At 39.9% G+C, this 65752-nt stretch overlaps 1 protein-coding gene across 1 annotated transcript; it reads right to left on the bottom strand.

Annotated features, from left to right (window-relative positions):
* Window positions 1–7200: 7200 nt before the first annotated feature.
* Window positions 7201–63743, bottom strand: NCKAP1L (NCK associated protein 1 like). Its single transcript, XM_049783364.1, has 31 exons — window positions 63642–63743; window positions 61633–61743; window positions 59956–60048; window positions 57402–57458; window positions 56828–56970; window positions 55013–55103; window positions 54787–54924; window positions 52599–52647; window positions 52339–52495; window positions 47774–47830; window positions 47391–47487; window positions 46533–46642; window positions 46269–46401; window positions 45288–45369; window positions 43393–43451; window positions 42388–42533; window positions 39651–39783; window positions 39265–39384; window positions 35058–35203; window positions 34627–34758; window positions 31096–31314; window positions 29406–29536; window positions 23954–24051; window positions 23725–23818; window positions 23484–23566; window positions 22722–22802; window positions 17944–18037; window positions 16367–16483; window positions 15806–15915; window positions 12484–12573; window positions 7201–7456 (listed from the first exon to the last, which is right to left on the bottom strand). The coding sequence occupies exons 1-31, from the start codon at window positions 63741–63743 to the stop codon at window positions 7325–7327; spliced, it is 3405 nt and encodes a 1134-aa protein (XP_049639321.1). The 3' UTR covers window positions 7201–7324.
* Window positions 63744–65752: the final 2009 nt, after the last annotated feature.

Raw genomic sequence — 65752 nt, 5'->3', positions numbered from 1 at the left:
AAATTATTTTTCTAAGTGAAATAAGTCAGAGGGAGAGAGAGATGCTGAATAGTCTCGCTCATCTGTTGGCTTTAAGAAAAATTAAAGACATTATGTGACAATGCCCAGAGATGAAGGCCAGCTCACAATGTGAAGCTCACCTCAAAGAGGGGAGAGTGCAGTTAGAGAAATAATATACTAACAACTATCATGACATTGTTAATGAATGAGAGAAGTAGAATGCCTGTTATTAATACAAGCAGGGTGTGTGGAAGAAGGGAGATGGAAGGCATTGGTGGTGAGAATGTTGCACTGGTGAAGGGGTGTGTTCTTTTAGTGACTGAAGCCCAACTACTATCATGTTTGTAATCACGGTGTTTAAATAAAGATATATATAGATATATATAGATATATAGATATATATCTATATATATTGGTTTTTGGGTCACACCCAGTAGCACTTAAGGGTTACTCCTGGCTCTACGCTCAGAAATTGCTCCTGCCAGGCTTGGGGGACCATATGGAATGCTGGGATTTGAACCACTGTCCTTCTGCATCTAAGGCAAACATCCTACCTTCATACTGTCTCTCCAGCCCCAAATAAAGATATATATTTTTTAAAATTAAATAAATAAAAAATAAAAATTTTACTACTTATATTTTAAAAAATAAATAATAGATAGATGATTGATAGATAGATAGATAGATAGATAGATAGATAGATAGATAGATAGATAGATATAGATAGATAGATAGATAGATAGATAGATAGATAGATAGATAGATAGATAGATAGATAGATAGATAGATAGATAATGTGTTGTTAAAGTGACAGCCTCGAAGGAGCACCAGAGGTAATTTGGGAATACTGGTGGAGAAAATTGCACTGGTGATGGGATTGGTGCCAGAGCATTATATGTCTAAAACTCAACTACCAATAACTTTGTAGATGATAATTCTTTAATAACAGAAGAAAAGCACCCTCTGTTTTCCTATTCTATTCCTCTGCAGCAACTTGTCTTGTTTTCATTAAGGAAACTAGTTTTCTTTTTCAAATTTTTTTTACTTACAGAGTGCTAAATGTTATCCATCCCTTTGGGCAGCAACAATAACACAGCAGAAAGGGCACTTGCCTTGCATGCAGCTGCCCCAGGTTAGCTCCCTAGCACTCAAGCCTGCCAGGAGAGATCCTTAAGAACTGCATGGTATTTCCCAAAAACCAAACAAAGAAAGAAAGAAATCCTATCTACCCCATACCTCCCTGGTTCCTTCTCCCCATTTCTTGATAGTATCACTTCTGTAGTCATAGTCTGAGGGCTTATTTTTATTTCCTATTGTCCCTTCTCTCACTTATTTCTTTACATACCACAAATTAAAGTTAGATCGTCTGGTATTTGTCTTTTCCTCTATGACTTATTTCACCTAACATGATGTACTCTAGTTCCAAGTTGTAGCAAAAAGGTGTAATTTAATCTTTTATAATATTTGAATAATATTACATTGTGTATATATACCACAACTTCTTGTGTGTTCCTGAGTTATTTCCAGATCTTAACTCTTATAAATTGCACTGGAACAAACATAGGTATATATTTTTCCCAGACTAATGTTTTACTATTCTTGGGGTAGATGCCAAGGAGCAAAATTATGGAGTCTTATGTCAGTTCTATTTTAAATTTTTGAGAAATTTTCCATTTTCTGTAGAGATTGAGCTAGTTTACATTTCCACCTAGAGTGAATGGGAATCGCTTTTCATAACATCCCCACAAGCACGGCTTGTTTCTGGTATGCGTTTGGTGATGGGGAGAGGGGTAGTGGTGGTGGTGGGTAAAACAACCAGTTGTTCTCAGAGATCATAAAGGCTCATATGCTGTTCCAGGGATTGAACCAGGGAGATATGCAACACAAGTGCACAAGGGCCTTAAGCCCTGTGATTTCTCTGCAGCCCATAACTGATCTTTTGATATTGGCAATTCTCATTGGCATGAGATGATACATTGGCATGAGATGAAAAGTGTTTTCATATGCATGTTAACCATACATATGTTTTCTTCAAAGTGTCTATTCAGCTCCTCTCCCCACTTGTTTAGTTTAATTTGGGGCCACACCAACAGTGCTCAGGGATTACTCCTGGATCCGTGCTCAGAAATCACTCTTGGCAGGCTTGGGAGACCTTATGCCAATGAGGATCAAACCCGATTGGCCATGTGCAAAGAAAACATCCTACTACCCACTGTGCTATCTCTCCAGTTTCAGACTCTCCCCATTTTCTGATTTTTTTCTCAATTTTCTCTATGTGCTTACAAAACCTTAGATATTATCCTTTGTTAGATGTATGGTGTGCCAATATTAGTCTCAATCAGTAGCTTGTCTATTTTATCTGTATCATCTTTTGGCATTTGGGTTAGTTTTTGTTCTGTTTTGTTTTGTTATGGTTAGGTTCAGTTTGGTTTGGGGTGCGCCCTGAGATGCTCCTTGTTCTGTATTCAGGAAATACAGACTCTACCCTCAGGAAATACTTTTGGGGATGTTCAGGAAACCATATGCCAAGAATTGAACCTGGGTTGACTACATATAAGACAAGCACCTTACCTGCTATCAAACAAGCCCCTATCTGTATCATCTTCCATAGTTAAGAAACTTTCTAATTTGATGTAGCCCTATTTGCTTATTTTTGCTTTGGTTTTATTTGCCAATGGAGTCAAATTACTGAAGATGCCTCTAAATTGAATTTTATAAAAATTTTTGCCAGTGTTTTTCTCAATTTCTTTTATAGATTTGGTTCCAAGATTGAACTCTTTAATTCATTTTTAACTAATTTTGTGTGTGGTATAAGATATGTATCTAAATTAATTTTGTGTGTGTTTTTAATTTATGGGTATTTTTGTGTTTTTTCTTTTTTTGTTGTTGTTGTTTGGTTTTTTGTTTTGTTTCTTTTGTGTGTGTTTTTAATTTATAGTTAGCCAGTTTTCCATCAGTTGTTGAAGAGGATTTTCTTGCTCAACTTAGTGCTCCTCGCTTCTTTGTCATAAATTAACTGATGGATACAGCTGAGGAATTATTTTGGATTCGCAGTTCTATTCCTTTGGTCTGAAAATCTATTCTTTTCCAGGAGAGAAGCTAATTTTTAGTACTTCTACATGTAGAAAAGGAATTCCTGGGATGGGAGGCATAGTACAGTGGGTAGGGTGATTGCCTTGCACACAGTCAGCCCAGTCAATCTCCTTACTCTCCATATGGTACCCTAAAACCTGCCAGAAGTTATTCTTGAGCACAGAGCCATGAGTAGATCTTGAACACTGATGTATATAGTTCAAAAAAGAAAATAAAAGAGATTTATGTTTTCTCAAGAAAGTTCTTGCAGAGGTCCAGAAAGCTAGCTCAAAGGATTAGAGTGCATGCAATGCATTCTGAAGCCCTAAGTTTGATCCCTGACACTACATGGTCTCCTGAGCGTTGTCTGGATAGTCCTAATGGCCTCTGTTACCATTAAGTTCTAATAGAATCACATCACTGGTTCTAACACTGAATCTTCATGTCTACAGAGCCTGGCTCTGACAGGAGTGGCTCCTGGACTTCCTGAACACTATTTTGGAGGCTCACCCAAAAAATAATTCCATCTTTTATTATTAGACTTAAAAGTCTAAAGATGGTTGTCAGATAGCTCTAAGTCTTTCTTCCTCATTGCACTTTCTCTCAGAATATAAAATTTAGGGTCATAGCAATAGTTCTGTGGAGGGAGTTTGCCTTGCACACAGCCTACCCAAATTTGACCCCTGACCCCCTCCATGGTTCCCTGAACCTGTCAGAAGTGATCCCTGAACACAAAGCCAGAAATAAGCTCTGAGTACCATTGGCTATGACCCAAAAATAAACAAGAATATAGATCAGTAGTGGAGTGCTCACTTTGTATGTGTAAGACTATAGATTTGATCCTCAGTGCCAAAAAAAAGTAAGAATATAATGTCCTTTTCATAGTGTGTATTTCTTGGGGTACAATGTTGTTACTATACCTATTAATGGGGATAATGGACCATAACCTAGCAATAGTTCCCTGGTGCCCTAAAAGTATACCCCCATGGACCTACTCCATTCTCTTCCCTCTCTACCTACACCAATTTAACATCTAAAACTCCCCTATCCATGAGTTTTTTGACATATTTAATACTTTGTGACAATATCCTTTTTTTTTCTTTTTGCATAGATCCAGTAAAATAGGACATCTTACTGAAAGAAAAAACATTCCTCTCTATTGACCTAGGAACTCCAAAATTCAACTGTTCCATGTGGTACAAAGCCCTAAACATTGGTCATATTGGCTTGATTTGAACTTCAGTTTCTCTGAGATTTGGCCTTATACTATGAAAGATGGGTCCCACCAAGGGCTTTAGATGGAACCTGGGCAAGCTTTGGGCCACCCTGGCAATGATAAAAGAGCCCAAGAACTTAAGTGTACATCTTATAATGGCAATCATTAATGAAAAGAAGACCAAGGAAAGGGAGGCTTTATTTTCCCCTAGACTTAGAAGAAGGACCATCTGGGATTAGACAAACTAAAAACTGTTCTGAAGACTGAAGTAAAAAGGTATGACCAAATGCTTCTTGGGAAAGGCCACCCTGCTTTAATCTAATCTAGGCTAAAAGTTTTTATCCCAGATTTTCCAGCACCTATGCAAAATAACAGCCACTTTTACCACTTTGCTATAAGCAGGTTATATTGGAACTGCTCACCCATGCTGTTGGCAATGCTAATACTACTAATTCTAGGATCCTGGTTCTAGGATCTTGGTGGAGAACAGTAGTACATGGCCTATCCAACCCATCTCAAATTTTTGTGTTTAGAAAACAGGAAAGGGGGAGATGTAGCTAAGCACACAGAGCTTAACAGAGCATTTATCCTATTTTTCTCCCTAGAGAGCATACATCCTGATTTTTCCCCTAGAAGAACACACATTCTGTTTTTCTTTTACACAAAGCACTCATTCTGCTTTCCTCCTCTTCCCCTAAAAAGTGTACACATCCTTTTTTCCTCCTAACCTGATTGGCTGAGACACATTACAACTATCCCAGCCCCAGCTAAAATAAAGGGTTATTAGAATGTTTCCCTCCAAAATGGCTGGGTTTTTTTTTTTAAAAAAAAAAAAAACTTTATTTATATTGGTTGATTGATTGGTTGGTTGGTTGGTTTTTGGCCCCAACCCAACAGTGCTCAGGAGTTACTCCTGGCTCAGAAATCGTCCCGGACAAGTTGGGACACCATATAGAATAGCCAGGTTGGCCATATTCAAGGCAAATACCTTACCACTGTGCTATTTCTCCATCCCCAGTGGCTGGTTTTTGAATCTGTAAGCTCTCCTGTCACCTGGGATCTGATATTATCAGCCTCATTTACATTAAGAAAGCACAATTAGCTAATATAAAGCAAGATCCTCCATTACTTCTATTCTAAAAAGGAGACAATTGTGCAGAAAAACTCGTGCATTGATTATGTGTGCAGGGTTTTAAAAGTTTTAACTAAGCCTTGGTCTTAAGAAATAAAAATCAAATACACATACAAAATTAAAATGGGGCTTAGTGATGGCAGCAACAGCCCTGAAGGCATAAGGCTTACATTTGATGCCCAGCATCACACAACTATGCCAAACAAGATCTTGAAAGCTTCACTGTTTATTCTCCCTGGTTTCAGAGTTCATCTATGGCTCACAACAACCTAGGGTGTGCAAGCACAGCAACTTAACTATATGACCTGAGTAAACCCCAGAACCAGTACTTCCCAGCCAACTGTGCAACCCCCAGTCTTCACAGCAGAACAAAAAAAGAAAGAAGGAGCCGGAGAGATAGCATGGAGGTAAGGCATTTCCCTTGCATGCAGAAAGATGGTGCTTCGAATCCCGGAATCCCATATGTTCCCCCCGAGCCTGCCAGGAGCGATTTCTGAGTGTAGAGCCAGGAGTAACCCCTGAGCACTGCCGGGTGTGACCCAAACCCTCCCCCCAAAATGAAAATAATAATAATAGCTATCAAATTGTTTTAATGAAGACTGAATGGCTTTGCTGGAAATTAGCAATTGATCCCCCTTGATACTTTAAGTATGGACATAACCCTACTTAATCAACTAGCTAATTATATGTGCCCATTCTAACACTTCAAACCCATAACACATATAATCTGTTGCTCTGCTTCTTTCTGGCAGTAGGTGCCCAGAGTGATGGATGGGGGCCACTGGAGTTAACTGAACCCAGTTTAGTGCTATCTTAATGCCTGCAAGCTTTGTGACACTTGAAATTCTAATTAATGCAGTAAAGGGCTTAGTTAAAACAGCTGTACTCCCTCAAGTATACCTATTCACAGGACTCTCCGACCTAATAAAGTCTATGAAATTTAAGATCTAGAAGAAAAATCCCTGCCTCAGGCAACAACAGTCCCCAGAATGACAAGGGGATTTGGATTAAGTAAATCTCTCTAGGTAGAAGAGAGTACCTCCATAAGGCTTGGGAGTGAAACCCATGTGACTATTGTCCAATTTGAGGTCATGTGTCCTCAAACTGACCTATACCCTCTTCTCTGTATTATGGTGGTATCAGAGAAAAAAATAGGAGGGGTCCAGATTAGACACATGAGAGTTCTAAGTCCTAACATAAAAGGTGCAGTGGAGCAAATAGGGAAATTTGCTTGCAGTGAAAATCTCTCAAGGGCTCTTTCTCATTGCCCCTATAAGCAATAGATTTGGAGGCAAAGGAAGAGAGATTCAATGACTCCTTTATGAGCCCCCATCAAAAGTAAAGTGAGTTTCATTGGCTCCTACTTTGCAGTAGGAGCAGGCTGAATGTTTGCTGAACACAATTGGAAAAGGAAGAGAGGAGATAATAGTCCTAATGAATGTGCAAGAGACAATAGCAGCTCCAGTGGGAGGATTATAAGCTCATTATGGTTTAATATGATGATTGATCATCTCTGCCCGCCAGCATTATCCTAGAATAGTGATGAAGGTCGGAGAGACCCATGCCAGTCAGAGCTCAAGCTCTAGTCATCAGAGAGTAGAAAACATACTTTTAAATCATTCATTTTGTTCATTGTTAAAATTCATACTCATGGCCCCAAAGTTCTAATTTTTTCTATAAACTATTTTCCTATCCCTTCGGAAACCAACTCCCCTCCCACCCACCCACCCACACGTACGCCTGGCCCACTTCTGATACTTCAACCTTAGACTGTTCATTCTTTTGTGTGCCTATTCATAGCTCTTTCTCCTAACTTTCTCCATAGTGACCCCACTCCATTTCCACCCATGAAGAAATGGCCACACATGAGCATGGCATGGATTTAGGTGTGTCTAAATGACTCTTCAGTGGGTATTGGTTGACACTCGGTTCAGGTAGAAGGCTCGGGATACTTCGCGATAAGCATTTCGTAGCAAAACATAAGGGAAGCAGGACTCCAGCATATCCAGGGTCAGGAAGGAAGATTCCTCCACCACCTGGAAGAAAAGGGACCAAGAGATGAGATATTTAGGTAGGATATACTTCTACATTCTTCCATGACACATGTGCATCCTCACTCAGGTCCCTAAGCCCTCTGAGACTCTCTTACAAGTATAGAGGATTTCAAATCTTACTTTTTCTAGCCTTACTTAGTGTATCTCTAGACAAGAAAAGTGATGTCTTTAGCTCTGATATAATGGCCTCTTCCCCCAGCACAAGGTTAGCAAAGAGCTCAGAAGTTAAAAGTAAAAAAAAAAAAAGTTAAAAGCAGGACATATTACTTCCCATACTGGCAATAAAACTCTCAATTCCATTTGGATGCTAAACCATCTATCTGCCAATGGACAGCACAGAGGCAAGAAAGAACAGAGAAGAATGCTCATGACAAAGCTGTGCAGAGAAGGAAACAATCACCACTGCAGACTGAGGAGAAGAGGCCTGGAATTCACATGGGTCCTCTTCTGCTGGGCATCAGTCTCCTCTCTCTCTGGTACAGAGCTTGGGGAACAGTAAAGAAGCCACAACAAGGAGCAGGCAAGATTAATTAGTTTAATTAGAAGCCTGTGCGCTGTGGTAATTCCAGCAGCCCCACAGCCAAGTGGAAAGATAGATCAAGATGCATGAATAAGATTATTTGTGTGGAGTGGGGGGGTCTCACAGAGGGTGCATATATAGCAAGAACAACACAACTTAGTTTTGGACTGAAGGAACCCAACCCAGGATATTCAGTCTTTGTACTCTTCAAGTGTACAAGGTGGTGGAAGACTGGCAAAAATGGAGATAAGTTCCGACATCCTCTGTGAATTCACACAGATGAGATTTCTCCAAAAGGTCTGCATTTTAAATCTTGAAAATTCAATCAGGAAAGAGAAGCTACCATGTCTGTTCTCGCATGCTTCTCTCCCTGAAGTCCTTTCAAGTTTTAAAATGTGGAAGATTCTGCTGTTCTCAAACACATGCTCATATGAAGCAACACAACAGCTTTCGCAGAGCAGATGCTGCAAACTGAAGAAAAAGAAACAGACCAGTAACACTGTGGCCTTGGATCTTAGCTGCCTAGCAAAAAATTCTTGCCAGGCGAGACTTTTAAACCTTCAGCTCATGTCTTTGGGTACATGGAAGTGAGATGGAGACCGCCAATTCTTTGCTTCACTCTACATGGAAAATAACAGGGCTCCAAACTAGTGGGAGTTTGTGGAATGAAAATATTTCTAGAGTGAAAGCCAAGAAGTTTGGGCTCCATCCCCTATAATGTCTGCCTATATATTTAGGGGGAGGCCTTAATTGTCATCTCCCTTCCTCTCCTCCTTTTCTTCACCTATGAATTGTAAGAACTGGACTAATTGCCAGGATTGATGTGTTTCTGACATCTTGGATACCATGAAGAAAAATAAGCATCTCTTCTCCTTTAAAACTCATATAAGAATCAGGCTGCCAGCACTGAGGGGTAGGCTACACAAACCTAACTGTCAAGACAGAGAGACCCTGGGGAAGGAGTGCCTAGCCAGAACTGGGGGCTACATAAGTAGCCTCTATATTCAGTATACAGCTCCTTCTCCCTTCAGTCATTTCCAATTTCTCTGTGGAAACATTTGCATTTAAATTGCTTTGCAGCAGCTAGTCCCTCTGTCTCACCCTCCAAAATGCCTAGCTCTGGCTCCATTCCTGTCACTGCAGGCTTTACAGAGTTGCCACAGGGGCAGATAGCTTCCTACATGTTACCAGCAATGAGCCAGTGGGGAAAGCAGGAGGAGGCAGGTCTGACGGTTGCAATACAGAATCACCGACAAACTTACAGATAGTAAAATCTGCCCAAGAAAATGAAGAGGCATATATATCTACATCATTCAAAACCTAAAATGAATGGTCAAGAGAAATAAATATTTTTGAGCATCTATTAGCTACTAGAACCTTCATATCTATTATGAAGCCCAACCATTCTAACATAAAAATTATTGCTGATTTTCATGGATAAAGAATCTGTCTCAGGAGGCCGGCGAGGTGGTGCTAGAGGTAAGGTGTCTGCCTTACAAGTGCTAGCCAAGGAAGAACCACGGTTCGATCCCCCAGCGTCCCAAATGATCCCCCCAAGCCAGGGGCAATTTCTGAGCACTTAGCCAGGAGTAACCCCTGAGCATCAAATGGGTGTGGCCCAAAAAACAAACAAACAAACAAACAAAAAAAGAATCTGTCTCAAAAAAGTCAATTAACTTTCCCAAGGTCATGTTGCTTCGAAGATTGTGCTCCCTGTGATGTACTACTGGTACTTGCCCTCACTCATCTCAGTCTACACCACACCACACACACACACACACACACTCTCTCTCTCTCTCTCTCTCTCTCTCTCTCTCTCTCTCTCTCTCTCTCTCTTTCTCTCTCTCTCCTCTATACTTAACTGGATCAAGCTACGTGTTTTTATAGCTGGATAAAATATGATATAAGATACCACTAAATGCTCATGTGTATAAAGAATGAGCAGGAGAGTGCAAGGCATGTCTTTCCTTACCATCTGAGGACCTGGATCAAAAAGTACATGTGAAAAACCAGAAACCATGTTGTCCAATAAGTCAAATAAACTCATGGTATTCTATCATGCAATCTTTGCAATATACCTTTATAATTTTATGGAAGGCCAGGGCTTAGAAGTTCTTAACCTTCTCTTTGAGTTCTATACCAGAACAGGGTTCAAGGGAGTGGCTCCACCCTCCAGGAATACCTCCTTTGTCTTCTCATCCCAGTTTGAGGAATTTTTTTTTGTTTTAATTTTTGGCCACACCCAAAGCAGTACTCAGTGAGTACTTCTGGTTTTGTGCTCAGAAATTACTCCTGCAGGCTCGGGAACCATATGGGATGCTAGGGATAAAACTCTGGTTGACTATGTACAAGGCAAATGCCTTATCTGCTGTATTATCGCTCGGACGCAGTTTAAGGAATTTTTATACATACAGAATTCTGAGCTATACCTCTAAACTCAAACAATACATTCCTGTGATGCTAGAGAACTATCCACTAGAAGTGCCAGCAGTCTCAGAATGGACTTGGGGCAGAAGCCTTACAAAATCTCCAGAAGTGGGATAAGGCTACTTAGCAGAGAATTCTGAGGTCCCAGGAATATTTTGTGGGGGTTTCAAGGCAGCACTGACTCCAGGCAGACTTCTCAAGTGAAAGAAGAGCGCCTCGGGGCTGGAGAGGTGGCGCTAGAGGTAAAGCATCTGCCTTGCAAGCACTAGTCTAGGACGGACCTCAGTTGGATCCCCTGGCATCCCATATGGTCCTCCCAAGCTAGGGGAGATTTCTGAGTGCAAAGCCAGGAGTAAGCCCTGAGCGTCAAATGGGTGTGGCCCAAAAAAAAAACAAAAAAAAGAAAGAAAGAAGAGGGTCTACTCAGTCAAGAGCAAGAGTCAATATATGTGTTGAAGAAGAGAACATGAGAAAATATTTTTTTAAGTTAACTGAGTCAGAGTTCCCACAACTTTCTGCCAGAGGCAGGAAAAACCCACAACTTGGGGGCAGGAAGTGGAGTGGGAGAAATAGAGAGAGAGCAAAAGTTGTCTGATCCATCTAGCAACTTCAGAGGTCTACCTGGCTCTCTACCTCATCTTTTTGGAGGGATAAATTGCCTTCCCCATCTTTGCTTCTACTCCCCTCTCCAATTCATTCTGTACTATTCACCAACCTTCTTCACAGCAATCATTTTTAAAGGAGTGAGGGAAGAAAGAGTCTTTCAAGTGTGCTCAGAAGGCCTAAGGACGCCTCTTGGTAATTCTCAAACTACATACCTAGAAAGGGCCATGAAAGAGCCAAAAGTTATACTGCTCAGCCCCTGCTTTGGCAGGGATTAGTGGGGCCGCCCCAATAGTGCTTTAGGGAATCCTAAGCTGTAGATGTCAGGATAAAGCAAGATGAGATTCACATAAAGCATGCTTCTTAAGTCTTGTTTATCTAGATCTATCTCTCTGGCCCCTATAGAATACTTTTTAAAATATGAGCCTCCCACGCAGTGTTCAGGGGACCCAATAACTAGGCCCATTTGGTCTAACAGTTCAATACTAGGATATAATGATGAGCTGCTGCATGTCACTGTGAACCTGTAGAGATATCCCTGTGTTCTCAGAGTCCCACCGTGTCGTATTCAGGGGGGTTGATAGTGCTTGAGATCTAATTGGGATCTCAAGTTTACAAAATATGCACCCCTGATACCTGTATAATCTCCCTAGTACCTTCATAGTACTATGAAAGAAAGACAATGTTGGGAGACAGAGCGATAGTACAGTGGGTATTGCACACAAATGACCCAAGTGTAATTCTTGGCATTCTATCCCATATGGTCCCCTAAGCTCACCAGGAGTGATCTCTGAGTACAGAAACAGGAGTAAACTCTAGTTTCCCTGAGAGGGAGGGAGGGAGGAAGAAAGGGAAGGAAGGAAGGAAGGAAGGAAGGAAGGAAGGAAGGAAGGAAGGAAGGAAGGAAGGAAGGAAGGAAGGAAGGAAGGAAGGAAGGAAGGAAGGAAGGAAGGAAGGAAGGAAGGAAGGAAGGAAGGAAGGAAGGAAGGAAAGTTAACCTGGGTTCTATTTCCCAGCATCCCACATGATCCCCTTAACCTACCAGGAGTGATTCTTAAATGCAGAGCCAGGAGAAACCCCTGAAAGCTGCTAGGTGTGGCCCGAAAACCAAAATAAAAATAAGAAAAAACAAAGATATTCTGAACAGGTAGATGTGGAGGACATAGCTGCTTCCCAAGGTCAGACTGAGGACACCACAGGAAAAAAAATAAAACTAGTGGGTGCTAGGGGGCTGGAAAGTGCAGCCTATAAAGAAGTCCTTGAAGGTTGGCTTTACAGGATATTAACAGGATTGTGAAATGTTGCCCAGAATGTGAGCAATAGACACAGAGGGTGGAGCAGAGTTAAGTTCTTCTGTTGTTGGAAGTTAACAACAACAGGAACTCAAAGTCACTAAAAGAAAATTCTCCCTCTGGTCCTTCATCTCCTTTTACTAGACCAACTAAAATCAGATACATACCAAACGCATGAGCAAAGAAATAGATTCCCGATTTCTGGTTTTAAGCTTGTCAGTCTCCTGGCCCAGCTGCAGGAGGGTGATGGATGCCACCTGTAAAGGAAGAATTTGTTAGGCGGCAGATTTTTATGGAGGTCAGGGTAGGACAGCCTCAGGATACAGGAAGTTAAGAAAAGATCAAGGAAGAGAGCTAAGAAGTGCTATGATGTTCCCAGAGAGAGACTAAGGGTGGAAAAAAACAAATAACGGGCTTCAGAAACACATACTGCCTATAAACCAGCCTACGAGACAACAGGAGATTGCAAAAGGCAAAGAAGAATCTCGAACAAAGGCAGATAACTCTGTAAGCCTAGAGATTCTCTTCTCCCAGCAGCTACTAGACAACACTGACATTAGGCTGTTTAATGCCAACACAGCATTCCTGGTGCTCTCCTCTTGTCAACATCCAAATGGTTGTTCTTTCTGCTCTCCTTGAGGCACAGACAGATCAAAGAAGGGATAAAACATAATTTATTTAATCCAAAGCCCAGTTCCATACATATAGCAAATAAAGAGAGAGAAAAAAGTACGGGGATGGAAGGAGATAAAAGGGAAGGAATTCCTCTTAGCCTACCTCAAAGAATCCTCATTACTTCTAAGATGCTCAGAAGCCATTTAATTTGTCTCTTTGTCCCACAAGGCCATTAGATACCTTCTAGAACTCAAAGGAATAGCACAGTGGCATAGATCACCTGCCTTGCAAGAACATAGTCATTAGTTCAAATTCCCAATGTTCCCACATTCCCTAAGTGAAATCCTAACAGCTCTTCTAGCTGCTGTCCCAGCACTACAATTTCCAGTCAGACTTTACTGTGTGCCTCAGTTGTTGATATCTGAAACTCATGGAACTTTGCAGTTCACAGTTGACTCTAAAAAATTTTTTCACAGTAAAAAGAGAAAAAGAGGGTGCAATTGCCACAGCTAAGTGTGCATATAATCCCTAGTCATTATAACATCAACAATAATAAAGGAAGGTAAAATGAGAGAAGGAATTTTTTTAACTTATGTTAAAAGAAGAGACACACTAAGTCATCTTTTAAATCTCCAACATGTACTTTTTGGGGCAATGGTAGATTTTTGAGAGTATGATATGAGCTGTGCTTCCTCCTAGGGGGAGGAGACAGATGAGGCCCTGGTTCTTAAATCAGAACCATACTTTGCAAAGGGAATAAACTCGCTGTTGCCAGGATGTTCAAACAAGCAGGGTAATGGGCCATGAGTCAAAGTGTATGGATAGGATTCCTCCACAGAGAATTTAGAATGGAAAACTCTGGGGCCTCTTTTAGAAATGGAAAGAGATTAGTTACTCTGTATTTTTCCAGAGGCAAAAAGAACTAAGAATAATGATTACAGTTACAAGGAGACAAACCTTCACTAAAAGAAAAAAAAAAATCGGGGGCCAGCGAGGTGGTGCTAGAGGTAAGGTGTCTGCCTTGCAAGCACTAGCCAAGGAAGGACCGCGGTTCAATCCCCCGACGTCCCATATGGTCCCCCCAAGCCAGGGGCAATTTCTAAGCGCTTAGCCAGGAGTAACCCCTGAGCATCAAATGGGTGTGGCCAAAAAAAATTTCTTTTCAAACAAAGTGGATATAATCTACAGTAGAATCAGGTGTCTGGTAATAAGTTCCAGTCCCTAGAAATCTAGACTTGTGGTTCTCAACGTGAGATTCCATGATGGGCAATAGTCAGCATCATCTGGGAACTTGCTAGGATGCAAATTTTCCAGACCTGCCTAAACTATGGATCAGAAATTTTCCAGGTGATTCTAAAATACACGATACTTGAACATTTTAATAATGTTTGACTTTTTATCAGAAGTAGAAAGGGCAGTATCTCTCCAACTTTACCAGGCATCAGATTTACTAGAGACATTACTAGAAACTAAGACCTGGCCTGCACATAGCTGTCCCAGGTTAGAATCCTAGCAACACATATGATTCCATGAACCTGCCAGGAGTAATTTCTGAGTACTCCTCCAACCTCCCCCACTTGAAAAGAAAAATCAAAAACAAAGTCCTGGACCCACCATTGAATTTTAATTCAATGAGTCTGGACAAGAATCAGAAATCTGTGATTTTAACACACTCCTTTGGATATTCTAACACATACAAGTAGTGGATCATGGCTTCCTCTCTAATCTTTTTATTGGGAAAATTTGAGGGCTGGGGTAACAGTACAATATAGAAAACTTGCCTTGCACATGGCTGAATCAGGTCTGATTCCTGGAACCTCATACAGTCCCCTGAATTCTGCCAGGAGTGATTTCTGAGTACAAATTTAGAATTAAGTCCTTAGCACTGCCAGATATGGCAAGAAAGAAAGAAAAGAAAGAAAGAAAGGAAGGAAGAAGGAAGGAAGGAAGGAAGGAAGGAAGGAAGGAAGGAAGGAAGGAAGGAAGGAAGGAAGGAAGGAAGGAAGGAAGGAAGGAAGGAAGGAAGGAAGGAAGGAAGGAAGGAAGAAGAAAGAAAGAAAGAAAGAAAGAAAGAAAGAAAGAAAGAAAGAAAGAAAGAAAGAAAGAAAGAAAGAAAGAAAGAAAGAAAGAAAGAAAGAAAGAAAGAAAGAAAGAAAGAAAGAAAGAAAGAAAGAAAGAAAGAAAGGAAAGAAAGAAAGAAAGAAAGAAAGAAAGAAAGAAAGAAAGAAAGAAAGAAAGAAAGAAAGAAAGAAAGAAAGAAAGAAAGAAAGAAAGAAAGAAAGAAAGAAAGAAAGAAAGAAAGAAAGAAAGAAAGAAAGAAAGAAAGAAAGAAAGAAAGAAAGAAAGAAAGAAAGAAAGAAAGAAAGAAAGAAAGAAAGAAAGAAAGAAAGAAGAAAGAAAAGATAATAGGAGTAGGGGGGACTGAAGCCCAAAATCTCTCTTCAGAAGTCACACAAATGCTTATAATAATTCCAGAGATGGAATTCAGATTTGTTGAAGTAAAGGAAAAAGAAGAAAGGGGCTAGAGTGATGATGCAAATGGGTAGGGCATTTGCCTTGCACACAAGCAACCAGGGTTCAATATCCAGCACCCCATATGGTCCCTCATAGCCCCACCAGGAGTGATCCTGGAGCCAGGAATAAACCTTGCACACTACCCAGTGTAGCCCAAAATATTTTTTAAAAATAAAGAAAAAGATTTGTTGACTTTTAGACCAAAACTCTCTTTCAGTACTTGGGTGGAGTTGGGGAATTTAGAGATATCCCTTCTTCTTACTAAAGGAATTAGATAGGAATAAGATTTCCACTAATTCAATCATGGATTTAAGTAAATTCGTATGAGACTTCTCAATCTTAAAATCTAGACCAACTTACCACCAGAAATTCCTTAAGGTGAGTTTCAATGTTCTTGTTGTATAGTGTGAAGAGTGCAGCCGACACCTGAATGATTGCTTTGGTCAAGCAGTGGATGTTGTTGTTGTAACCTAGGTTATTGAAGGAGCATGGGAGATAACAAAAAGAAATAAAGTGAGCTATTCTGCCACCCTAGTCTGATCCTAACAGGAACATATTTTAGGGAAACACCATTCTCCCCACTTTTTGAAGAAGCCACACCCAGTGGTTGTTGAATGGCCCATGTAGTGCTGGGGTTGAACTCAGAGGTTCACATGCTAAGCACATGCTTGATGCCACTTGAGCACATCCCGTCCCCCCTCAAGATTCCCTTTTTAACACCATAAGAAAGTATTTGGAGAGAAGGTAAAGGACATACCTCTGAAATTTGACTGAAATTTAATTTTATGGGTGGTTCACTTTCATGGGTTTTTGAAAACACAACTTTACAGCTGAGTCAGAAGTATTTTCTTCTGTTTCATCTTTCCACCACAGAACACTAACCTAAATAGTACTGGTCACTCATACTTAGTCATTTCTTACCATCCTTCTCAATGCTATAGAAAGAAGAAGGGTCCGTGGCAAGGAGTGGGAGGGAAACAGCGAGAAAAATCAAAAGCAGGCAGGCCACCTTATATTCTTCCTCAGGAGATGATGTATCTGATAGAGGGGAAAAAGAGAGAGAGAAAGTGAGTAAGGAAAGCAAACAAGAGCTACCAATTACATGATCCTACTTCAGAATTACTGGAAGAATCACATGAGAAAATGTTTATGAAAACACTGTAAAAGATTTTGATATAAAGTTTTCCATATAAAAAGCACTCTGGGGGGCCGGAGAGATAGAACAGTGGTAGGGCATTTGCCTTGCACACAGCTGATCTAGGACTGACGGCAGTTCGAATTCCAGCATCTAATATGGTCCCCAAGCCTGCCAGGAGCGATTTCTGAGCACAGAGTAACCGCCGAGCGCCACTGGTGTGACCCAAAAACAAACAAACAAACAAAAAGCACTCTGAACAAGTTATAATTGTGAAGGGGACAATACCGGTTCCCACTCACAGTGAGAAATCTGAGTGCCAGTGCCAATGGCCTCCTTTAGTTACAAAGCAAAACTCACTGGGGATCTGACACACAGTTCAAGCACATGCTGCCAGCTGCCTGCCTAATGGGTTCAAAACAGAAAAAGAGTCACTCCAAAGAGATAAGACAGTGAGTAGGCATTGCCTTGTAAGCAGCCAACCTGGATTCAATCCAGAGCACTACCAAGAGTAATTCCTGAGTGCAAAGACAGGATACCCTTCAGCAGTGACAGGGTGCAAAATTAAATAAATAAATAAATAAATAAATAAATAAATAAATAAATAGGAAGGGGAAGTCTGATCATTATGAAAGATCTACTAACAGCCCCTTGGTTCCATCCAATTCTGAGTTTAATTAATTATGAAATGCTCATCAGAGGAAATGTATAATGGAAAATATGGGGGCAAGTATGCAACAAGGGAAAGAAAAGAATAGAATAGGTGATTATATGGAAGGAAAAATATAAGACCACTGTGGGGAACTCAGATGCCAGACCATCCAGCTTAGCACAAAACCATATACTGTCATATATTGTTCTCTCATTGTTTTATATTTTGTTTGTTTATTTTGGTGGAGCAACATAAAGCTGTGCTCAAGGTTTAATTCTGGCTCTCCATTTAGGAATTGCTCCTGGCAGGATGCAGGGTAGGGATATGTACCATATGTGCAGAGAATTAATTTAGCTTGGCTATGTGCAAAGCAAGCACCTTACTTGCTATAATCTCTCTCCAACTCTGTTCTCTCATTGTTTCATCTACATTAATCTTGTTTCCCCTCTCAGACAATGAATTCCTTTGATCAAATGCCATTAGACTCTTGCTTAATACTTGATACTAATTGGCAGCAGAACTGGTTAAAACTCAACTAGAAAGCTAAATCTCCTATGCAGTTATTTTCTGTAGGTTAGAGACTAGACTTTAAGGCTTTCCTTAGTTCCAGTTTATGTCCTCTGAATTCACTATCTCAAACAAAAGTTTCTTTGACACTATTATATTCCCAGTCAAAAGTAGCCTTCCACTGTCCCCTTTTCTCATTCTTACCAGCTTTCAGATTAGCAATGGCAGCCACCAAGGCTGGGTCAATGTCACAGCACACTCCAGCAGCAGAGGCCAGCTCAAAAATACTCAAGGTCACCTGGTAGAGAGGAAAGCCACATTTTGAAGAGGAGTCTCAGGAGACAAGTGTTGGCAGAAGCTACAGATCATCAGGATCCCTGGTTCTCTGGTTTTAAACTGTTGGTGTACTATCATTTTTTGGTTTTTGGTTTGTGGGGCACACCCGACAGTGCTCAGATGTTACTCCTGGTTCTGAGCTCAGAAATCACTCCTGGCAGGCTCAGGGGACAATATGGAATGCCAGAGATCAAACCCAGGCCAGCTACATACAAGGCAAACAACCTACCAGCTGTGCAATTGCTCTGGCCCTATAGTACTATCAACTTTTTAGGTACCTCTTTTATAGTTCTCCCTCGCCTACTGGGAAAATGTATCAGCTTGACATTTGGTATATCCTATAGAGTCCAAATAAATACAAAGGGTGATTATTCATTGCATTCAAACTACTAGTACTTTTGTTTGTTTTTTTTTTTTTTGTTTTTGGGTCACATCCAGCATCCATTGCTCAGGGGTTAATCCTGGCTCTGCACTCAGAATTCACTCCTGACAGGTTGGGGGAGGATAGCATATGAGATGCTGGGATTCAAACCTAGGTCCTTCCTGTATTGGCCACGTGCAAGGCAAATGCCTTACTGCTGTGCTATCGCTCCTGCCCCTAAGTTGCTTTATTTTTAACTCATTATTTTAGGTTGTTAAATAACATTACTTTCATGATATCAATATGCAAAATTTCTGCATTCTACTACCAATGTATCCGTGACAGTGCACCAGTGTCCCTATGTTACCTCTTGTGTGATCTTCTTTCCCCCTATCTCTCCTCCCATTGTTTGCTAAAAACATTTTGTAATCCATGACCAGGGTTTCCTACTTTCTAATATTCTTTCTCTTGTTTTGCCTTTCTATATTCCACAAATGAATGAGATCATCTGGTATTTATTCTTCTCCCTCTGGCTTATTTTTCTTAATAAGTACCTCCAGTATGGGCCCGGAGAGATAGCACAGCGGCGTATGCCTTGCAAGCAGCCGATCCAGGACCAAAGGTGGTTGGTTCGAATCCTAGTGTCCCATATGGTCCCCAGTGCCTGCCAGGAGCTATTTCTGAGCAGACAGCCAGGAGTAACCCCTGAGCACCGCTGGGTATAGCCCAAAAAACAAAAAAAAAAAAAAAAGTACCTCCAGTACCATCCACATTGCTATGAACTGTATGGTTGTTACCATTTCTTTTTATAGCTGCATAGTACTTCATTGTACATTATATGCCATAACTTCTTTACTCATTGGACTGTCATTGGACATTTGGGTTGTTTCCATCTCCTGGCTATTGCATCAAACTATTGTATTGTATTGTATTGTATTGTATTGTATTGTATTGTATTGTATTTTTGTGACACAGAGATATATCTTTTTGACTTAATGTTTTTGGAGTAGTTGCCAAGAAGTGGAATAGCTGATCTGATAGGAGTTCTATTTTTACTTTTTTGAGACATTGCCATGTTTTCCATAGAGGCTGAGTCAGACAACTCACTGTCTAACTTTATATGTATCATGTATACAACCTCTTCTGAAGTGTTATTTCCTGGGGAGGGGTCTACTAATATTTTCATCCAAAAGATTCATTTAAATCTCAAATTCTGTTACTTCCTTGAGATTACATCTTCCCAACCTCAGCTCTCTCTCCATGAGTTGATATCACTGACTCAGCACTGATCTCACACAGAACCTGGTATTGTTAGCTGAATTTTCAGACAGGAGGAGACATACAAGTTACCTCTCATCAAATAGAGAAAGGGCTTTAGAATGAGAAGATAATAGTGCCACCACTTACTTACTCACCTCGTGTCCATGGCAAAAATTACTTAGTCTCTTTGAGTATTGGTTTCTTTCATTTGTAAAACTGGGAAAATAGGGACCGGAGTAATAGAACATGGGTAGGGTGCTTGCCTTGTGTACAGTCAACCCAATTTCAATCTCTATACAGTTCCCTGAATACCCTCATATTTCCCTTGAGCAGAAGTGATCCCTATGCTCAAAAGCAGTATTAAACATAAAATACTGTTAAGTGTGGTCCAATAAAAGGTATGTGGGGGGTGATGATGGTGATAATAATATTTAACCCACATGTTCAAAGCATCTAATGACTAACAGAGTCACCAATAGATAACATTCCTTCTTTTTTTTCCCCTGCTTTGTCCTAAATCCAGAAACATTGTGAGTGTAGAGATAGCATTGAAGTAAAGGGCTTGCCTTGCTCATAGCTAATTCTGTTTTAATTCTTGGTAATACATATGGTCTCCCAAGCCCTGCCAGGAAGGATCCCTGAACACAGAGCCAGGCATAAGTCTTGAGCACTGCTAGGTCTGGATCCCAAACAAAGCAGAGTGAAAAAACATAAATCCAGACATTGTAGTTTTCATCTTTTGTAACACAATACTAAAACACAAAAAGCATTTTGATATAATGCTAAAATCAGAGAAAACGGGCCCGGAGAGATAGCACAGTGGTGTTTGCCTTGCAAGCAGCCTATCCAGAACCAAAGGTGGTTGGTTCGAATCCTGGTGTCCCATATGGTCCCCCGTGCCTGCCAGGAGCTATTTCTGAGCAGACAGCCAGGAGTAACCCCTGAGCACCGCCGGGTGTGACCCAAAAACTAAAACAAACAAACAAAAAAAAAAACAGAGAAAACACCTGATTAATATTTTTTGACTAAAATATCTAAATCCCTCACTGTACTTAGAGAAAGTTACTAGGATGTAGCCTCAACCCCTAACCCCACTATCCCCTGAGAACTTAAGCCCCTTTAGACATTTAGAAAAAATGACTAACATGTTTTGAGACAATGATAATTATTTCTACAGTAGACAGCTGAGGAGATGTGGTGAGTGGAAGAATACATGCCTTGCCTTGAACACATGAGGCTGTGAATTCAATCCCAGAATAACTGCACATTATGGACTGCAGCTCTCAGCACTGCCAGATTCTATCCACACACACACCACAAGCAAGTGTGAGACCTCCAGTGCAACCACACAACAACAAAATATAATATTCAACGAGGGACATGTTGTACATATAATCCCACAATTAAAATTAAATACATATATTTTACCTAGGTTCAGGAGGCAAACCTGAGCTACATTCTGTTTTGACATTTATTTAAATTACCGACTAACTTGGAGCTGGAGCAATAGACAGTGGGTAGGGAGCTTGCCTTGCACGAGGCTGACCCAGGCTCACTCCCCCATATTCTATATGGTCCCTTAAGTCCAGCCAGTAATGATTCTGGCTGAATCAGAGCCTGGAGAAAGTCCTGTTTACCACTGGGTATAGCTCAAAAATTAAAAAAAATTAAAATAATTTATCTACTAATTAGGTGATCCTATGGATGTCTATAGTGACCAGAAACCTACCTGGTCCAGAGTGTATAATTTTCTCTAGAAGGTTGCTTTAGAGGGATCTTATTTTCTTTTCTGTTAATTTGCTCACTGCTCTGAGGCAGCAACAGAATCTGATGGACAGATCATCCCCCTTCCACGCCCCACCTGCTTATTTTCACCAGCAGGCAGGCCTACAGCTCAGAGCAGCCCAGGAGATATCAACTAAAAAAGCTCCTGACAGGTTTGAGTATTGGGCCTCAACATCAGCAGCTGCCAAAAATGCAGGCTCTTTTTAAAATCATAGACCAATTCAAAGGGTAGTTATTCCAGTCATGCCCCCCCCCAGCACCTGTAACCACTGAATCTCAACTGATTTCAGTCAAAAAAAAGAAAGAAATTTCACAAATATTAATCTAAAGAGAAGGAAGCTTTTCATAACATCTAACTTGAATTCTTTCTATTAGTTTCTTTCTTGTCACTGACATCCCTCCTTCAGAAAATATCAGTTATGCGAAGGAACTGTCCCACATATTTAAAGATTTGGGAGTTGGAGAGCTAGTACAGTGGGTAGGGTTCTTGCCTTGCATGTGACCTGGGTTGTATCTCAACACCCCAAATAGTCCCCTGAACCCCTCCAGAAATGGTGTGTGAGCACAGAACAAGGAGTTAGCTCTGAATCCTGCTGGGTGTGGTCCAAAAAACAAACAAATACTAATGTATCTGAAGTCCCTTGTTCCCAATCTTCAGCTATATTTCCTGTAGAGCCTACTTGTTCAGGGACTCAAAAGACAAAGATGATTTGAAGTGAGGAGAGGGTGAATGCAGAAAAATGGATATTTAAAGTTGGCGGTGTCTATCAAACCCTTTTTACTCTGTAATAAATGGGGCTTAAGAGAAACGACACAAGCAATATAAAAACTTGAAGTTTAGAACTATGAGAAGAAAAGACCAGAAAAAAATAAATGGAAACTCTGAGGGTAGATAGGGTGGGTGGGAATGGAAGGAGCAGATCTTTTTACAAGAACCTAACCTCCTTCTTACTAAAGAGGGACTTGTCTGCACATAGCTGGCATTTAATTTTTACATGTTAGAAACCTACAGATATTATTCTAGAGCTTACCTCCCTTACCTTGAGTCTCTCAAGCTACCATTTCTCAACATCTTCGAGGTTTCCCCCAAATCTCTCATTACAAACATTTGTCTGTCCAGTGCTCTCTCTCCACAAAATTCACTTTTCTGCTCAAATTTTCTCCATTATAAGTTCCTACATAAACATTCTTTCAAACACAAAAATTTCCAAACTAGATTCCCCTTTGCACTCCCCCATACCTTGATGTCTGTGTCTGGAGTGACAAACTCTTTCAGGCATTCAATAGGGCCCATAAGAAATGGACAGTGGGAGGAGAAAACCTGAAACAAAGACAAGATTAAGTATTCCACAGTTCATCTCTCCTCCCCATTGTTGTAAACCATAGTGCCTAAAAGAAAATAGAGGAAAAAAAATTGCCTGCCATAGAGGCAGGCTGGAGATTGGGATGGAAACTAGGGACATTGATGAAGACATTGATGTCGGAACACTGTGCTCTTGAACCTTAAGCATGAAGAACTTTGTAATTTTATAATTCACTGTGATTCGATTTTTTAATTTTTTTCATTTAAAAATTTTAATAGTACTACAGGACAGTGGCCAGTGTTTTCAAATTAGATGGTAATAAACCAGAATAGGAGCTTGGCTTAGGTTAAAAAACAGACCAGGGCAGGAGCAAAAGAATAGCAGGTGCTTGCTTTGCAAGTGGCCGACCCAGGCTCTATCCCTGGCACCTCATATGGTCCTCAACCCCTCCAAGAGTGATTCCTGAGCAGTCAGGAGTAACCCTTAATCATTGCTAGGTGTGGCAAAGAAAAAAAAAGCCAGCTTCCTAAACTACCCCTCTCTTCTTTCTCAACTCATCTTTCCCCATAAATTTTCCAAGACCTCTACCATATTAAGCTGCTCTCTGCACTGCTTGCCAGCCTTTCACTGTTTCTTATATAAACCCTACACACAGAAGTGCATGTGGTTCTATAGCAGCCCCCTCTCTTTCAACTTACTTCTCGGAGTCCTTCTTGGGCCATGGCTCTAAAACTGAGAATAACACCGATGATGGTCATACGCTTCAACACATTTTCAGCTCCTGAGAAGAAAGAAGAACATCAGATAAAATTCTTAGGAAAATGGCACTGTGGTTTTTTTCCAGATCCTTTATACTTCCCAGGTCCCCCCTGACTAAATCCACTAATAGCAATGCTTTTCCCATAGTTCCTTCTCCCTTCAGTAAAGAGATTCACTCACCTGTCAGCTGAGGCAGCAGGGAAGCCATCAAGTCTGCCTTATTAAAGTTGGATCTGATCTGAACAAGTACATCCATGTTTTCCACCACAAGTTTCTGCAGTACACAGAGACATGAAGCAGGAATATAAGAGACCCATGGTATATCTGCCCCCATCCCCTACTGCCACCCCTCTGCACCTCCCCCCACTAAGACTTGACTCTTCTTCCCAGGATTTGCTTCCACAAGTACCTTCAATTCCACAATCTGAGATGTCACGTGCCACATCAGGTTTTCACTCAAGAACTTCATGCCATAGGGGCCTAAGAGTTCAGCCAAGGCTCGCATCTCTGCAACAGATTTATAGTAATCCCAGTTGGGACTCTGAGTAACCTCACTGGACAATGCACAAAAGTTATAGGAAACCTGAACATCTAAAATGGTTTTCAAAAGGAAAAGGAATTGGGAAACTGAAAAGCCAAATTAGCTTGGAACTCTACATTCAGTCAAATGTCAGGTATGGTACGCCAGTGGGACAATTTTTACTCACCAAGACTTGCTATATGATAACTATTGTCTTTATTTTTTTTTAGGCACTATGGTTTACAATATTGTTAATGATAGGGTTTTCTGGATAAGTTATTTAAATACCACACCCTCCATCATTGTACCAGTGTCTTCCCCTACCCCTTACCAGCCTGTCACTCCTCCATGCCCCCTACCATAGTAAACTTCTTATTGAACACCAATTCTTAGTTTCTTAGTTTTGAGCATTTGTTATTCTCTATGTGTTTCTTTATATTCCAAATGAGAGGGATCATTATGTATCTGTACTTCCTCTGATTAACTTGACTCAGCATGATACTCTCCAAATCCATCCAAATAGCAGCAAATTGCATAATTTTTATCTTTTCTTATAGCCAAGTAGTGTTCTATAGTGTATATGTACCATAATTTCCATATTCAGTCATCTGTTCTTGGACACTTGTGTTGTTTCCAAATTTTGGCTATTGTGACTAGTGCTCCAAATGAACATAGAGTGCTAATGTCTTTTTGGAACAGACTTTTTGGGCCCTTAGAGTAGAAGCCAAGAAGCAGAATTGCTGTGTTATATGAAAGCTCAATTCCTAGTTTATTGAAAAATGTCCATATTTTTTCCCAAAAGCTGGGGACCATTCAACATTAACCAGCATCAGTTAATGAGGATACTTTTTCCCTGCATCCACACCAACACTAGTTGTTTTTGTTGTGATGTGTGCCATTCTCACTGATATGATATATCTCATTGTTGTTTTCATTGAATTTTCCTAACAATAAGTGATTCAACACATTTTTTACATATTTTGGCCATTTGTATTTCCTTCTTTGAGAAAGTTTCTATTCATCACTTCTCCACAAGTTTTGATGAAATGTTGTAAATTTTTTCCTGTAAAGTTCTATCAGTACTTTAAATATCTTGGGTATTAATCCTTTATTATGAGTGATGAGTAAATATTCCCTCCTAGTCTGTGAAGTGTCTTTTTATTCTGGCCAGTTTCTTTTAGAGTACAGGAGCTTTTTTGTTTCATGTAGTCCCAATTGTTTATCTGTACTTCCATTAGTCTGGCTAATAGCATAGAATTACTGAAAATGCTTCTAGCTTCAATGTCATGAAGTGTCATGCCTATGTTTTCCTGAATAGAATTTATGAATTCAGGTCTAATGTTGAGGCCTTTTATCCACTTTGATTTCACTTTTGTGTTTGAAAGGAGTCTATATTCATTTTTTTGCATGTGATCAAATCTCACAACACCTTTTGTTGAAATTACTTTCCCTTGCTTCCTTTATAACATTTTAACTAAGATTACTTGTTTACATAATTGAGAATCTGTCTTAGGGTTTTTCATTCTATTTCATTGCCCTGATATTCTTTGTTGTTGTTGTTGTTGTTGGTTTTGGGGCCACACCCAGCAGTGCTCAGACACAAGCGACCATATGGGATGCCAGGATTCGAACCACCATTAGTCCTGGGGCTGATTGCGAGGCAAATGCCCTACCACTGTGCTATCTCTCCAGCCCCTGCCATAATATTCTGTCCTTATTCTAGTACCACATTATTTTAATTACTACAACCTTATAGTATAGTTTGAAATTGAGGAAAGAAAAGCCTCCCATCTTCTTTTTTCTAAAAGTGCCTTGATTATTGGGAAGGAAGAGTTTTTGATCCATATAAATTTTAACATTATTTCATCTATGTCTTTTTTTTAAGTTATGCTATTTTAATATAGACTGCACTAAGTTTTTATAATGCCTTTTACAATGTTGCCATTTTGATAATATTAATTCTTCCAATCCATGAGCAGAAAATGTTTCCATTTTCTCATATGTTCTTTCATTTCTTTCAATAGTGTTTTGTAATTTCTTTGTATAAATATTTCACTTCTTTTGTTAAACTAATTCCTAGGAACTTGATTTTCAGAGAGATAATTATAAATTTGTTTTTTAATATATCTCTCTTCCAATTTATTATTTGATTAAGGAAAACCCATGAATTAATGTATGTTCACTGTTCACCCTGCTATTTTCCTGTACATGGCTTTATAGTCTTATAGAATCTAGACTTCTTCAGGTATCTTAAAGTCCTAACCTTTTCTGAGCCTGCTTACTTTTATGCAAAAAAAAAGTTAACATCTGTCCTAACTACTTCCCAGAATTAGTATGAGAGCAAATTAAATACTACATTATCAAAACCTTATAAAATATATAAATATTTATGAATAAGGTATTGCTATGAGATTATGCAAACATCATCCTGCAAACAGTCTTAGGGAGTTAAGTGCTTGTCTAAGGTCCCTTAATCAAGTCAAGAGCTAGTATCAAAACTGAACTTAATGCTTTATAACTTTTTACTATGTCTTAGCAGATACCATAGTTGTAGCCCCATCCCCCCATTCTTCCTGTGAAAGAAAGACCCTCCCATTTCTGGGAGGAGTCTTGGGGAGGTTACAAAAGGTTTGGCCTCCGGGGCAATAGGGAATTTACATGGATGCAGGATGGAGAAGGAAGCAAGAAAAGGAGGTGGCTGAGGAACAAGGTACAATGCAGGCTGAATATGAATCCAGCATAAAAGGTTATGAGAGAAGCCACACATGTTGGCTAGGGCATAAATAAAGCTAATATTTCCTGAAGCCTGTCTGTGAGTGAATTTTCTCCTCACCGCCACCCTGAACCGGTAGACCCACCTTCTGAAGAAGGTTGAAGCCACGTAGGCCTGGGATGGCAGAGAAAGGCCCCTCCATTCATTCCATCACCATCCACCACCATCCAAGTCCATTCAAAGAGCTTAATGCAACAATAGTTATAATCTAGTATACTCTGACTTTTCCTTTGTTCCTCCCTCCACTTCCCTATTTAATATCTCACTATCCAAGTTTTCCTCTCCATAAGCTACCTTTTCTTTAATCATATCAACATACATTTTCAGAGCTCTTAAAAATCTGTTTCCTTTCAACAACAAAAAATAAAATAAACCCATTAAAAAATCTGTTTCAAGGCTGTACTAGTGCCTTATCCTCCCTTACCAAGCCTGCTTCTGACCTTCTATGAATAAAACCAGCCTAGGGAAGTCCCATGTTAGAAACACTAGGGACAAATTCAGGCAAGGAAAACTCTGGCTATGATCATTGTCAAAGTGCCAACACAGCATACAGGCATTCAAAAAAAGAAAGAAAGAAAATAAACAGAAGTACCAAGAGACCTATAGAAAAAAAGACTGGAGTTTAATACAGTTAAGAAGATATTAGAGGAAAAAAGAAATCAAGGCTCCACATTCAAATCTTTGGAGGCTGAACTAGTTGATCTCTGATTCCACCAAAAACAGAGGAATAAGACTATTACAGCAGCAAGCAAAGAGTAATTGTATGGAGAAAAAAAAAAGATTTTATATATATATATATATATATATATATATATATATAGAGAGAGAGAGAGAGAGAGAGAGAGAGAGAGAGAGTCACCTATTTATAAAGGAAGAACTGAGCTAAAAACTAGAAAGGGGTTTTCTAACTGATCAAATTAGATAATGTTAAATGGCTACAGGGAGTAAGAAGGACTCAATTGCCTTCTTGGAGCTGATGAAAAGGAAGCACACACTGATCTTTTAGTTTAGGTCTACCAAAGCTCCTTACTCTAGTCTCTGTACTCCAGTCTAGTAACCCTAGGGCATCCTTCTCTTTACATCTATCTATTTTTGCAGTAGCATTGTCCCATCACCATGGAAACCCAAGGAAATTGGGTGGGGTGGTAGAAAGGGGAATGATCATTACCACCTGCAGCTTGTCAGTTGACAGCAAGACCTAAAGCTTATTTTAGATGCTGCCTACATATTGTGGGTGAAGTTGATGAGAAGAGGACATCTGAAACCTCGATCAGGTAATGAGAAGGGTCAGCTTCTTGAAGGAGTTAGTGTAAGGGCAAGGAGGCAGAATTGGAAAACACTGAACTATGACTTTATATCTCCCTTACAGAAAAAGAAGGATGGAGTAGGCTGGGTCATTTCAACATCTCCTATCAGATCCCATGCAAGATCCATGATTTATATGAAGATGAGAAGAAAGAGGAAATAGTATGATAGTTCATGAATCAGTTAGTGAAACAAGCCTGTTAAAAATATCTGTAGGGTTTCAAGCTCTCTTTTTAAAAGGAGAACAACTTATAAATTCCTTCCCTTTTTACCCGTTCCCCCTGAAATACAAAATCATTTCTATACACTGCAATCAAAACTACATAAAGATTAAGAAGCTGAGTTCTACAAGATTGTCTTGAGTTGAAACCTCAGTTCTACCATTCACAAATGTTAGAACCTAGGCAAGTTCCTTTACCTCCCTGTGTGTCAGTGTGTTCATCAGTAAAACAAAGTATAATTAGAATTATATACCTCAAATATGTTGAGAATTAAGTGATTTAATACACTTAATACCTTTAGAACTTAGTCCATAATAAATGTTATCCCATATTATTATTATTTTATTACATTATTTTATCCCATTATTATATATATGTTTATATATCATTATAATAACATTATTATGTTGTTATTATTCCATATCACCATCATTATGAAATATCAGCAATCTAAGAACTTTATCCCTAAGGAAGAAGATACTATGTTTTATAACAGATAAAACAGATACCACTGTCTTAGATTTACAATCATGAGAATATTTCCCCTTCCATGTTATATTTTATTCTTCACTATATCTTCATCCTTTGTGGTTATGAAAAATAATCATTTACTACCTTTCAAAGAAAAAAATTACTGGGCTGGAAAGATACAGTGGTAGAGTGTTTGCCTAGCACATGGTTGACCTGAATTCAGTCCCGAGAATACATATTCCTGAGCCTACCAGGAGTGATTCCTAAGCACAGAGCCAGATGTGCCCCCCCCAAAAAATGTTAAATGATTTGAGACCCCTTGTGCAACTTCTTACTCCTCTTATTTTTCTTCTCTCTACTTCAATTTCCAAATAACTCCTAAATTTTGGGTTTCACCTAATATCTTTTTTATTGTCCCAATGTGGATTCTAGCAAAGATACTGAGGAGAATGTAGATTGAGCCTCTCAAAAGAGGTGAGAGGGGAGGAGATTAAATAATGACTACAGACTGAGATATTGTACTGAGAGAAAGGATCTGCTCCAGAATAAGCAGAGCCAGCACCAAACTCACCAGAGACATCAGAGAACTCCTCTGCACTGAAGTTTTGCTCTCCTTCTCTTGGGAGGCTGATGAAGGCTTGCATGGCTGGGGAGAGGATGATGGTCCCACCACTTGCCTGCCTAAGCAGACTTTCTAGGTACCTATAGGGTTGGCCAAAAAAGATGAGAGATCAGTATTCAATCCTTTTTGCTTCCTACCATCACTGAGCTCAGACTCCAAGCCTGGGGTAGGTAAAAGAGGCTCAACAAAGACAGTGTTCAATGCTCTAATACCCCAAGTTGCTGGCTCAGAAATAATTGGCAGTAATGTGATTCTGCTCTGTCTCTAATCTGCAAGGGATTTCACTTTGCTGTCAACTGCAGTGATGCTCATCCCCCTTCCTCAGTCATTTCTCTTTTCCAGCTATTGCAATCCTCTCACCTCTGGCCTTTTTTGTAGGAAGAAAAAGAACATAACTGGGCTCCTCTCAAATATATTTAGTCTCAACTACTCTAATATGAATGTTGGACTGAAGACCTAGGATCTTAGAAGTGAGTCTTAAGTCAAATCTTGACAGAGAAAAGCCTCATGAACACTGCTCATCTAGTCTCCAAGTTGATTCTGGGTAGCCTGAGCAGACTGGCCTCCAGCCAGTGTCAATAAAGGAAAGCTTTACTAACCCCTGCCACATGCCCAGATGAACACTAGGTCTGGCCAAGGTCTTACAGAAGTCATAAACTAACCACCAGTGAGCCAAATCTGGCCATCAAACGTGATTTGTTTTCATTTTAATTTAAATTAGTTCTCAATTTTTTGTTTGCCTGGTGTGTTTTGGGTCACACCCAGTGATGTTCAGGGCTGACTCCTGCTGGCCCTACATTTAAGAATCATTCTTGGTAGGGCTTAAGAGACTATTGGGGGGTTCTGGGATTAAACCTGGGTTGGCCACTTATAAGGCCACTTACAAGTGCCCACTGTTCTATCACTCTAGCCCTTAGTTCTCAAATTTTTGAAACAGAGAGTACATCTAAAAAATGGATGTAGTTAAGCAGCAATTAGATGGAACTAACTAATGGCATCCCTTTAAAAGTAAATATTCTCTTCAACCTACTCAAAGTTCCCACAACACCCATTTGCCTTACCTGTCTGGTCTCTGCTGGTATCTGTAATTGTAAATCTAGCCTCAATTTTTCCCTACAGCTTTCCCCTCTATTCAGGGGCTTCTTTTATCATGCTGAGCTGATATTGGATAATAAGCGCCACCCAGTGGCACTGGAAAGAATACCAGCTCTTTTCCCATTCTTTAAATCTCAAAAAAAAAAAAAAAAATGCTGATTCTTTTGCCTACAGTTTGGGGATGAAGCCTTCTTTTCTTCCTAGTTTGTTCTTTTTTTTTTTTTACCAAGAACAACTTGTTAGACTTGACATAACCATAACTTGAAATGAAGAAATAATATTCCAGAGAGAAGGTTTTAAATATAATGATTGTCAGAAAAAGAAAATGAGCAAAAGAGAGAAATAAGGGAACTAAGTAGACACAGAGAACAGGCAGCTTGCAGGTTTGCCCCCCAGTTTATTGCTGCAATCCACAAAGATTGGATCTGGAGAGCTAGTAGAGCAGGTAGGGCATAGAAACAAGTTTCCATTTGGGGGTCTGTGACTTCCTAAACTAAATGCTTGGATTCTAAGGTAAGGCAGTAGAAGAGAACAAGCAACTGACCAATTTGTGTAGATGGTGGTGATAGTCTGTTCCCCACATGAGTCCAGTGGCTGTGTCTGCTGCAGGAGGGCATTTCGGATGACTCTGGAAACATCTGCACCCAAAAACTGGGCCAATGACTGTATAAAACTCATGTATGCCTTGACTCCTGCCAGCAGTTCAGAAGGCCGAGCAATCTCCTGGGTTGTAGCATTGTAACCAGCCAGCCACACAATGGCCCTAGATAACAAAAACTATAATTACAATCATAGTGATAAAACATACTAACAATTACCACATTTTTCTGTACTCCAGATGTCATGCTATACTTTTTCTATATATAGTAGTTCACTTAACTCACATAGCAAGCCAAGAAAGTAAGCAAATCGAGAAAAAGACATAGAGCCATACATTGTTTTCTGTCATGGCAATCTAGATGGCAGAGCCTGGATGAATCTAGTAACATTTGTTTCCTAACCATTAAGCTCTTCTGCCTTCTCTGGACAAATCAGGTTAAGAGCTAAAATAACTGGACTCCTAAATACTATCTCAATATTCTCACTACCTGCATTCTCAGGGCCAGTATTTGACTTCTTCCCTTTGGAAAAAAATATGTCCCAATCACTGACAGAAAGGAAAGGTCACTCCTATTAGTCTTTAGAAATTCAGTGAGACCCTATGACAGTGGCTGTGAGGTGCCAGGCTGAAGAGAAGGCTTATTTGATTGGCATGCAGCTAAAGTCACCCTTGGAAAGAGGAATAACTTATCCTTCCTTACTGTATTACTGGCACCCATAAGACCCCAACTCCTTCCATAAGGCCTTCCTCCCACAGTCTGAGCATTTACAACTATAATCAATATTTTGACTTGAGGTTTTTATCTATGTTAATATAAGCAGTGGGATAAAAAGGAAGTTACACTTTGTCATGACAAGACTTTTTCAGTCATTTGCTCTTCCATATGAATGAGTTTATGCGATTATTCCTGTAGCCACAGATGTTTGGGAAGTTTGGAGGCAGGGTTTTAGACATTTGAAAGGGACGGGAAGGAAATAGGAGGACCTACTCTCCAGATATAAAATAAAAGAGAGGAGAAACAATTCGAGGGGAAATAATACAGAAGGGACTGACAGTGGTTTGTGAACAAAGAACAGCATTAAGAAAGATATATTGGGGGAAACAAGAATATTGCACCCATGCTTCTCCAAGACCTCAAAACTACTGACAGCTCTTGATGGTTTTGCACATGAATGATTATCAAGTTGCCATCTTCTTGATAGTGTATGTGCATCTGAGATAGTTCCTTCCATTTAGCTAATGTGTACAGAATGAAAACAAACTGATTTTACTGTCACCCAAGCAAAATCCCAATTGGAAAATAAGTCTGCAATACCAGGAAGACAGCACAAAGGCCTGGAACACATGATTTGCATTCAGGAATCCCAGGTTCTATCCCCATCACCACATGGTCCCCTAGCACTATTGCAAACAATTCCTGAGAATCACCAGGAATAGCCCCACCACCACCAGGTGTGGCTCAAAAAACAAAAATGAAATGAAAATAGTCTATATCACCTATACCTAAATTATAGATTTTTAAGCTGTTCTTCCTTCTGTCCTTGCCTCCTAGTGTGCCCAGAGTTGATTCTGTTGAAATATTGAGTCAAATCTTGTTACTGCTCTGCCAATGTACAAGGCTCTTTCTACCTACCTACTTCCATCTCAGAATAAAAGCCAAAGTCCTAACAATGACTTACAAATACCAATCTAGGGGCTCGAAGAGATAGCACAGCGGTGTTTGCCTTACAAGCAGCCGATCCAGGACCAAAGGTGGTTGGTTCGAATCCCGGTGTCCCATATGGTCCCCCGTGCCTGCCAGGAGCTATTTCTGAGCAGACAGCCGGAAGTAACCCCTGAGCACCTCCGGGTGTGGCCCAAAAACCAAAAAAAAAAAAAAAAGAAATACCAATCTAGGGCTGGAGAGATAGCATGGAGGTAAAGTGTTTGCCTCACATGCAGAAGGACGGTGATTTGAATCCTGGCATCCCCTATGGTCCCCCGAGCCTGCCAGGAGTGATTTCTGAGCATAGAGCCAGGAGTTATCCCTGAGCGCTGCCGGGTGTGACCCAAAAATAAAAACAAAACAAAAAAAATACCAATCTATACAGTTGGCCATTCATTCTAACCTCTGACTTTACATCCAGCCTCTCTTCCCTAGGTTCATTCTGCTCCAATGATATTGGTCTCTTCAATGTTCATTGAGCATTACCAGGCTATCCCCACTTCAGTGCCTCTATATTTGTTTCACCTAGAATGGTCTTTACTTGATAGTGCTTCATGTGGCTTCTTCTTCTTAAGTTCTTTAAGAATTTATTTAGATGATACTTTCTCAGGCTGACCTCCCATTATTCTATGTAAAATTACACTGCAACACACACACACATACACACACACACACACACACACACAATACTTCCTCTCTCCTTTTCCACTTTATTTTTCTGCGTAATACTTACCACTATCTAACATACTACCTTTGGGAGGTGAGGAAATCAGCAGCATTATTCAAGCTTATTCCTCAGTCTGTGCTCATTTAGCATCACTCCAGTAGTGCTCAGAAGCCATATACAGTACCGGGGATAGAAACTAGGATTGGCTGTATATACCATTTTTATTTGTTTCTCTATGTCCCTCACTAAAAGGCAATTTTCATGGGTACAGGAATTTTTATGCTTTCTTTTATATTGCTGTGTTAATAGCTTCTAGAATGCCTCAGACAGCCAATATTTCAATAAACATTTGCTGAGAGGATGAGTGAACATACTAAATACACCAAAACAAAATTTAGAATACTAAGAGATTATTTCTAATAATTTTCCCCCTTAACAACTGCCTTAAGTGCTAATTCTAATTTAATAAAGCTTCTATGTTAGAGGGCAAAAGAATGAGAGACAATATTAAAGGAATAAAATCTAAGTCCTATTATACATCAGGAACTTAAAAGATGTTTTGTTTTTGCTCATGGTCTACTCCCAGATCAGTGCTCAGGGGGCCATCTGGTACCAGGAATCAAATCTAGAAATCTAGATTCAAAACATGCATTTATCTTATTAAACTCTCTCTCCATCTCTAAGTCCATGTCAGGGACTTAGTACTCGCCATTATCTTTGATTCCCTACCAATTCTAAATCAAAATTAATTCTCAATTACTTTTTACAAAGTAAATATTACTTCAAAAGGTAGGAAACTAATGCTTGAACAAGCTCAATAACCTGCTTCAGTGTTGTAGTGTCCATGATATCAACACAGATTTGATAATTGTGAAGGGCCCACCCATTCTACTAAACTAATGGGAATTGGTCCTGTTTATCAAAACCAGCAACAGAGACTTGGGGATTTTCTTATTTATTTGCTTTTAATAGAGATTATGGGGCTATGCCAGATTGCATCAGAATCTCTAAGGTGAAGTATAACCACCAAAATGAATCTAATGGAAACCAACTGTGAGAACTAGCCTACTATAAAAATATAGAAACAAGGAAAAAGAGATACCTGTTGAGTCTGGCCTCCAGATGGCTGCTGAGATACTCAGAAGGGAAGATAGTGTGTTCAAACACAGAGAAGTTATGTACATGATTCATTGTCAGTGCCAATTCTGTCAAGTTTACGTGCAGCTTGTCCATGCTGGCAAAAATAAAAAAATAAAATAAAATGAGCCTTGAGTTTAGTTCTGACTCTGCCTACTGAGAAGGATATGTAGAGTCCCTGACTTTCATACTCATTTTCTTTTTTGAGGAAATTTTAGTACACATTGATGCTGACTTCAAGGCAAAGCAGAAATTAATTTCATAGTTAGGTATTTTTTCATTATAATTTTTACCCCACCATGACTTCTGCATTCTTTTTCTGGGTCACTTCTCTCTGCCCTTCTCTCCCTACTTCGATGTGGTGTTCGGTTGGTCCTCTAGGCCCCAAATTCTCACTTGGTAACAATGCTGCGGTTCTTCCGGTGACTCTCAGCTCCTGGCTTGTCTCTCTCGGGTTCTCCTTTTCTGGGAGTTTGCCTCTGCTTCATTGTTTTCTTGTTCTTGGCCTTGCTGATGGTGGTGGCACAGTGTTTAGGTAAAAGCTTTAGAAACAAACACAAGTGAAAATAAAGAAATGAAATTTATTCCCCAAAAATACTGAGTAGCCTATCAAATAGCTACAAAAGAACCTCTTAAAAATCATCTATTTTAGGGGGCTGGAGCAGTGGCTCAAGTGGTAAAGTATCTGCCTTGCTCATGCTAGCCTAGGTAGGACCGTGGTTCAATCTCCTGGCGTTCCATATGGTCCCCCAAGCTAGGAGCAATTTCTGAGTGCATAACCAGAGTAACCCTGAGCATCACTGAACATGGCCCAGAAAACAAAAATAAAAATTGTCCATTTTGGGGCCGGTGAGGTAGTGCTAGAGGCAAGGTGTCTGCCTTGCATGCGCTAGCCAAGGAAGGACTGTGGTTTGATCCCCCGGCGTCCCATATGGTCCCCCCAAGCCAGGGGAAATTTCTGAGCACTTAGCCAGGAGTAACCCCTGAGCATCAAACGGGTGTGGCCCGAAAAACCAAAAAAAAAATTGTCCATTTTAAGAGAGAGAGAGAAGAAAAGAATGTTTGCCACAGAGGCAGTCCGAGGTAGGAAGGGCAGGAGGGAAACTGGGGATGTTGGTAGTGGAAAATGTACACTACTAGTGAAGAAATGAGTATTGGACATATTATGACTGAAACTCAATCATAAACAACTTTGTAACAAGAATTGATTTGATTTAAAAATTTATTAAAGAAAAATATTTGTCCATTACTGGGCTAAAGTAATAGTACAAGTGATGGGAAGCTGCTTCACTTGTACACAGCTGACAATTCAATCCCCAGTATTCCATGTGGTCCCCCAGGTACCACCAGAAGTAATGCCTGTGCATTGGAGTAAGGCACAAGTACCAGTAGGTATGACTCCCCCCAATCTCCACTCCCACCATTATTATCATAAGAGTAGATCAAAGAATTCTGTGTAATTGTACTTTCCCAGGATCTTCCAACCTAACAAGTTGAATTTTTGTTTGTACGGAACAACAATCTCATTTGCTATGTTCTCATAGTCTGTCCCATAGGGATATTTTCCACACTGTCACAGTCATTCAGAGACTCAGAGCTAACAATGTGGTCAGCACTTCCTTTTAATTGTCTGTTTGTTGCACACATTGAGCAGTGTATAGAGATTACTCCCAGCATGATACGTAGATGTCTCTTCCATCAGTCCTCTGGGTGCAATGCTAAGAACTGAACCCAGGATTCCAGAATGCCAAACTTGTACTCAAGTTCCTTGATTCTCTCCTCAGCTGAAAATTTTAAACATCAATCCTACAACTTTTTTCTTTACTAAGACCCTCCAATTAGTCATATAAAAAATATGTATGGAGAGGCCGAACAGTAGCGCAGCAGTAGGGCATTTGCCTTGCATGCAGTTGACCTAGGACGGAGGACAGTTCAATTCCCCAGTGTCCCATATGGTCTCCCAAGCCAGGAGCTATTTCTAGCACATAGCCAGGAGTTACTCCTGAACGTCAATGGGTGTGGCCCAAAAAACAACAACAAAAATTTATGGAGCCAAAAAGAAAATACAGCAGGTAAGTAGCTTGTCTTGCATGTGGCTAACCTGGGTTCACATCCTTTGTATCCCATATGGTCCCCCCAATTCTCTGAGTGCAGAGCCAGATGGGGCCCCAGAACATAACATTTATATATGTGGATTATTAATTTAGGGGTCAACACCACCAGGTGTGGTCCAAAAACATATAACATATATATAGATTATTACTTTGGGATCTCCATTATCTCCTTCAATTATTTATTCATGTTTCCTGAGCATATGCAGATCATCTCCTCTGTACTGCTCCCACTCTAAATTCTCCCCACTTAGTTCAAAGCTATTGAGCATGTACAGAACATGTCTGAAAACTCCTTTTTAGTTGTTGTTGGGTTCTTGGGGGTATGTGTTTTTTTTTTTGTTTTGTTTTGTATTTTGCTTTTTGGGCCACACCCAGTGATGCTCAAGGGTTACTCCTGGCTATGCGCTCAGAAATTGCTCCTGGCTTGGGGAACCATATGAGATGCCGGGAATCTAACCAAGATCCGTCCTGGATCCACCACATGCAAGGCGAATGCCCTACTGCTATGCTATCACTCTGGCCCACTGAAACTTGTTAATTAGAATTTCTTTCAAGCAGCATAGGTCTAAGAGGAAATTCCTTTTGTTATAGTTTATTTTTTATTTGTTTGGTTTGTTGGTTGATTGGCTTGGTTGGATTGGATTTTTAGGCCATATTCAGAGATCTCATACTCAAGACAGGGCCCCAAGAAACTTATGAATACTGGGGACCAAATCTAGGTGAGCAATAAGCAAACAAGCACCTTATCACAGTACTATATCTTCAGTCTCATATATGCTGTATTTTTTTTTAAGTTCAGACTCTTACTGTTTCAAAAAGAAAAACCTATCTTGATGAGCAAAGTTTAGTGTCTCAACCCTAAAATTATATCAAAATGTCCAGGGTAGTTTTCAAAAGTAGTTACTCAAAATAGTTGTTCGTAATTACTAATAATAACATCATTCATTATTTATTCATGATGATAATTTTGGAAGGGCCAAAACTCATTTGGTTCTGATGTGTGTAAAATAATTAGTCCCATCATGTTTTAGTCATCCCTAAATATAGCACTGAGAAAAATATAGCACTGAGAAAAATCTCCTTACCTGTGCCCCTCACATGCAGCAGGGACTCAGATGAAGTAGTTAATATACTCACAACATGTTTGCATCTCTTCTTTTCATTAATTATTTAAAAATCATAAGCATATATTTTTAACTCCTATTTCTCTTAAACTAGGACATTCACCAAAGGCAGGGATTATGTTCTTCCTTTTAGGACCACATCCCAAAATCCAGCACAGAGCTTAATATTCAATAAGTAAAAATAATATAACTAAAATCTATAAAATTTATATTTTAATTACATTATTATAATATATTTTATAATTAATGTATTATGTTTTAATTATAATATTCTCTATTAATTATATTTGTATGCCTTTGTAAGGAAAACTTTCCCCATTTTACATGTGAGCAAATAAAAAGATTATATAATCACTGTGTATATGTATATAGCAATACACACACACACATATATATACACACACACACATACAACATATGTTTCCCTTCCACAAAGTTGAACAATAGCTGTCTCAAGATGTATAGGACCAAGATGCATATGACCAACTAAGTCTACCCCAAAGCCACCACATTCTCTCAAGCACAGCTTGGAGTAGGCCCATAGAATGTGAGCTCAAAACCCAAATAAATAAATAAATAAAATGAATTCAAACCCAGGAATAGCAGGTAGTCTAGGCAACCTAAAAGACTCCTGAGCAGTAGCAGAACAAGTTTTTAATTCTCAGAAATGTTGTATGAGCTAATCATGACCAGGTGGTATGAATCAGTCAGGGGAAGGAAAAGGAAAACAAGCAGCACCAACAAGAGAGAAGCACCAAGGATAAACACAAAAAAGGAAGGTGTATGAAGTTTTCAGATAATCACAGATTAGGATGCAGATGAACAGAACCATGATCTGAGGGCTACTGTTCTAAATGTGTGTGCACAGAGCAGATAGAGGAAGGAAAGTAAATTAGAACATTAACTCAATTCTTGTAACCTTTCAAGTGACAGCAAAAATGTTGGACAGATAAAATTATTTTTAGCCATCTCTATATAATCCTTAAAAAAAAGTAGTAATTAGGGCCCGGAGAGATAGCACAGCGGCGTTTGCCTTGCAAGCAGCCGATCCAGGACCAAAGGTGGTTGGTTCGAATCCCAGTGTCCCATATGGTCCCCCGTGCCTGCCAGGAGCTATTTCTGAGCAGACAGCCAGGAGTAACCCCTGAGCACTGCCGGTGTGGCCCAAAAAACAAACAAAAAAAAAAAGTAGTAATTAATGAGATGACTAAGAAAAGAAGCCTGCCTTAAACTCAAGTACACAAGACCCTCTTCTACTTATGAGAAAGGGTTAGAGAACTTGTCGTTTGAGAGAAAGAAAAAGACAGAAAGGGTAAAGCACTACAACACAGCAAAGGGGGTGACTATAATGATGGCTGAGCCTACCTGCTCACTCAGATTTCTCTGTTCAGCACAGATATCCAGGATGCAATTGCTGGTCTGTTTAGCCAGCTCTTCCAGGAAAGAGTTGCAGTGATGAAGACCATGATTTTTTAGGTGGGGATACTATAGGAAAGAAGAACCAGTGAAGAAATTCTCATCACCAACATAACGGTTTTCGTCCCATTATACTGCTTTGATTACTTGATCTGAGTCATTCACCCTTTCTACAAAAAAAGATATTGCGACCCAGAGAGTGGGCACATCTATGGCAAGCTGAGTCATTTAGGGACTCATATCACATATGTGTTTGAGGCTGACCAAAATCAAACCTTGGATCTGTGTTTCAAAGAAAAAGAATAAGAAGTGTTTTTGGAGTTCAGGGCACTCACCTCCTCTGGGCACATCTCATGAGTGCAGTGGACAAAGTGGGCACAAACCAGTGGGAAAGCAATGGCATAGCGCAACATAGTAGGTTCCTCCAGAGTCATAGCAAACATCTTCTCAAAGGTGCGTAGATGAAAGCTGAAGAAAATAGAAGGATGCTTTAAGGCCACAGCTGAGAAGCTATGTTCCCTTCCGGGGGAAAGAATGTTCTTTCAACAAAAACTCATTAATAGTCTCTATTCCCCTTTTAATTTTCCTATCCTTAAAAGAATCAGGAACTCATAAAATGCCTTACTAAATTCTACAATGAATACCCAAAAAAAGTTAATTGATTCTCCATGACCTTGTACAAATTTTGCTTTTCCTACTCCTTCCTTGGGATTTCTGCATAATTTTGTATTTCTCCACTAACTTAGAAGTGCTTCAGTATTATTCAGTATTATTAATTCACATTCTTCCCAAATTTTAACAATCAAGTTCTAGAAATCTTCTTTTTTTTTTTTTTTTTTTTTTTTTTGGTTTTTGGTTTTTGGGCCACACCCAGCGGTGCTCAGGGGTTACTCCTGGCTGTCTGCTCAGAAATAGCTCCTGGCAGGCACGGGGGACCATATGGGACACCGGGATTCGAACCAACCACCTTAGGTCCTGGATCGGCTGCTTGCAAGGCAAACACCGCTGTGCTATCTCTCCGGTCCCAAGTTCTAGAAATCTTATTCATCTTTATATACTCTTAACATCATGAATTTTCTTTTTTGTTTTATTTTGTGTTTGTTTTGGGACCACTCCCAGCAATGCTGAGAGGTTACTCCTGGTTGACTTCAGGGATCACTCCTGGCAATGCTCAGAGAAACAGATAGGATGCTGGGATCAAATCTGATTTTCCACATGCAAGGAAAGCAAACAACCTGCTATCTATCTCTCCAACCCCCAATCAATACCAAGCATTTTCTTTTCACACTTTCTAATTTAGTAATTATTATGTTGGCATTCTTTTCACCTATGACTGCTACGTTGCCTATATTCCATGACTGTAAAGAGCAGAAAAATATATATTTCATTTTTGAACCCTTATAGAAAGAAAAATACACACAAAACGGTAAGCTGAAATCAGAAATCCCTTAGTCCTAGTATCTGTACAAAAACCAAGATCACTAATTACAAAAGACTGACTACAACAACCACAACTGAACAGAAATTTTCCTGAGACCATAAAGAAAGACTCTATCCCAGGCTGCATCCTAGGATCTGTGCAAAAACCAAGATCTCTAATTACAGAGGATTTCTGCAACTGAGCAGAACATATCCTGGCACCATAAAAAAAGACCTTGGGTTTTGACAACATGTCCAGAATCTGTAGTTGTCTCATGACAGTATGCTTCAAGGGTAGAGACACCCTGTATCTCTTAGGCCAAGGGAATCTCCTTTCTAATTTCCCCAATATTTACTGTGTCTATGAAAAAAAACTTGCCACATCTGCCTCCCATTTTTTTATCTTTTATTTTCTTATTTTTTATTGTTTTTTTCTTCTTTCTTTTTCCTTTTTTTTTCTTATTTTGATTTTATTTATATTATAGCTTCTAGACAGAAGCTCCCACTGCCTTTTTTTTTTTTTTTTTACAGAACCACAGAACATGAATCATCTCGTTCTGTCTCATATTTCTATGTCTCCCTACAAACTGAGGGGGATAAAAATGTGGATGGGAGCCAGGGAGCAAGCGTTCTCAGGAGCATTGATGGTCAATGGTCAAACCTAAATACCCAAACTAAAGTCAACAATAATAGAATCAAGAGATGCAAACTACAACAAGCTATACACAAAAGAGACCTGTCACACAAGCAGTTCAAGGGGCTAAGGGTGAAAGTATGAGAAGCAAGCTTCGAACTATGGTGGAGGAAGGTCAACACTGGTGGTGGAAATGGCCCTAATTCACTGTCACTATGTACCTAAAATACAACTGTTAACGACTTGTATTTCACATTGGTTTCAATAAAAAAATTATAGAAAAATAGAAAAATAAAAAGAAACTGAAGAAGTTTCAAAAAATAAGGGAAGAGAGGCAAGGTAGTGGGGTCTGGAAATATTGGGTAATTATCCTAGAATAGAAAAAATATATGATCATGTTTGTAATCATGGTGTTTAAATAAAAATATATATTTATAGAAAGGAAGGAAGGAAGGAAGGAAGGAAGGAAGGAAGGAAGGAAGGAAGGAAGGAAGGAAGGAAGGAAGGAAGGAAGGAAGGAAGGAAGGAAGGAAGGAAGGAAGGAAGGAAGGAAGGAAGGAAGGAAGGAAGGAAGGAAGGAAGGAAAGAAAGAAAGAAAGAAAGAAAGAAAGAAAGAAAGAAAGAAAGAAAGAAAGAAAGAAAGAAAGAAAGAAAGAAAGAAAGAAAGAAAGAAAGAAAGAAAGAAAGAAAGAAAGAAAGAAAGAAAGAAAGAAAGAAAGAAAGAAAGAAAGAAAGAAAGAAAGAAAGAAAGAAAGAAAGAAAGAAAGAAAGAAAGAAAAAAGAAAAAGAAAATAATACAAAATCCAAATGACTTTCTTATGGAAGATAGAACCAAAGGTAATCAACTTTAAGTAATTGTCACTTGGAAAAAGCTAAAGTCAGTAAGCCATAGTGTTTAAGTAAGTATTTACCTTTAAGTACATTTCAAAATAAATAAGACTTTCTTGTCCATCTGGGAGAGTATAGTGGCTAAGCAAGAGATCAAGTCAAATGATAACAAGCTCCAAATTAGGACCTACCAGAAGGTTGACAGGTCAGAAGTTTCCACCAATGTTTTCTCTACTGAGTCCAACATTCGGGAATGAAAGACAATGAGGTTCATCACCTTGGCTAAGTCAGGGTTCTCATGCAGATGCAAGGGAGCCTTAGCCACACTAGTATATGCCTGTAATTGAATGTAGTAAAAAGATGGGGGAACAGTGACTATTAATGAAAGTACCGTGCCCCTTTTCTTGAGGCTTCACTTTCCCTGTGGTTTATCTGTTCTATAAGTAATGTCAATATTTATTCACTCCACAACAGGAAAGAAAAGGAAGGAAGGAAGGAAGGAAGGAAGGAAGGAAGGAAGGAAGGAAGGAAGGAAGGAAGGAAGGAAGGAAGGAAGGAAGGAAGGAAGGAAGGAAGGAAGGAAGGAAGGAAGGAAGGAAGGAAGGAAGGAAGGAAGGAGGGAAGGAAGGAGGGAGGGAGGGAGGGAGGGAGGGAGGGAGGGAAGGAAGGAGGGAGGGAGGGAGGGAGGGAGGGAGGGAGGGAAGGAAGGAGGGAGGGAGGGAGGGAGGGAAAGAGGGAGAGAAGGAAGAAAGGAAGGAAGGAAGGAGGGAGGGAGGGAGGGAGGGAGGGAAAGAGGGAGAGAAGGAAGGAAGGAAGGAAGGAAGGAAGGAAGGAAGGAAGGAAGGAAGGAAGGAAGGAAGGAAGGAAGGAAGGAAGGAAGGAAGGAAGGAGGGAGGGAGGGAGGGAGGGAGGGAGGGAGGGAAAGAGGGAGAGAAGGAAGGAAGGAAGGAAGGAAGGAAGGAAGGAAGGAAGGAAGGAAGGAGGGAGGGAGGGAGGGAGGGAGGGAGGGAAGGAAGGAAGGAGGGAGGGAGGGAGGGAGGGAAGGAAGGAGGGAGGGAGGGAGGGAGGGAGGGAGGGAGGGAAAGAGGGAGAGAAGGAAGGAAGGAAGGAAGGAGGGAGGGAGGGAGGGAGGGAGGGAGGAAGGGAGGAATTGGAAAAGGGAGAATCTGATAATCAGGGATCATTAACAGGCCTACCTGTAGACGAAACCAATCAAGCCTCAATCCAGAGAATTCAAATTTCTCTCCTTTATCACCTGCAAGGAAAATACAAGCTTAAACTTGTATGGAGTGGCTGGAGTGATTTTATAGTAGGTGGGCACTCACTGTGCACTTGGCCAACTTGGGTTTGATCCCCAGAATTCCATATGTTTCCTAAATTCTACCAGGAATAATCCCAGAGCTCAGAGCCAAGAGAAAGTCCTTAGCACCACCAGTTGTAGACCAAAACCAAAATAATAATAATAATAATATTCTTGCAAGGAATTGAAGGAACACATGTTAAGTGAATCATGTTAAGTAAATCATGTTAAGCATGATTAAGCATTCACAGATCACGTATGTGTGGCATATAAAATAAGTGGATGAAGGCATACCAAGAATTAAGTAGGTGGATAACTTGGTAATCCTTGACATCAGAAGATAGGAAGAAAAAGGATAGAGAGGGAAAGAAATCAAGGGAGGATAGCAAGAAGAGATGGAAGTAACAGCAGTCAGAGGCCAATGATGATGTAGAGGAGTGGAGGCAGTATATCCAACCCATAGTCAACAGCAGTGAAGCAGGAACCTAAACCACAACAGCCAAACTTTAAAAATGTCTGTCAAGAAGGCAGGCTGAAAAAAAGGGAAGGGGAGGGGAGAAAACCTGGGGACACTGGTAGAGGTTACTGGTTGTAGGATAGGTACTATGCCTAAATTTCAACTATGAATAATTTTATAAATCATGGTATCTTAAAAAACTTTAATTTTAAACAAATGTTATTCTATGTCTGTCCCTCTCCTCCTGTATCACTGCACTCAGCATACTCTCCATGTATTAGCAAATTTCATGACTTCATTTTTTCTAACAGCTGCATAGTATTCCATTGCATAACTATACATAATTCTTTTGTCATAGTCATAAGCAGGATATTAAAAAACAGTATGGGAATAATCTCCAATAGAAATGAGGGCCAGGAGGATTGGTCCATGTGATGCTTGCCACAAAGGAGAGAGTGGAGTGCAGTTATGACAGAGAAGTGATCCTTACAGCAACAATAGTTGGAAATCATCAAGAACAAGAACTTAGTAGTGAAAAAAAGTAAAGTGCTATGCATGATGTCCTCTCAGTAACAATAATGTAAAGCACAGTACCTAAATGGGGAAAAAGGTATAGAGAGATAAAGAGAAAGAGTTTCTGCCATAGAGGCAGGCTGGAGGTAGGGGAGAGGAACTGGAACATTGGTGTGTACACTGGTGAAGGGATGGGTCTTGAACATTGTATGTCTGAAACAGAACCATCAACAACCCTTTAACTGCAAATGAATTTTTTTTTTTTGGTTTTTGGGCCACACCCGGCGATGCTCAGGGGTTACTCCTGGCTGTCTGCTCAGAAATAGCTCCTGGCAGGCACAGGGGACCATATGGGACACCGGGATTCAAACCAACCACCTTTGGTCCTGGATCGGCTGCTTGCAATGCAAATGCCGCTGTGCTATCTCTCCAGGCCGGCAAATGAATTTTAAACAGAGAAATAAAGAAAAACAAGCTTAAAGGGAAATAAAACAATACCCTAAATTGAACTGAGAGAATGATGAATCTTCAGTTATCTTAGTATATTCTTTCCTCAAAAAAAAGTTCTTGAACCTGAGAGATAGTACAGGGGTGGGGCAGTTGCTTTGCATGTGGCCAACCTGGGTTTGATCTCTGGCATTCCATATAGTCCTCTGAGCACCCAACAGGAGTGATCCCTGAGCACAAAACCAGGATAAGCCCTGAGCATTGTTGGGTGTGGTCCAAAAATCAAAACCAAAAACAAAGAAATAATAATTCTATAAGAAAATAAGATGTACACCATCCCATACACCCTACCTCCTTTACTTTTCCCCAGTTACCTTGCTTGAGATTCAGAGAGGAGAGAGTGCTGACAAATGAGGACATGATAACAGATTCCTCTTCAGGACATACAGACAGATTCTGAAAGAGAAATTCGACTTACTGTCAAATTGGACTTACTGTCAAATTTCTACCACAATAGAAACAAGACTTACAGAAGTTAGCCAGTATATAAATGTAGAAAGAACAGCTAAGCACTGCAAAACAGAAGGAATGAGCCAAACAAGAAAGGAAGAAAACTTACCAGATTCTCTGCTATACTACCATCCAATTTCTCAATTGTTTTTCTCCTATTTATAAGTAGCTTCAGTTAGGAATAAAAAAAAAAAATTACTGGGTCCATAGCAATAGTACAGCAAGTAGGGTGCTTGCCTTTCACATGACTGATGGTTTTGATTCCCATCATCCCATATGCCCCCCCCCAAGTCCTACTAGGAATGATTCCTGAGTCTAGAGCCAGGAGTAAGCCATGAACACTGCTGAGGTAAACCACCTGCTTTACATACAAAAGATGTGAACTTGATCCCTACAAAGGATTATAGTTCTACATTGCCAAGTGCAATCCCCAATAGTATTGTCATTGAGAGCCTCTCATAAGTGTGCAGTTCCAGAACATCAAAAAAGCAACAAAAATGAAAATGGGAGAAAAGTTTACTGAGATTATTTGTGTTTTTCTTTAAAAAAAAAAAAATGAAGAAGAACGGTGGTAGGGTGTTTGCCTTGCACAGAGCTGACCCAGGATGGAACTCGGTCTGATCCCTGGCATCCTACATGGTCCCCCAAGCCAGGAGTAATTTCTGAATGCAGAGCCAGGAGTAACTCCTGAACATCACCAAGTGTAGCCCAAAATAAAAAAAAAAAATGAAGAAGAGAGGCTGACTTTTTATTCGACTATATGAGCATAATATTAAGTTAGGGTGGTCCTAGAATCTAACCAGGAATCACCCTAAAATTTCCAAAGTATAATCAATTAGACATACTTGAATAACATCACTGAGCACAAGGGCATCAAATCTGGCCAGATACTGAAGATGGTATTGCTGGATCACTTTGATGTGTTTTCGTACCAGAGCACTAATTTCCTCCAATAAAAAAAGCAGTTCTGCAATGCTCCTACAAAGACAAGATGAGAACAAAGATACATGAGACTGGAAATGTGAACTGAGACAAAACAGTAATAACAGTAGAAACTGGGTCTCCTGGTGTCATGGTTTAACTTGAACTAAACCATGTTAAATACTAACGAGTCTGCATAGTCCTCGGGTGTCTTTGTCTTGGTGACATTTTCTGAATGGCGAACTAGCCAGGTGACCTCATCACGAATGAAGGACAGTGCCATGAAAGCAAAAAGAGCCTAAGGAGAGAATAAAGAATCTTCTATTTCAAATATATATATTTCAGAACTCAAGAAAACTACCCTGAGTATGCATATGGGTACAATTGGGTAGCCACACACAAACACACACACACACACACACAGTGTTCAATAAAAAACAGATCCACAGAAAAACTGTGACACAGAATCAAACACATGTTGACAGTAGCTCACAGTCAATACCCTTTCTTTCCTATCAAATTAGATTTTATAAATATTTAATAGGCATTTGTGTGGTTATTTTAAAAATTCAAAACTGTCTTCAATTACCATACACACAAATAAAAGATAAGACAAGTACATAAATGGCTACAATTCATAGAATCTATGATAGTGCTAAAAAAGATAAAAGAAATACAAAGGGGGGCCCGGAGAGATAGCACAGCGGCGTTTGCCTTGCAAGCAGCCGATTCAGGACCAAAGGTGGTTGGTTCGAATCCCGGTGTCCCATATGGTCCCACATGCCTGCCAGGAGCTATTTCTGAGCAGACAGCCAGGAGTAACCCCTGAGCACCGCCGGGTGTGGCCCAAAAACCAAAAAAAAAAAAAAAGAAAAGAAAAGAAATACAAAGGGAACCAGTATATATATACTTATACATATATGCACACACACACACACACACACACACACACACACAACACAAGACTAAAAAAAGACAAAAACTCATGAAAGATTTCCCTTTTATCATTGACCTTTATTGCCCCTCCCAACATTTTTTTTTCTTGCCTTTGGTCCCAGAAGTCCTGGTTCATCTGTTAACACTGTTTCCATCTCCTTAACTGCAATTCGAAGAAACTGTCGCCGTTGACAATGAAACTGACCACTAAGGAAAAATAAATAAAAACTTAGAAAATATCACCTTGCCCTTCCTAAAATATCCTTCAAAGGCAGGAAAGGAAACATTTGCTTTTAGAGAAGGGTGTCAGACAGAATGAAGGTTTATTGCTAAAGTTAGACTTGGTAAGAAAACACAAGAATCTGTGGGCAGCAGCAAATCTTGGATTTAAGTAGTAAGATTATACAGAAATTGTGGAGGACTTAAGTAAGATTAAAGATCAGGAAGAATTCCTATTCCATCCCCTCTTCAAGAACATGCTCACCCACCTTACCTGTTCGCAGTTGCATATTCCTTGCTTTCCTTTATGTCTGCCACTCGCTTTCCATACCTAAGAATAGACAAGAGATTAGCAAAGCTATCTACAACACAGGTTAAAGACTTTGTCCTATACCTCCCCAGTTCTTGAAGTTTTTTCAAACTACAGTAGAGAGGGAGTATGAGCAACTATTGCCATCAGGATCTTTCCAAACCTTGAGCTAATAATAAAAAATTCATGGTCTTTCTTTATATTTTTTGTATTTTTATAGCTATACATTTTTTTCACAGTTATAAAGTTACTCATGATTTTCAATCATATAACATCCAACACCCATTCCTTCACCAGTGCATATTTTTCTGCCATCAAAGTACCCAGTTTACCTACCACACTCCCACCCCTACCTCCATACAGACATTTATATTTTCTCTTTCTATCTTTATTCCTTTTAGACACTGTGGTTTAAAATATTGTTAGTGAAGGGGTATCATGCACATCACCAGCACCCAATTCTTTTCCAGAAAGATTATTTCCAACTGTCATTCTCTGCCCTAAACGTACTCCTCCTTCTTTGTGCAAGCTCGCTACCATGGACACAAACCTCTTGGCCCCAGCCTTTAGTGCCTTTAGGTATTATTATCATACTATCTCACAAATGAGTGTGATCATTCTATGTCTATTCCTCTCCCTCTGTCTTATTTTACTTATGGAACGTTTCTTAGAAAGACCATTCCTTTCTATTTCATCTTTGTTTTGTTTTGTTTGTTTTGAGGCCACACCTGGTGACGCTCAGGGGTTATCCCTGGCTATGCACTCAGAAATCGCTCCTAGCTTAGGAGACCATATGGGATGCCGGGATTCAACGAGGTCTGTCCTGGTCAGCTATATGCAAGGCAAGCACCCTACCGCTATGCTATCACTCCGGCCCTCTATTTCATCTTTTTGCAGATAAAAATAATATTAACTTCTAGGGAAGATAAATGGCTTGCCCAAGGATGCATAGAGTTTTCATTACAAAACCAGGACTCAGTGCCAAAGAGACAATACAGCAGGTAAGTATCTTGCCTTGCAAATAGCCAACCCAGGTTCTGATCACTGGAACCTTATATGGTCAATCCCATACAAAAAATGATTCCTGAGCATTAAGTTAGAAGTAACCCCTGAGTACGGCCAGATGTATCCCATAAACAAAAGGAAAAAAAGCATATATATGACACAGTTGCTGCTCTCAAATAAAAGGATTTAATCCAGCCATAACTTGGGTCCTGTTCCTTTCCACTACTTAGAATTTAATTTTATCACTTTTCCTTTTGTCACTTTAAATTTTTTGAAGTAAAGTAGTTTTGTTTGTAGAAATTTTATGAGACTTTCAAGAGACAACACAGTCTTCTCCAGAGGATAGAGTAGATGGTACCCCATAAAGTAAAAGCATTATATAAACTGAGTTGCAAAAGATCGCCAGAATGGGAAAAGCACTACCTTTGTTACTTTAATCTCTTCTTCCTCCACTGACTTATTCTCTTCTCCCCACACTTAAGTTCAAAGTCTCCTTTATTCAAAAGATTCCTGCTTGACTGGGATCCGCTAAATTTCAGCCATTTCGCACACCACCAAACTTTTCCAAAGAGGCACTATACTCTACTTGCTCTCCTTTCATTGGCACTAGACAAAATACTCTAAGGTTCACATGAACTTTTGTTGTTTTTTTTTGTTTGTTTGTTTGTTTGTTTTGTGGTTTTTGGGTCACACCCGGCAGTGCTCAGGGGTTATTCCTGGCTCCGTGCTCAGAAATGCTCCTGGCAGGCACAGGGGACCATATGGGACGCCGGGATTCGAACCGATGACCTTCTGCATGAAAGGCAAACGCCTTACCTCCATGCTATCTCTCTGGCCCCTCACATGAACTTTTGAATCACTGAATTGAATGATCTTTTAATTATTCTTTGTCTGCAATACTTGATGCTGCTTACTATCTTTTTCTACCAGTGAATGGAGCTCAAAATACCCAGAATTTTACATATATATCCAGAATTACCTTAGGCTCTTTGCTCTGTATCTTTCTCTTGCCCTGCATCACTATTCTATTGTATTAGTCAGATGCCAAAACCTTTTCTTTCTTTTCTCTAAACTATTCCCTTATTGAAGTTAGCACAGTATCAAAGAGACTGAGATTCAAAAAGTATTTTAATTAAAAAGCAGAATTCAACTCCACTAGCATTCCTAGTGAATAATTATTTCAACCTCTACTTTGTAGATAGAAAGATATAGGAGTCCAAAATTTAATAATTAATTTTTATGTTTTATTAACAAGTAAAACTGACGTTTTCGCAGTCTCAAAAAATGAAGATTAACTGGAGACTCTTCGGAGTGGCTGCCCCACTACCCACCTCATGCCCACCTCTGTACCTCCAGAAGTCCTGTGAACCATACCCACAATCTACCACTGCAGACATGAGCTCATTGGCACAGCTTCAGGATCCTAGCTGTCATAGGCATGTGATGCCTCCATAGTTATAAACTGACATCTCGGTAGGAATAGACCAAATTAAATGTGAAATTATCATAGAAGCCACCTAAGCTCAATAAACAAAAACAAGGGCAGGATCTATCGTACAATGGGTAGGGTATTTGTTTTGCATATGGCCAACCCAGGCTCAATCCTGGGTGGTACTCAGGGATTACCCCTGACTCAGCACTCAGGAATCATTCCTGGTAGGATCAGGGGGGCCATCTGGGATGTCAGGGAATGGAATCTAGGTTGGCCGCATGTAAGGCAAGTGCCCTACTCACTATGCTATCACTCCAGGCCCTAAAAGAAAAAAAATAAATTTATTTTTTAAAAAATAAAAAGAAGAGCTGGAGAGATAGCCAGTGGCATTTGTCTTGCAAGCAGCTGACCCAGGACCTAAGGTGGTTGGTTCAAATCCTAGCGTCCCATATGGTCTCCCATGCCTGCCAGGAGCTATTTCTGAGCAGATAGCCAGGAGTAACCCCTGAGCACTGCTGGGTGTGGCCCAAAAAAACAAAAATAAAATAAAATAAAAATAAAAAGAAGAATATGGAGAGTAAACATCTATTTTCTTGCTTTTTAAAAACGTTAACACTTAGAACTGAGTATAAGTACCATGAAGATCAAATTAAATCATTTATATATGGAACTCCCTAAAATGTAAATCCTATATATCAATTATTCTTAATGATGGAAAATTGAATGTCCTTCAAATATCTCTCCAGTTGTCATTAGAAAAGTTTTCCAAGTATATATGTTAGGTATATATAGCCAAAGTCACCTCTAGTAATTTCTAATTAATCATCTTAAACTTTTTCTCTCTTAATTTTGAGAATCTTTTGTGTGTTTGGGGTCATACTCAGTGGTGTTCATGGAGGCTATTCCTAGCCTGTGCTCAAGAGTCATCCCTGGTGGTACTTAGGGTACCACATGTAGTGTCAGAGATAAAACCAGTTGAGGGGCCGGAACAACTGAGCATCGGTAGGGTGTTTGCCTTAATGCAGCTGACCCAGGTCAGACCTGGGCTCAATTCCCAGCGTCCCAAATGGTCCCTTAAAGCCAGGTATGGTTTCTAAGCACATAGCCAGAAGTAACCCCTGAGTGTCACCAGGTATGGCCCCAAATCAAAAAGAAACAAAAAACAGAGGTTGACCACATGAAAGGCAAGTATCCCTTATATCCTGTACTATCTCTGATCCCTTGAGAATACTTTTATGTCATAATAGTCAGTTATTGAGACCAGAGAAATAGCACTGCTATAGGACATTTGCCTTTCATGCAGCTGACTCATGACAGACCCAGGTTCAATTCTTGGCATCCCATATATTCCCTCAAGCTTGCCAGGAGTGATTTCTGGGTGAAGAGCCAGGCGTAACCTCTGAGCATCGCTGGGTGTGGCCCAAAAGCCAAAAATAATAATAATAATATTCAGTTATTGAGACTACAAAAATATTCTCAAAAATTTATTAATACTTCTATTTATAGGGTAATTTTATTAATACTATTTTATCTATGTATTGTATAAGTAATAATTTTCATTTCTAATAATAACCCTTTAGCATAGGCCACAGGGAAGTACTATATTATCAGCATTTTATAGATGAAGAAATTGAGAAGTGACATGAAGAAGTTAAGTAATTTATTCAAGATCACATATTCAATAAGTTCAGAGTTGGAGATCAAACCCAAGTAGTTTGGTTTCATGCTTTTAACCTCAATACTATTTTATTAATTAGTATATCCCTAAAATCTAGTCAAGAATCTAGAAAATAGAGCCAGAGAGATATTGTAATGTGTAAGAGACCTATCTTGTACACAGCCAACTTGGGTTCTGTCCCCAGCACACAGTGTCCCATGAGCACCACCCGATCCCCAAGAGAGTCAGGAGTTAAGTTCTGAGCACTGCTGGATGTAGCCAAAAACAAACAAACAAAATCTAGAAAATGGTAGGTACTCGATAGGAAATCTTAGTCCTTTCTACTCCAATTCAGTACACTTAGAAAGGTTGAAAAAGGATGCCAAGAGGAGCTTTGAAATCCCCATAGATTAGTTTAGTTCACTTATCTCTCACCCTTTAAAACTGCTCAACAGGTCCTCGGTGACCTTGTGCACTTGCAGTACATCATCCCGGATGAGGGTGATGTACAAGGAGCCCTGCAGGCACAACTTCCACAGCTTCTGGCACTGATTGTTAGAGTTGAGGCACCCATGACAAAGAAGAAACCCAACTGTAGGTGGACAAGACAGTTCAGAGAAAGACATTTAGAGCTTAGTTTCTGTGCAATGTGCTGCTATATGGATTCAATTCTCATCTCATACCACACAACTTACTGATAATCCAACGTTCCATTACATCTACAGATAGGTATTCACAGGCCATCTGTGAGGAAAGACAGAAATAGTCAAGTAGTTATTTAACTTGATCTTCCCCTAAAGACTAAGGAGTCAAGACCAGGCAATCGGACCCAGAGAGATAGCACAGCGTTAGCCTTGCAAGCAGCCGATCCAGGACCAAAGGTGGTTGGTTCAAATCCCCGTGTCCCATATGGTCCCCCGTGCCTGCCAGGAGCTATTTCTGAGCAAACAGCCAGGAGTAACCCCTGAGCACAGCCCGGTGTGGCCCAAAAAAAAAAAAAAAAAAAAAAAACAGGCAATCAAGCAAGTACCGGTATTTATTTTACCAGACTGGATTAGGGCATACTGACAAAACAATAATTGGAGAACCTCCCAACACTTAAAGTAAAAATGGAGTGAAGGTAACAGAATATAATAAGAAAAGGATAGGGAGGGGCCAGAGCAATAGCACAGCAGCTAGGGTGTTTGCCTTACACACAGCTGACATGGTTTAATCCCTAACATTCCATATGGTCCCCCAAGTGTGTCAAGAGTGATTTCTGACTGCAGAGCCAGAAGGGGAGTAGCTTCTAAGCACTACCAAGTGTGGCCCATAAACAAAAAAAAGAAAGAAAGAAAAGGATACGGAACTTCAGCTGGAAATTGGGACAAACAAAAAGTTTAACACAACTTCCCCTCTAACGTTTGTTTTGGGGGGTTATTTGGGAGAAGGTGTTTTGTTGTTGTTGTTGCTGCTGTTGTTGTTTGGTTTGGGGGCCACACCCGGCAGTGCTCAGGGGTTACTCTTGGATCTGCCCTCAGAAATCGCTCCTGGCAGGCTCGGGGAACCATAGGGGATGCCGGAAATGGAACCCGGGTCCTTCCCAGATCAGCCGCATTTAAGGCAAACGCCCTCCCACTGTGCTATCACTCCAAGTTTAGATATATTTTTGTTGTTTTGTTTAGGAGCCACACTCAGCTGTGCTCAAGGCTTATCTCTGACTCTGTACTCAGGAATACTCTCAGTAAGGCTCAGAGGACTATATGCAGTGTCTAGGATTGAATCCAAGTCTGCTGCATACAAGCATACTATCTCTCCAACCCCTCAGATACTTTTAATAATCAAAAATCAAGATTCAAATTTTACTTAGAAAGAGATGGACCACATGCCTAACATGCACAGGTTCTGAGTTCAACTCCACAACACATAATTCTCTGAGTACAGGCAAGTGTGACCCTGATAGTTTCCAGGCCTGAGAAGTACAGTATTTCTTAATCACAACCATATGTCCCACATTGCCTGGCCAACTATCATCAGGACTGGCACCCCCAAAGCTATTGGGGATGTCCCCCCAAAAAATTCTTATTATTCCTCTCTTGAATTTTTTGAGTTTTGTTTTGTTGAATTTTTGGTTAAAGATCTTTTTCCTTTTGTTTTTTTGTTTTTGTTTTTTTGTTGTTTGTTTGTTTGTTTGGGGGGGGTCACACTATGTGGTACTTATTCATCACTAGGTGAATAAGTGGTTTCCTAGGTGAGTTAGTGGAACTTATTCACCTAGGAATAAGTACCACTAGGTGGGCTTATTCCTCCTGGATCTGTGCTCAGGGATCTCTCTTGACAGGATTTAGTTGACTGACTATAAGAGGTACCAGATATATGGAAGTTAAGTGTCTAACCCCCATACTATTTCCCCTGCTTAAATGGTTTTACAACTTAAAGTATAAATCACTTGTTTGGCATTTCACATTTATCTTGTTCCATCAAGTTGTATTTTTGTAGCTACATGGTGTATCTTTCCTATTAGAGTATGAATTCTTCCCTACTAGACTATTGGCAAGAATGTTGGGTTCAGATAGTAGTTGAATATAAATAAATGTTAATTAATTGATCTTTAACTCAGGCTCCTCCTTTGGGATAAATAGGATCTTAAGGAGTTTCACCCATTCATTCATTCATTCTTTGATTGTTTATTAAATTTCATCGGTAGATGCACATACTAATCCTAATCCAAAGAAGAGCTTCATAGTAACCGTGATTTTTTCGCTACAAGAGATGATCAGTTAAGAAGCATACCCTAGAAAAGAGCTGAAACACTCAATGACTGCTATTTCTGAAGAAGCATTTTATACAGAGATGCCTTGGCAAAGATAACACCTTCACAAACAAGAAGCAAGAGAAACTCACTGTGTCCGAATTAGCAGGGTTAATCATGGCTGGGGGGGTGCTGATGAGACTTAGTAGTTGGGCACTGCGCCACTGCTCAGCTCCCTGGGTCCTTCGGACAAAAAGGGAGTACAAAGAAAGGAGGGCTCCACTCACAGCCTGTGGAGAAAAATAAAGGAATCTTCAGGGTCAATGATGAGAATGTTATTTCTGTCTTATAAACTCTCCACTCTCTTAGAGAACCTGCCTTTGTGTGAGGCCCAAACTCTTCTGTTAGTTTTTTCCAAGGCTGGTCATACTCCAAAACCATCTGGCCCAGGCGGGCATAACTGGAGTCACTGCGAGAAAGCATAGGAACAAGGAGTTACTGGTCTCTCTTAGCCATGAAGTAAGCATTTATGTTTGCATATGTGATAAAGATATGTGCATAGGCTAACCTCCACCACCTCCTAAGATACAGATTCTACAATATGAAGTACATATAAAGATAGCCCACTTCTGGCTCAGGTGTACTATATAGCTATATAGCTATATATATATAGCTAACTAGAACCACATTATTTGGGATAGGTCTTTGAAAGTTGATTCCTCCTAAGAACACCCCATAAGGTTAGAAACACAATAGGTAATCTATAAAGTCACCTCAACAACTTGTAAAACATAATATGCCTGAATTCATTTATGTATACAACCCAAAAGAATATATATTCTTTTATATATACACATATATACATATATACACATCTAAAGTTGATGAGCATGTGCCTATGTATTCTTATGCATTATGCATTATGCAGTGAATAATATGCCACAGCCACTTTGGTAACTCTGGTCCTAATTTTATCATCCCTCAATACTCTCTTTTTTTTTTTTTACTAATGGAGAGGCACATAACTGCAAATGACCCAAAATCTATTTATTTTGGCTTCAAATGTATTACCATACATTACTTACCTCTAATAGCTTTACCTTACAAATATTCCTATTAATACTAAAAAGAATTTTCTTTGCCTTTTTCTAAAACCTAAAAAAGCAGAAGCCAGTTCAGGATTAAAAATTGATTAGAGGGGCCGGGCGGTGGCGCTAAAGGTAAGGTGCCTGCCTTGCCTGCGCTAACCTTGGACGGACCGCGGTTTGATCCCCCGGTGTCCCATATGGTCCCCCAAGCCAGGAGCAACTTCTGAGCACATAGCCAGGAGTAACCCCTGAGCGTTACTGGGTGTGGCCCAAAAACCAAAAAAAAAAAAAATTGATTAGAGATTATATAAACTGGGTCATCCATTGGCAGGTATTCAGAGTTAAAGAACTTTAAAAGAGTACTTGTTAGTGCATGACCTTATAAGTATCCTATTATTTTATGTTGTCTGGGTCATTGTGTAGAAGTAAGGTTCCAAAATTTATTTGTCCTACTGTCCTCTTTTCATAAAATAAATCACCAAATGCACCCCTAGGAATATGCACTCCTTTAAGCAAACAGAAAACATATCATTGCACTCATGATTACTACCACACCTCTGAATAATTCTAGCATCCCAGGGAATGATACTGCCCACTTTTAGAAACACTAATGTGGGCCGTAGCGATAGCACAGTGGTAAAGTGTTTGCCTTGCATACAGCCGATCCAAGACAGATGGTGGTTCAAATCTGGTGTCCCATAAGGACCCCCAAGCCAGGAGCAATTTCTGAGCACATAGCCAGGAGTAACCCCTGAGCGTCACCAGGTGTGCCCCCCCCAAAAAATAGAAACAGTAATGTGAGTAATTGGCTATTATATGAAAAATATGATAACTAGGGGCTAGAGTGATGGCATAGTGGTAAGGCATTTGCCTTGCATGCAGCAACCCAGGATAGGCTTGGGTTCACTCCCCGGCATCCCATATGGTCCCCCGAGTCTGCCAGGAGTGATTTCTGGATACAAAGCTAGGAGTAACCCATGAGCACCACCAGGTTTGGTCAAAAAAATACATATATATACATATATATGATATCTAGTTCCTTTGTACACATACCTTTGTATACATACTCCTAAGATCATTAATCTCATTTGCCCCTTCAACTCACCTATGCCCATGCACCATCTCATGGGCACAGTTATAGATACCAATGAGTACTCGTCGATCCTCTATCCGTGACAGAAGTAAAATAACTGAGGTATAAGTAACAATCAAATCCAGGTAATTCCGAGTAAAGTCAAAGTTGAGATTCTATGACAAAAATATATAAGAAAAGTAGAACAGCAAGTCAATTAATCCCTATTTCCCCAACCATTTCAGAGAATGACAAATAGATTCTTAAATGAGTCTGTACAAAAGCAGGAATTGACAGGACTGAAAATTCAGAAGAAGAAAATTGAAACAAAGTCAAGGACTAAAACTGAGCACAAATACAAGGAGGCCAAGAAACAAGGAGACATTGGAAGTAGAGGAACTGGAAAAAGGCTTCTGTGGAAATTTGTATTGAACAAATCACATTGCTGATCTGCTGAACATGTAAATGAGCTTTAATATCAGCATTTCTTACATAAGTATTATAGTTCTAGATACAGCCTTCTTTTCAGTCCCATTTGACATTATCTTATCCAAGAACTGACCTTTTCTGTGACTCTAGAATAGAATAGAATTGCAAAGAATCTTACAATATCAAAATGACACTGGCAGGCATCAATGGTGTTGAGAAGTTCATATACATGATCCTGGGGATAGAATGGAAGACAAAAAATGATTTTTAATAATAAAAAAAAGGAAAATACTACCTGAATTGAAGGGAGAGGGTTCTCACTCTTCGAAAAGCACTAAATGGATGCAATGTGTTGCCTGGGTATAGGATACCGGAGCATATATCACCCAAATCTGCCCTCCTGAGATGTGTACTTTCACACTTTAACTCTAGGATGGTACTGGGGCTCTCTCTGCTTTTGGAAAAGCCCACACTCTCCCTTGAGCACATTATTCTCTCTTATCCTTTCCCTCCCCTCCCCTTAGTACCTCTGAAAAATAAAAACTAATTTTTACTTAAAAAGAAAAATAAAAGCACTGAATCGCATAGGAATGGCATTGAACAAAGTTCTTTCTCAATAGGTCAACTGCTTGGGTTTCCATAAGATAATTTATACTGTATTCTTTCCATGATCCTATTGTCTTAGTGCTCTCTTACTAAACACATGAACATGCAAAATACAATTTTAAAATGCAGATGATTTGATGGACTAAAATTCCAAAATTCAAACCTCAAGTCAGTTGATTACTGGATTCCATTCCCCTGTTCTTAGAAATAAATCATTAGCCAATGGTAATATCTGGGGACTGGAGAGATAACACAAGCACCTTGTACATGGCTGACCCCACATCCCAGATAGTCCCCCATATACTGCCAGGAGTAATTTCTGAGTGCAGAGTCAGGAATAACTCCTGAACAACTTGATGTGGCCCTAAGAAAAAGCTAATATTTTCTATGTGCATAGGTTTAGACACATGTAATTGATACTTACTAGGCAATTTACATATATTAATTTTATCCTCACATCAATGTGCTAGGGCTTCTTTTTCTTTTTATATAATAAACTTGAGTATTCTGATTTACTGTAGATATATCCCTTTCCACATATTATAAATGAGACTACCCTGTCCTAGTCCCTAGGTTAACAATCTTGTACATCTTGTATATTCTTTATTAATTTTCCCTATTTAAATAAGAGAAAAAAGAATTTTGATCAGTTGTGGAACAAAATTGAGATAATAAACTATAGTATTTTGAATATTCCATGGTATATTAAATAATCTTTATTTTTTATATTTACAAGATAGTACATGCTCATTATTAAACTCAAATATCACCCATGTAGTATGACTACTTAATACTGTATAGCAGACAAATCCAAATTGGTAAATAAGCTGGAAAATAAATTATCTGGGCTCTTTTAAAAAGTCAGTTACAGGGGCCGGGCGGTGGCGCTGGAGGTAAGGTGCCTGCCTTGCCTGCGCTAGCCTAGGATGGACCGCGGTTCGATCCCCCGGCGTCCCATATGGTCCCCCAAGAAGCCAGGAGCAACTTCTGAGCGCATAGCCAGGAGTAACCCCTGAGCGTCACAGGGTGTGGCCCAAAAACCAAAAAAAAAAAAAAAAAAAGTCAGTTACATGAAAAATAAATTGGATAATATTATAAATTAATATAAACAAGAACTGGCATCTAAACTCAATATATGATTCTTCAGACAATTATATATTAATAACAATAAATAATTAGTTATATGTTAATAGCATCATGGTTACTAGCTATAGTTCTGAGTATCATCATTGTATAAGGGTTACATAACAGAATATTTTTGTTCTTTGCAGATGTATGCCAGAAGTACTTAAGAAGGGAAAAATGAGGGCTGGAGTACTAATACAGCTGGGGGAGGTTTTGTCTTGCATGCAATAGACATGAGTTCGGTTCCTGGCACCACATATGGTTCCCCAAACCCATCAGGAGTAATTCATGAGTGCTGAGCCAGAAATAACCCCTGAGCACCACCAGATATATCTCCCTCCAAAAAGAGAAGGGAAAGGAGCCTGCAAGTAACTCAAATTGTTTGGAAAAATAGAAAAAGATGGTAGTAAAATATGAGCAATCAGATCTACAAGAGTAAAATCATTTTATTATACTTGGGATATTTTGAATTTGTAATAAATTATTTTTTGCTTACTAAAATCTATAGAAATAGGGCTAAGTCTTCATATAGAAATAGGGACTAGAAAGATATATAGTACAGCAAGTAGGACAATTGTTTTGCTCATGGCTGACCCAGGATCAATCCTTGGATTTGATTGATCAAACCCAATATGGTCCCCTAAACACTTCCAGAAGTGATACCTGAGTGCAGAGCCAGAAGTCAGCTCTGAAAACCTAGTATGACCCCCAAAATATTACAAAATATATAATGCAATAAATATAAAACAATTATATTTCCATGTTCTAAATATTTTTTGTTTTCTATATATACATATATGTATATTTAAAATAAAAATAAAATTGTGTCATATTCTATTCTGCAATTCTCTTTTATCAATCCATCTTAGATTCCCTACCATATAGTATACCTCTCTTATTTTTTCAAAAAACAATATTAAGCAATATTAATAAAGTTCTACTAAAGGATAGAACTCTGAAGAATAATGTCTACATTGGAAATCTAAGCTAGGCATGCTCACCCGAAATTCCATGACATCCACAAATGACTGGTAGTAATTGGTGAGGAACCTAATTATCTCACTTTTTTCACGATGAACTGGTCCTAAATGTTGCTGAGAGAAACACAAAATAAAAAATTACAATACGAGAAGTCGGAGAGATAGCATGGAGGTAAGGTAAGGTTTGCCTTGCATGCAGAAGGACAGTGGTTCGAACCCCGGCATTCCATATGGTCCCCCGAGCCTGCCAGGAGCGATTTCTGAGCATAGAGCCAGGAGTAGCCCCTGAGCGCTGCCGGGTGTGACCCAAAAATCCAAAAAAAAAAAAAATCAACACCAAACAAGATAAAGAAGATGACAATTGATCAAAGTAACCCAAGAAAAATAGGAGTTATTCATGAAATGTTCTTACAAGGATAGAAACTAAATTAAAAAATGCCCCCCACTCTGGTTTTGGGGGACACCCAGCAGAGCTCAGTCAGGACTTATTCCTGCTCAGCACTCAGGGATCACTCCTGGTGGATTTGAGGGACCATATGGAATGCCAGAAATCCAACCTGAGCCAGTTGTGTGTAAGGCAAATGCCCCACCCACTATCTATCACTTCAGTCCCTGAAATATGAAGTTTAAAATTTTCCAGTGAACTACAATTTTTAGACAAAAATTCTCTATAGTTATGATTGATGAATGTGATCCTGGCTAGATATAAAATACTGATGAGAAATTTCAAGGTCCCTTCCAACAGAAGAGGTTTATTATTTATAGCTAAGTTAGAAGCAACAAAATGAGAAGTAAGATGGTAAGAAATCTAGGGCTATATTTCTTTTATAAGGGAGCGGTAAAGGATTTCCCACTAGAGGCATAATTCTAAAACAATTAGCAAGGAAACTCTGGGAAATATAAACAACAAAACATATACATTATAGGGATAATAAAACCATCTTCCTCTTCTCCAAAAAGTAAATGCTCTCATCTATCTCAGACATATTTATTGTTTTGGTTTTGTTTGGGAACAGCACTCAACTTGCAAGGAGGCTTATTCCTGACTCTGTGCTTAAGAATCACTCAGGTGGAAGCCGGAGAGATAGCATGAAGGTAAGGCATTTATTTGCCTTGCATGCAGAAGGATGGTGGTTTGAATCCCAGCATCCCAATTGGTTCCCCAAGCCTGCCAGGAGCAATTTCTGAGCATAGAGCCAGGAGTAATCCCCGAGCGATGCCTGGTGTGACCCAAAAAAAAAAAAAAGAATCACTCAGGTGAACCATATATGGTATGGGGGATCAGACCAGGGATTTGGTTCAAGTGGTATATTACATGCCTAGCATGTTCAAGGCAAATTGAGTGCCCTGAGTTAGATCCTTGACACTACATGGCCAATAAAGAAACAAAAAGAACAAAAAACATTAATTTAAAAAAAAATTACTTTAGGGGTTGAAGTGCTAGAACAGCAGCTAGATTTTTGCTTTGCATATATCTAACCCAGGTTTGATCCCCAGAATTCCATGTGGTTCCCCCCAACCCAAGCCCTAACAGTAGTGAAACAGAGCCAGGAATAACCCTAAGCACCACTGGGTATGGCCAAAAATAAAATGTCTCTATATTTTTCTACATTCAGATAGGCAATCTAAAGAAAGTCAGAGCCACTCAAACATAGCATTATTTTCAGAGATAGAAAAACAGAGGGATCAAATTCTCACCGTGCTGTTTCGGACATCTATGTTCGGAAATTTCTTGTTGATGTACTTGAGAGATGATTCCATGGACTTTTCCAGTAAGAAAGATGGCTTGGATTTTGGATCTGAACAAGTCTGCATAGATAAAAACATTCTATATTTCAACCCTTTCTCCTGCAACTCAGAAACATACTTCTTCCTGCATCATTCATTCTTATACTCTCTCTTACAGAAAAGGAATCTGGGAATTCTTTATAAAAGTATGAGTACAGGGCCCGGAGAGATAGCACAGTGGCGTTTGCCTTGCAAGCAGCCAATTCAGGACCAAAGGTGGTTGGTTCGAATCCCGGTGTCCCATATGGTCCCCCGTGCCTGCCAGGAGCTATTTCTGAGCAGACAACCAGGAGTAACCCCTGAGCAACGCCGGGTGTGGCCCCCCGCCAAAAAAAAAAGTATGAGTACATTAGGAGCAAATCTTAGAACATTGATTCCTGGCATACCACTGGTGGCTAACACTTGAATGTGATTTAATTTATAGATTGCAGTACCAAAATCATGCTAAGTCAACAATCACAAAAGTAAAATAACTTGTGTACATCATCGTGCTGGGGGACATTTAATGTCTTCATGGTCTCAGTACAAAGAGGAAGCTCTCTCCAGCCTCAACTGAAGCTAAAAAAAAGTGAAAGAGAAACTCGAGGGGTTATTGTAGGAAACTTAATGTCACAATTACTACTAAGTAAGTGTTTTATCCGGCCCGAAGAGATAGCACAGCGGCGTTTGCCTTGCTGGCAGCCGATCCAGGACCAAAGGTGGTTGGTTCTAATCCTGGTGTCCCATATGGTCCCCCCAATGCCTGCCAGGAGCTATTTCTGAGCAGACAGCCAGGAGGAACCCCTGAGCACCGCCTGGTGTGGCCCAAAAACCAAAAACAAACAAACAAAAAAAAAAAAAGTAAGTGTTTTATCCCAAGGGGTACTTATAGGAGATACAGGGACAAAGAAACCATGTTCTTGATGACTGCTTCATTACAAAATGCACAAATGTCTCCTTCAAATCCCCTGTTTTCTCTTCCAGGAACACCCCAATCCCACTGTCTTTGTCTACTAATTTAAGGTTTGTCACTCAATTCTATCATTTTTATTCTAAGAACACACATACTTCACCTCAGCATAAATGTCTCAGACATCAAAAGAACCAATTTTTCCTCCCTTTAAGAAAGTACTCTCACAGAAAAGCTTTTACCAAAGCTGTAATACTTCAGAACGGGAGAGAGGCTAGCAACAAATAATCAGAATTCTGAACTCTAGATCTTTATCGAAATTACTCAGGATGCAATTATTTCCCATCTCTACCTTTATACAGGCAAGAGCAGACATTCTCAGTGGAGACAGGAATCATATCTAGAAAGGGGGAAAAAGTCTCCTCCCCTTCTGTGTCCAAGCACTGGCTAATCTATATGATTTTTTTTATTTTTTATCATTTTTAATAATTTCTTTAATTGAATCACACATAAAATACACAGTTACAAAGTTGTTCATTATTGAGTTTGGTTCACCAATGCACAATGCCCACTACCAATGTCCCCAGTTCCCTTCCCACCCTCCCCGTTGCCCTCTTCCCTACAGGCCTCTGTGGTAAACATCTCTCTCTCCTCTCTCTTCTCAGCATCTCTCTCTCTCCTCTCTCCTCTCCTTCCTCTCTCCTCTCTCTCCTTTCTCTCTCTTCTCTCTCTCCTTTCTCTCTCTCTTCTCTCTCTCTCTCTCTCTCTCTCTCTCTCTCTCTCTCTCTCTCTCTCTCTCTCTCTCTCATTTACAATACTGTTAATGAAGGAGTATCATGCATATCACTTTATCTCCTTCTGGCACCCAGTTCTTGTCCAAAGAGATCATTTCTAACTTCTCATAGCAATTTAACAAGAGACACTTCAAACAGTGAGTAAGAAGAGGGAGTCTAACTTCTTGGCCTGAGGCCTCAGGAATCCCCGCCCTACTGTTGTCCTAACAGTAATACTCGCCCAATTGCTCACTTACCTTCTTGATATTATACATCCGGATGAGAACCCCCTGACCTCGATCATTAAGAATAGTGAGCTTCTCTGCTAATTTATGCTCGTAGGGAGAGGTCAAAGACATGATGACCACTGAAAGAGAGGAGCTTCTGGACAGCAAAGTCTGATCTCCCCAGGGTCTGTCAAGTTGGGTGGTGACACCCTGTAGAAGCTGGGGCCCAGCCTGGTTGGTGCACTGGTCTTCCTGTTGCTCTGCAATTGGTTCCTGAGTCATTGCTGCTCACACACTCTCAGAATCTTCTTGTGCTTCCTCTTGCACCCTCAGCAGCAGAGACTTCCTCTTTCTAGCTCTTCAGCACTTTGAGTAAAATTGAAAATAAGGGTGGAAATGGGGAGAGGAACAGACGTTTAAAGTTCTTCGCAGTCTAGCACAAAATTTTGTAGGGTGGTGAGATTAAGGACCCACTCCAGTGGCACTCTGGGACCCAATGATGCAGTCCAGTAACATAACACTGCTCAGGCTAGGATGTTGAAGCCATCAGGCCACATCAGTGCTGATAAGGATTGAACTTGGATCCCATACATGCATTTACTCCTTTGAGTAATCGCCCAGCCTCTAGCACCAACAAGTGAAGCTGCACACTTTTCAATCGCCCCATTCCCAGTAGCCTTTTTGTCTTCCTTTTTTTATATACTGATCAAGAATTCTTATGTTATTCACTACTAACTCTTGTTTTAGGGCTCATATCAAATCCCAGCTCCTCCCAAATTACTCTATTGTCAAATATTAAATATGATATAGTATTCCTTGTCATGTTAATTATATATCTGATATCCCCCAAGATCATCACAAACTCCCTAATGACACAAAATGTTTGTTTTAGGGCCACATCAGGCAGTGCTCAGAGGTTACTCCTGAGTCTTCACTCAGGAATTATACTGGAAGTGTTCAGGGGACCCTGAGGGGTGGTGGGGATCAAACCCGTGGCAGATACATATTAGGCAAGTACTGTTCCTAATAACACAAAACATTGCTTTTCTTTGGGGTCAGGGAGTCGAACCCTACTGTGCTAGGGTTTACTCCAGGATTAGTGCTCAGGGAAATTCCTGGCAGGGCTCAGGGGACCAAATAAGGTGCCAGGGATCAAACCCAAGTTAATTAAGTACAAGGAAAATACCCTATCCATTGTACTTGCTCCTGCCCCTCATATTTATTCTTTTTTTTGTTTTGTTTTGTTTTGTTTTGTTTTTGGATCACACCTGGCAGCGCTCAGGCACTACTCCTAGCTCCATGCTCAGAAATCACTCCTGGCAGGCTCAGGGGACCATGTGGGATGCCGGGATTCAAGCCAATGACCTTCTGCATGAAAGGCAAATGACTTACCTCCATGCTATCTCTTCAGCCCCTCATAGTTATTCTTGAAACATCAATGTCACTTATATACATTTGTTATACATACAAAGTCTCAGGCCTTACCAAAGACTACTAAATCTAAAATTTCAGAATAGAGTCAAGAACTGTTTAACAAGCCTTCCAGGTGAATCCAAAGGACTCTCATTTAAAGAAAACCATAGCAATTACAATGGTTCCCAAAAAATCCTTAAAAACTCAGAGCAAGGGGCCAGTGAGGTGGCGCTTGCCTTGCAAGCGCTAGCCAAGGAAGGACCGCAGTTCGATCCCCTGGCATCCCATATGGTCCCCCCAAGCCAGGGGCAATTTCTGAGCGCTTAGCCAGGAGTAACCCCTGAGCATCAAATGGGTGTGCCCCCCCCGAACAAAAAAAAAAGAAATAGAAAAAGAAATAAATAAAACTCAGATCAAAAGAGAGACCGAAGTGACTGCACAGCGGTAAGGCATTTGCCTTGCATGCAGCCAACACAGAACAGACGCCGGTTCGAATCCCAGCATCCCCTATGGTCCCCCGAGCCTGTCAGGAGCGACTTCTGAGCACAGAGTCAGGAGTAATCCCTGAGTGCTGCTGGGAGTGACCCAAAAACCAAAACAAAAATAAAGAAAAGGAAACTCAGATCAATCCTATCTCCTGAGATTCTGCAATGGAAGTAGAGGTTTTCACTTATAAATACTGTCTAAGAGGTTTTGGTTCAAATATTTCATCAAGTACATACTGAGAA

Source organism: Suncus etruscus, chromosome 11, assembly GCF_024139225.1.
Source record: "Suncus etruscus isolate mSunEtr1 chromosome 11, mSunEtr1.pri.cur, whole genome shotgun sequence".
In the NCBI taxonomy this organism is placed as follows: domain Eukaryota; kingdom Metazoa; phylum Chordata; class Mammalia; order Eulipotyphla; family Soricidae; genus Suncus; species Suncus etruscus.
Note: the sequence above shows the minus strand (reverse complement) of the source record. Positions and strands in the feature narration are given on the sequence as shown.

What these genes read in the sequence shown, in the direction of transcription:
- NCKAP1L (XM_049783364.1), bottom strand. Translation starts at nt 63,743, where the DNA reads ATGTCTTTGACCTCTCCCTACGAGCATAAATTAGCAGAGAAGCTCACT. An exon ending in ACCCTGCTAATTCGGACACA is followed by an intron (nt 52,648 to 54,786) that starts GTGAGTTTCTCT and finishes CTTTCCTCACAG; the next exon opens with ATGGCCTGTGAATACCTATC. An exon ending in TTGATTGGTTTCGTCTACAG is followed by an intron (nt 42,534 to 43,392) that starts GTAGGCCTGTTA and finishes ATTCAATTACAG; the next exon opens with GCATATACTAGTGTGGCTAA.